The following is a 72089-nucleotide window of genomic DNA, read 5'->3' on the forward strand; positions in this document are numbered from 1 at the left end:
GGAAAACTTGAGAAATGTAGAAAAGGTATAAGAAGAAAATAAAAACCAACTATATATTTATCTCCTAATATTTCAGTACATATCCATTTGGGTTTTTCCCCTAGTTGTGTGATCACTTATTCAGTCAACAATTCCACAAATATTCATGCTTCCGTGTGTATCAAGCACCTTGCTAGGCACTGAGAATATAGTTGTGATGAATAGTGTGCATAATCTTTTACCTAGACTGTGGCTCTAGCAGAAGTGACACACAACTGCACTAAGACATTTTTAATCTCAAATTTGGCAAATGCCACAAAGGACAAATCGTGAGTCTTTTGAGAGTACGGGGATTCTAACCTAACCTATAGTGCATCAGAGGGATCATCTAAGGAATGGACCCTGAAACTGAGACCAGAGTAGTGAGAAATTGCTGGCCAGAAAAGGAATTGTTGGGAGATAAGAATAGTGTGCAGGCAGGAAGCAGAAGGGAACGGGAAAACTCTTGGTGGAGGGAACAGCTTTCCTGGCGTCCTGATGAGGAGACAGTGACTAGATGAGAGAGATTTGTGGAAGTTGGAGAGGGGAATAAGAGTCACATCCTAAGGAGCAAGTATCAGCAAACTACTGTCCTTGGGCCAAATCCAGCACACCACCTACTTTTAAAAATAAAGTTTTATTGGAACAGAAACATGTATATTCACTTATGTAATGTCTATGGTTGTTTTCATGCTGTGAGGTTGAAAAATGTGAGGTCAAAAATGTATAGTTGCTTCAAAGACTGAATGGCTTGCAAAACCTAAAATGTTTACTAGTTGGCTTTTACAGAAAAGTTTGCACGTCTGCTTTACGATCTTGCAGTTGGACATGCGGTGAAATTTTTAAATCACTAATACACTGAGAAGGCTTTGAGAAGAAAGCACGGAAGGAAATTAAGCAGATTTCCTTTTAAAAGGCAACTCTAGGCACAGTGGAAATCCTTTGCAGATACAGGGAATCTAAGGGTCCAGGAGAGAAGGACTGGTGGTTTGGACTATTGTTATGCCAAGTGGACACTGGCAAGTGGACATAGAAATAAATGCATACCTTGGAGACATTGGGTGTTTGGTACAAGTACACAATAAAGGAAATACTGCAGTAATGAGAGTCACATGATTTTTCCGGTTTTCCAGTGCATATAAAAGTTATGTTTATACTATCCTATAGTATACTGCATATACTAATTATGCAGTAACATTATGTCTAAGAAAACTGTACATACCTTAATTAAAAATAATTTATGTCTAGAAAATGCTAGCCATCACCTGAGCCTTCAGTGAGTCATAATCTTTTCACTGGTGGAGAGTCTTGCCTCAATGTCCATGGCTGCTGACCAATCAAGGTGGTGGCTGCTGATGGTTGAGGTGACTGTGGCAATTTCTTAAAGCAAGTTAACAATGAAGTTTGTTGCATCAATTGACTCTTTCATGAATGATTTCTCTGTATCTTGCATTAGTGCTCTTTGATAGCATTTTACCCACAATAGAGTGTCCTTCAAAATTGGAGTCTGTTCTTTCAAACTCTGTTCCTGTTTTATCAACTAAGTTGATACAATATTCTAAATCATTTGTTGTCATTTCAACAGTCTTCACAGTATCTTTAGCAGGAGCAGATCCCATCTCAAGAAAGCACTCTCTTTGCTCATCCATAAGAAGCAACTCCTCATCCATTAAATTTTTATCTTGAGATTACAGCAATTCAGTCACAACTTTAGGCTCCAATTCTAATTCTAGTTCTCTTGCTATTTCTGGCACATCTGCAGTCATTCCCTGCACTGAAGTCTTAAACCTCTCCAAGTCATCCACAAGGGTTGAAATCAACTTATTCCAAACTTCTGTTAATGTTGATATTTTGACCTCTTCCCATGAATCATGAATGTTCTTAATGGTGTGTAGAATGGTGAATCCTTCCAGGAGGTTTTCAATTTACTTTGCCAGATCCATCAGAGGAATCATTACTTATGGCAGCTATAGCCTTATAAAATGTTTTTCTTAAACAATGAGACACAAAAGTTAAAATTCTTCATTGATCCATGGGGTGTCTCGGGGAATAAGGAGGCCCACAAAGAGGGAGAGAGATGGGGGAACAGCTGGGCAGTGGAGCAGACAGAACACATAGCATTCATCAAATTTGCATTTTCATATGGGTGTGTTTTGGGGTGCCCCCAAACAATTGCAACAGTAACATCAAATATCACTAATTACAGGGCTTCTGGTTCAAAATGGCAGAGGACGTGCGTTCATCTCCTCCTGTGACCAAAATTACAACTAGCTGTTGAACAACCATTGACAGGAGGATGCTGGAACCTACCAAAAACAAATACCCTATGTACAAAGACAAAAAATTGCAACAAGACGGTAGGAGGGGCATAATCATGATAAAATCTAATCCCATACCTGCCGGGTGGGTTACCCACAAACTGGAGAACAATAATACCAAAGAAGTTCTCCCATTGTTGTGAAAGTTCTGACCCCTACTTCAGGCTTCCCAGCCTGGGGATCCAACAAACGGGAATTCCATGGGAATTCCCAGGGAATCTCACCTTGAAGGCCTGTGGGATTTGATTGTAAAACTTCCACAGGACTGGGGGAAACAGAGACCCCAATCTTGGAGGGCACAAAGATCACTGTTTATAGATCACCATAACAAATACAGTAATGATGAAAAAGTGTTAAATATTTTAAGAATTGACAAAATGTTATACAGAGACATGAAGTGTGTAATACCTTTAGAAAACTGGCTCGGATAGACTTGCTCCATCAAGGGGTGCCACAAACCTTCAATTGGTAAAAAATGCAGTAAAAGAAAGTGTAATAAGGTATGACTGTAGATGGATTTGAGATCTCTTTTAAGAGTTGTGTGGGACAGGGCTTCGTGACTTACTTGGATAAGGGAGATAAGGACAGATTTCTACCTGGTGCACCTGGGTAGAAGAGATAGGGAACACTGGAGCAGATGCAGAATTGAGAGGGAAAGGCATGAGCTTTGAGCCAGCACTGCCTGTTTTACCACAGGTGCTGTAAGTACAACCCATCCCTGTTATTGGACCTGTAGATTACTTGTATTATTTTTCTTAAAAAAAGGACATTGTGATGACCTCACTTGTGCTTATATATTATGATACAGTTCTACAAGCAGAATGGTTGCATCAAAGATGATGCACATTTTTAAGCTCTTTGATCTGCATTACTAAATTACCCCCTCCCCTCTCCCAGAAATGTCATTTCAATTTATACTTTTGCCTATCTGTGTGGCTGAAGCCAATTTTGGTTCAAGAGACAACAAATTGCCCAGAGTTGGGTGTCAGAATCTGTCCTATGACTTTTATTTTTTTTTTAATCTTGATTTCTTCCAGTTGATGGTATAACTGCATGAAAAATTTTCCTTGTTTGAAGGAATCTTTGTCATGCTGGCTTATAAGTTGAACTTTCTGTGGTAGAATAAGAACATTCTTTAGAGCTGTGGTTGACACCCAAGGTAGGAATCCTGGCACACAAGGCTTTCCTGTTTCACCTCTCCTTGGTGTGATAAAAGTTAACTTACTGCCTTAGTCACATTATTCCCTTACTATTTGTTTGCTGGTGTTTTGGGCCACATTTCCTCTCTGTCGCCAAAGAGGCTTTTGTTTTATGTGGCACATCCATCTCTTGCAAAGCTCAACAGCCTTTATCCAGCTTGGCAGTTTCAGCTGCCACCCAGTAGCAATTGGACTAATGAAAATTTTTGGCACTAGGAGTAGATTTGCAGCATCAAAGAAGCTTTCTGGGATCATAGCGTAGTGAAGTGGGAGGTCTGGCTTTGGAACCCGGTAGCCCTGGACAGGACCCTCAGATTCATCTACTACTGGTTGTCTATCTTGAGAGGCCACATGACTAGTTTGGCTTCACTTTCTCATCTGTAAGATGGACTTGTTAGTAGTTAGCTCATGAATTTTTTTGTTTGTTTGTTTTCTACAACATTTCAGTGGGTTTTGTCATACATTGATATGAATCAGCCATGGAGTTACATGTATTCCCCATCCTGATCCCCTCTCCCACCTCCCTCTCCACCCGATTCCTCTGGGTCTTCCCAGTGCACCAGGCCCGAGCACTTGTCTCATGCATCCCACCTGGGCTGGTGATCTGTTTCACCATAGATGGTATACATGCTGTTCTTTTGAAACATCCCACCCTCACCTTCTCCCACAGAGTTCAAAAGTCTGTTCTGTATTTCTGTGTCTCTTTTTCTGTTTTGCATATAGGGTTATCGTTACCATCTTTCTAAATTCCATATATATGTGTTAGTATGCTGTAATGTTCTTTATCTTTCTGGCTTACTTCACTCTGTATAATGGGCTCCAGTTTCATCCATCTCATTAGGACTGGTTCAAATGAATTCTTTTTAACGGCTGAGTAATATTCCATGGTGTATATGTACCACAGCTTCCTTATCCATTCATCTGCTGATGGGCATCTAGGTTGCTTCCATGTCCTGGCTATTATAAACAGTGCTGCGATGAACATTGGGGTGCACGTGTCTCTTTCAGATCTGGTTTCCTCAGTGTGTATGCCCAGAAGTGGGATTGCTGGGTCATATGGCAGTTCTATTTCCAGTTTTTTAAGAAATCTCCACACTGTTTTCCATAGCGGCTGTACTAGTTTGCATTCCCACCAACAGTGTAAGAGGGTTCCCTTTTCTCCACACCCTCTCCAGCATTTATTGCTTGTAGACTTTTGGATAGCAGGCATCCTGACTGGCGTGTAATGGTACCTCATTGTGGTTTTGATTTGCATTTCTCTAATAATGAGTGATGTTGAGCATCTTTTCATGTGTTTGTTAGCCATCTGTATGTCTTCTTTGGAGAAATGTCTGTTTAGTTCTTTGGCCCATTTTTTGATTGGGTCATTTATTTTTCTGGAATTGTAGCTCATGAATTTTTGCGAGGGGTAGCAATAAAGTCTCTTAGGTACTGAGTCCAGTCCATGGACCAAATAGGTATGGGATAAGTGATACTTTGTTTAAAAATAAAGCAGGAGTGGTGGTGTCTGTGGAATTTGAGGGGCTGCTCCACTTCATTCCTCAGCTCCCTAAACTTTGAGACCCTAAAGTCTGTTAATGCACCAAGTTGATCAGTTTCTTATTTAAGATTGAGACATGTCTGAGAAGGGAGAAATGATAAGTGAGGTTAATTGTCCAATCCCTGATCAGCTCTCAAACAGAAATAATATAATCATGGGTAAAGCGCAGTGCAGGACCTGTCTTCCCCAGATGTCTTTCTCACCAGGTGGATATACCACCTGAAATTCCTACTGTATATTTAGTTTAAAGTGTTACTTTTGTTAAAATACAGATACCTTTTCTGGGTCATGCAAGATGAGGTGGGGGTAAGCTCTGCACTTATTAGCTATGTGACCTTGGCCAAGTTACTTCATGAGTCTGTCTCAGTTCCAGCATCTGTTAACAGTGAGAATAATAATAGAGTTTGGTGAGGAATAGGTAAGATAATAGCTGGGTCATAAGTGCTCCATAAAAGTTAGCTGTTATTAGAAGCTATTTATAAACTCTGAGAAGATGAGGTGGGTGGCAAATGACCTCACTGGAAATATATTTAAGTTGCTTTCTCTTTCATGTAGGTCAGTCTCCATGGGCTTTGCAAAATAGGAACTGTTTACCATTCCTGTTTCACCTAGAGAGATTAATTGGATCTGAGTCACAAGGCTTCTTCAGAATGCCCTCAAAAAACAGGGTATAGTGCCCACTCCCCTTTCAGCTGTGATCCTAATAATCCTCTCAAATAGCTTTTCTGCCTTCCCGAGAGAGGGCTAGTGGTGGTAGCCTTTGAAATCCTTCTGGGCCCCCTCCCAAGACAGTCTGTGTTGGAGAGCTCCCAAATGCTCTCCCTTTTGGAGGAAGACACTGCCCTTGGCTTGCAGAGCAAACTGCAAAAGCAAGGTCAGATCCTAAACCCAGAGGCTATAGAGATTTTACATCTCAGCTCTTATAGCGATGACTCTGCATTTAGAGATGAAAAATCATCTCTGAAACTATGTAGGCGACTTATTTACAGATGATTGATCCCACTGTGTACTATGGCCAAGTCCAGTTCTGGCCTCATGCCTGGTAACGTGGGGAAAATACCACGACTGCTGTGTCTTGGGTACATTTCCATCTGCCAGGCATTCTCCCAGTTCCTGGGGGCAGTGAGTCAACAGTCTGTCAATACTATGGATTTAGTGTCTTGATGTGGGTTCTGGTGTGAGAATTTTTATAATGTTTAACACACTCCCACCCGCACCAGCCACAATTATGATATCAAACCAGAGGCCAGACCCAGACATCTTCACTCTCCTCCAGCTCTAGATCGTCTGCCTGATGGAGTCAGGGAATCCTTATTTAATTCAACAGGAAGTTATGAGTGCCTACTCTGTGCCCAGCACTATCCCATAATTAAAGAAAGGAAGTCTTCAGAAAATCTGGTATAATTCAGATGAAACTGAGCTCAGACAATAATAATTAAATATCTCTTATTTATTAAGCAGTTCCTTTGTGCCATCTACTGTGCTGAGAACATTACAGCTCATCCTCCCTAAAGCCCATGGTTGAATGTCTATTGCCATTCCCATTTTCTTCTTAATGAAAATAAAACAGATGTTAAAAAAACTGGTCTCAAATGGCACAGCTGGGCAACTGATGGAGTTGGATTTCAAACCCACTACAATTGATTCTTGTTATTCATGATAGTTATAAAGTCTCTACAATGAGTTAGTGAATACTGAACCTTTGCTTTGAGGGGAAATACAGGGATGGGATCCTCTTGTTGTCCCACCCCAGCTGTAAATGTGTGTGTTGGGTGACTCAAATTGTTCATGGCTATGCACCTGTCTGTAAATGACTGAGAAAGTGCCATGAATATTGATTTTGAAGTTACAAGTTTTAGCAAGCTGGCAAATTAAAAAAATATAGAATCTATTAATAATGAGGATTGGCTGTGATCTTATTCCAGAGTGTCTTTCTGCTCTTTTTCACACTTTACATTGCTTTGATTGGCAGCCTCTAAGATAACCCCCAGTGATTCTCACTTCCTGGTCTTCATGCCCTTGGTAGTCCCCTACCCTTGAGAGTATCCTCTGCCTAATGATTGATTTCAAAGTACATAGTAAGATGTCACTTTCAAGATTCAATTACAAAAGGCTATGGCTTCCATCTTGTGCAGTCACCTTCACTCTCTTGTTTGCTTTGTGGGAAGCCAGATGCCATAGTATGAAGCTGCCCTGTGGAGAGGCTAACATGGCAAGGAACTGATAGTTCCAGCAGGGAAATGAGATCATTGATATAGTAAAGAACCAGTTCTCATATAAGCAGATCCCTCCCCAGTCAAGCTTCAAATGAGACAGTGATCCTGGCTAACATGTTATTTGTAGCCTTGTAAGAAATCTGAGAATAAGAGGCATTAAGCTAATGCAAAATGCTGGACTAGATGAATCACAAGCTGGAATCAAGATTTCCAGCAAGAATATCAGCAACCTCAGATATGCAGATGATACAACTAATGGCAGAAAGTGAAGGAGAACTAAAGAACCTCTTCATGGGGGTGAAAGAGGAGAGTGGAAAAGCTGGCTTGAAACTCAACATTCAAAAAACTAAGACCATAGCATTCCGTTCCATCACTTCATGGCAAATAGAAGGGGAAAAAGTAAAAGCAGTGACAGACTTTCTTTCCTTGGACTCCAAAATCATTGCACATGGTGACCGCAGCCATGAAATTAATAGACGCTTGCTCCTTATAAGACAGGCTATGACAAATTTAGCGTATGAAAAAGCAGAGTCATCTCTTTGCAGACAATGACCCATCTAATCAAAGCTATATTTTTTCCAGTAGTCATGTATGGATATGAGAGTTGGACCTTAAAAAAGCCTAAGCACCGAAGAATTGATTCTTTTGAATTGAGGTGCCTGGAAAGACTGTTGAGAGTCCCTTAGACTACAAGGAGATCAAACCAGACAATCCTAAAGGAAATCAACCCTGAAAATTCACTGGAAGGACTGATGCTGAGGCTGAAGCTCCAATACTTTGGCCACCTGATGTGAAGAGCCACTTACTGGAAAAGACCCTGATGCTGGGAAAGATTGAGGGCGGGTGACAGACGATGAGATGGCTGGATGATATCATCTACTCAATGAACATGAATTTGAGCAAACTTCAGGAGATAGTGGAGGACCAAGGAACCTGGTGTGCTATAGTCCATGGGGTTGCAAAGAGTCGGACATGACTTAGTGACTGAACAACAACAACAGAGCCAAGCTAGTTTTAAAAATAAAATGTTGTATTAAGCCATTGAATTTTAGGATAATTCATTACTAGCAAAAGATAACAATGCAACCAACTTCTTACAGGCTATATTTGTTATATTGCACAGCATTACCTACCATGAGCTAGGTTTTTTATGTGCTCTATTGCATTTAATCTTCACAGTGACCTGATAAGTGACTAATGTTACTTTCATTTTATACATAAAAGCAACTGTCCATCAGAAAGTTTGGGTCACTTGTCCAGGGCCACACAACTAAAATAAACAGGTTTTGACTTCAGATCTGATGAACCCCAAACCCCATGCTAGATTTGAGTGCATAATATTAATATATGGAGCTGAGATTGGAATGCAGACCTCCTGACCTCAAGGCCCATTCCCCGCCTCCTATTTTTCATAAAAACAACCACCAGGTCCATCAACTCACAGGCGAAATAAAAAGATGAAACTGAACTAGGCTGGGGATGAACCATAGCAATACTCAGTGTCTGCCACTACTCCTTAATCTTCATCTACCAAAAAAGCCCTTTGAGCCAAGGACTGTGTCATTGTTATTCCTTACAAAATCACCAAGCCTGGAATCTAGCTATATCAGTCTGCTAGGGGTGCTGTAACAAAATACCACAGACTGGATGGTTTCTTTCTTTTTTTAAAAAATTTATTTATTTTAATTGGAGGCTAATTACTTTATAATATTGTAGTGGTTTTCGCCATGCATTAACATGAATCAGCCATGGGTGTACATGTGTTCCCCATCCTGAACCTCCCTCCCTCTGCCCTCCCCATCCCATCCCTCAGGGTCATCCCAGTGCACCAGCCCTGAGCACCCTGTCTCATGCATTGAACCTGGACTGGTGATCTGTTTCGCATATGATAATATACAGGTTTCAATGCTATTCTCTCAAGCCATCCCACCCTTTCCTTCTCCCACAGAGTCCAGAAGACTGTTCTATACATCTGGGTCTCTTTTGCTGTTTTGCATATAGGGTCATCATTACCATCTTTCTAAATTCCATATATATGTGTTAGTATACTGTATTGGTTTTTCTTTCTGACTTACTTCACTCTGTATAATAGGCTTCAGTTTCATCCACCTCATTATAACTGATTCAAATGTATTCTTATTAATGGCTGAGTAATATTCCATTGTGTATATGTACCACAGCTTTCTTATCCATTTGTCTGCCAATGACATCTAGGTTGCTTCCATGTCCTAGCTATTATAAACAGTGCTGCAATGAGCATTGGGGTACACGTGTCTCTTTTCATTCTGGTTTCCTCAATGTGTGTGCCCAGAAGTGGGATTGCTGGGTCATATGGCAGTTCTATTTCCAGTTTTTAAATGAATCTCCATACTGTTCTCCATAGTGACTGTACTAGTTTGCATTCCCACCAACAGTGTAAGAGGGTTCCCTTTTCTCCACACCCTCTCCAGCATTTATTGCTTGTAGACTTTTGGATAGCAGCCATTCTGACCAGTGGGAGATGGTACCTCATTGTGGTTTTGATTTGCATTTCTCTGATAATGAGTGATGTTGAGCATCTTTTCATGTTTGTTAGCCACCTGTATGTCTTCTTTGGAGAAATGTCTGTTTAGTTCTTTGGCCCATTTTTTGATTGGGTTGTTTATTTTTCTGGGACTGAGCTGCAGGAGTTGCTTGTATATTCTTGAGATTAATTCTTTGTCAGTTGCTTTGTTTGCTATTATTTTCTCCCATTCTGAAGGCTGTCTTTTCACCTTGCTTATAGTTTTCTTCATTGTGCAAAAGCTTTTAAGTTTAGTTATGTCCCATTTGTTTATTTTTGCTTTTATTTCCAATATTCTGGGAGGTGGGTCATAGAGGATCCTGCTGTGATTTATGTCAGAGAGTGTTTTGCCTATGTTTTCCTCTAGGAGTTTTATAGTTTCTGGTCTTACATTTAGATCTTTAATCCATTTTGAGTTTATTTTTGTGTATGGTGTTAGAAAGTGTTCTAGTTTCATTCTTTGACAAGTGGGTGACCAGTTTTCCCAGTACCACTTGTTAAAGAGATTGTCTTTTCTCCATTGTATATTCTTGCCTCCTTTGTCAAAGATAAGGCATCCATAGGTGCGTGGATTTATCTCTGGGCTTTCTATTTTGTTCCACTGATCTATATTTCTGTCTTTGCGCCAGTACCATACCGTCTTGATGACTATAGCTTTGTAGTATAGCCTGAAGTCAGGCAGGTTAATTCCTCTAGTTCCATTCTTCTTTATCAAGGTTGCTTTGGCTATTTGAGGTTTTTTTGTATTTCCATACAAATTGTGAGATTATTGTTCTAGTTCTGTGAAAAATACTGTTGGTAGCTTGATAGGGATTGCATTGAATCTATAGATTGCTTTGGGTAGTATAGCCATTTTGACAATATTGATTCTTCCAATCCATGAACACGGTATGTTTCTCCATCTGTTTGTGTCCTCTTTGATTTCTTTCATCAGTGTTTTATAGTTTCCTATATATAGGTCTTTTGTTTCTTTAGATAGATTTATTCCTAAGTATTTTATTCTTTTTGTTGCAATGGTGAATGGAATTGTTTCCTTAATTTCTCTTTCTGTTTTCTCATTGTTAGTGTATAAGAATGTAAGGGATTTCTGCATGTTAATTTTATATCCTGCAACTTTACTATATTCATTGATTAGCTCTAGTAATTTTCTGGTGGGGTCTTTAGGGATTTCTATGTAGAGGATCATGTCATCTGCAAACAGTGAGAGTTTTACTTCTTCTTTTCCAATCTAGATTCCTTTTATTTCTTTTTCTTCTCTGATTTCTGTGGATAAAACTTCCAAAACTATGTTTAATAGTAGTGGTGAGAGTGGGCACCCTTGTCTTGTTCCTGACTTTAGGGGAAATGCTTTCAGTTTTTCACCATTGAGGATAATGTTTACTGTGGGTTTATCATATATGGCTTTTATGATGTTGAGGTATGTTCCTTTTATGCCTGCTTTCTGGAGATTTTTATTTTTTTTATCATAAATGGATGTTAAATTTTGTCAAAGTCTTTTTCTGCATCTATTGAGATAATCATATGGTTTTTGTCTTTCAATTTGTTAATGTGGTGTATTACATTGATTGATTTCTGGATATTAAAGAATCCTTGCATCCCTGGGATAAAGCCTGCTTGGTCATGATGTATGATCTTTTTAATATGTTGTTAGATTCTGTTTACTAGGATTTTGTTAAGGATTTTTGCATCTATGTTCATCAGTGATATTGGCCTGTAGTTTTCTTTTTTTTTGTGGCATCTTTGCCTGGTTTTGGTATTAGGGTGATGGTGGTCTCATAGAATGAGTTTGGAATTTCACTTTCCTCTGCAATTTTCTGGAAGAGTTTGAGTAGGATAGGTGTTAGCTCTTCTCTAAAATTTTGATAGAATTCAGCTGTGAAGCCATCTGGTCCTGGGCTTTTGTTTGCTGGAAGATTTCTGGTTATAGTTTTGATTTCTGTGCTTGTAATGGGTCTGTTAAGATCTTATATTTCTTCCTGGTTCAGTTTTGGAAAGTTATACTTTTCTAAGAATTTGTCCATTTCTTCCAAGTTGTCCATTTTCTTGGCATATAGTTGCTGATAGTAGTCTTTTATGATCCTTCGTATTTCTGTGTTGTCTGTTGTGATGTCTCCATTTTCATTTCTAATTTTGTTGATTTGATTCTTCTCCCTTTGTTTCTTGATGAGTCTGGCTAATAGTTTGTCTATTTTATTTATCTTCTCAAAGAACCAGCTTTTAGCTTTGTTGATTTTTGCTATGGTCTCTTTTGTTTCTTTTGCATTTATTTCTGCCCTAATTTTTAAGATTTCTTTCCTTCTACTAACCCTGCGGTTCTTCATTTCTTCCTTCTCTAGTTGCTTTAGGTGTAGAGTTAGGTTATTTGGATGAGGCTTTTGGATGAGCTCTAGTCGATTAATGTTCCCTGGAGTCAGGAGTTCTCTGGTGTTCTCAGGTTTTGGACTTAAGCCTCCTGCTTCTGGTTTTCAGTCTTATTCTTACAGTAGCCTCAAGACTTCTCCATCCATACATCACTGATGATAAAATATCTAGGTTAATGGGGAAAAGATTCTCCACAATGAGGGACACCCAGAAAGGTTTGCTGAGTTACATGGAGAAGAGAAGAGGGAGGAGGGAGATAGAGGTGACCAGGAGGAGAAGAGAGGGAATCAAAAGGGGGGAGAGTACTCTAGCCAGTAATCAAATCCCTGTGTGCTCTCCACAGCCTGGAACATCCAGAGAGGTTCATGGAGTTACATAGAGAAGAGAAGAGGGAAGGAGATCGAGATGACCAGGAGGAGAAGGGGGGAGGGTGGCCAAAAGGAGAGAGACAGATCTAGCCAGTAATCAGTTCCCTAAGTGCTCTCCACTGCCTGGAATACCCAAAGAGATTCACAGAGTTGTGTAGAGAAGAGGAGGGGGAGGGAGGAGACAGAGGCGACCTAGGGGAGAAAAAGGAGTCAAAAGAGGGAGAGGGCAATCATGCCAGTAGTCACACTCCTAAGTAAAACTGCCTACTGAAGATTGGATTCTTAAAGGTACAAAATTGATAACAAGTACCAAAAAGCAAAGATTAAAATTCTAGAGTAGAGGTTAGACTCTCAAAAATACAATATTAAAAAAACAAAATCACAAAAATTATAAAAAATATATATGAAGTTTGCTTTTAAAATAGGGTCTTTTTTTTTGCAAGGTAATAGTAGGTTATAAAAATGAAAATTCGAGGAGTAATAGAGGACTTAAAAATAAAATTTTAAAAATTTAAAAAATGATAATAGTAAAAATATGTCTAGGAATTTCTCTGGAGCTGTTGCAGACAGTGTAGGATTAGTTCAGTTTCATACAGTTCCTTGTTCCAGCTTATACTTCTCAAGATCTATGCTGCTGCTGCTGCTGCTAAGTCACTCCAGTTGTGTCTGACTCTGTGCAGCCCCATAGATGGCAGCCCATCAGGCTCCCCCGTCCCTGGGATTCTCCAGGCAAGAACACTGGAGTGGGTTGCCATTTCATTCTCCAATGCATGAAAGTGAAAAGTGAAAGTGAAGTCGCTCAGTCGTGTCCGACTCTTCATGACCCCATGGACTGCATGCAGCCTTCCAGGCTCCTCCATCCATAGGATTTTCCAGGCAAGAGTGCTGGAGTGGGTTGCCATTGCCTTCTCCGTCTCAAGATCTATAGGCCCCTTCCAATGTAGTCGGTGCTAACTACAGGTTTTACTCTGTTGCACCTGTCACTTCCAAAGCAGTTCCCTCTGTTTACTTTGGCTTCTTCTGTTTGCAAGTCTCTTTAGTGTCTAATTTCCACCCTGACACAAGAGAGTGAAGGTGGTCACTTATTTAGGCTCACTTGTTCAGTCGTGCTGTGGGGAGGGAGGAAAACTACAAACAAATATCACTGATGTGTGTGGGGAGTGCTCGCAGTGTCTCGGCCACACTGGGTTTGCCCCCGCTCACAGCATGTTTGCTTTCCCCGTCTACACTGCTCAGGCTCCAGGTTGCTCTGCGGGGAACTGTCTAAAGCGGGCCCTGGGTTGTATGCACTTCCCAGGTCTAAGCCACTCAGGTTCAGGTTCTTGGGTACTCCACAAAGGTGCAGACTCAACTGGGCCTGCGTTTTGTGCCCTTCCCAGGCCCGCGTAGCTCAGGTGACCAGGTGCTTGGCGCACGCACTCTCCTCTGGTACAGTGCGCCCGTCTTATCGCCTCCCCAGTCCCAGCTGCTCGGTCTCCTGGGTGCACAGCAAGAGCACCGTCTCAGGTGTGTTGTGTGTCTCCTCTGGGGAACTGATCTCAGGCTGTGACCCTCCTGGCAGATGTCAACCATCCAGGATCTCAGGAAGACTTGGTTAGCAACTGGGAGCCCGCTCGCAGTTTGGTAGAGGATGCCCTCTCTGGGGCCAAGATTGCCCTTTCCTGCCTCCCTGCAGCTGGTCCACTGCTGGCTAGCTCTCCTCTGGTATTCGCTCAGTCCTTTGTTCTGTGAGTGGTGCGGCAGTGCCTTAAAGTAAAGTAAAGTAAAGTGAAGTCACTCAGTTGTGTCCAACTCTGCGACCCCATGAACTAATGTAGTCCACCAGGCTCCTCCATCCATGGGATTCTCCAGGCAAGAATACTGGAGTGAGTTGTCATTTCCTTCTCCACGGGATCTTCCTGACCCAGGGATTGAACCCCGTCTCCCGCATTACAGGCAGATGCTTTAACCTCTGAGCAGGTTAGGGCTTTTCGCGGGAAAGTTCTCTCTCTTTTTTTTTCCCTCTCTCCCTCTGGCTATCCTACAGTTTGGGTTACTATCTCACATTAGCTCCCTCAGATTGCCCTCAGGGCATTCAGGCCTGGTCCTTACCCTGAGCAATGCAATCTGCGCCTCTCTGTTTAGCCCCTGCTTGCTGGTGGCCAACGTGTCTGGGCTACTTCTCCACTGGGAGTTGCCGTTAGGCACATAATCTATGGGTTTTATTTATTTATTTATTTTTCCTCCTGGTTATGTTGCCCTCTGAGATTCCAAAACTTCCCACAGACCCACCGGTGAGAGGGTTTCCTGGTGTTTGGAAACTTCTCTTTTATGACTCCCTCCCCGGGATGGATCTCCATCCCTAACTCTTTTGTTTCTCTTTTTATCTTTTATATTTTCTAAAATTTATTTATTTATTTAATTTATATTTTCACCTCCTTTTGAAGACAATGGGCTGCCTTTCTGGGTGCCTGGTGTCCTCTGCCAGCACTCAGAGGTTGTTTTGTGGAATTTGCTCAGCATTCAAATGTTCTTTCGATGAATTTGTGGGGGAGAAAGTGGTCTCCCCGTCCTATTCCTCTGCCATCTTAGCACCGCCCCCTGGATGGTTTCAATAGCAGAAATTTGTTTTCTCACAGTTCTGGAGGCTGTAATTCCAAGATCAAGGTATTGCCTTCTGGTGAGGTCTCTCTTCCTGGCTTGTGGACAGCCACCTTCTCACTGTGTCCTCACGTGATCTTTCCTCTATGCAGATATGGAAAGAGCAAGCTCTGATGTCTCTTCCTCTTCTTATAAGGACATGAACCCTATTGAATCAGATTAGTTACCTCCATAAAGGCCTTGTCTCCAAAACCTCATGCTGGGGTTATGGGTTTACACATGAATTTGGTTGGGGGTAGAAGATATGATTCATTTCATAATGCTAATCAACACCTGGTTAGTGTTGACATAATGACCAAAGGTAAAGGTTAAGAATGTCATTCCCAGAGCATGAGCCTGAACCCTGATACTGAAAGGAACCAAGGGAATATCCAACAATCCAGTCAACTCCTTTCCTCTCAAGTCCTTTGTCCTTAGAGATGCATAAAGACATATCTATAACCTCTGTATTTAGGGAATGTCTAGCCTTAGTAAATAGCCCAACAATTCCAACATGCTCATTTTACAAACGAGGGCCCTGAGGCTCTGAAGGACATAATGACCTGCCCAAGGTCATAGAGCTGGTTAATGGCAGGGGCAGCACTGAATCTAAGTGTTCTGGCTCTCAACTTTATACTTCTTCCCTTTGGCCAGACTAGGAGATGGGTGACCTGAGAAAATCATAGCAGGAGAATACTGAATGATCTCCTAGAAGGGGGGTGATGTACCATTTGGAGAGGGTTGTATAATGTCAGAGGACTGTGCTTACATCTGGGGAGGCTTGTTATGTGTGGAGTGTGTACATGGGACATGTACTGGGTGTGTGGGGGCATGTGGAATGTATAAGAGTGTCTGGGGAAGGTGGAGTGTGTGTGGGTGCAGAGGCTGTGTAGTGGGTTTGTGTATATCACAGGTAGTAAGCCTGGAGGATGTTGTATATGTGTGTGCATGCCATTTGTGTGGTCTGTGGTGTGTGTGGCATTTTGGTGAGCAGGAGAAGTCAACTCAGCTAGCACTTTTGTCTTCCTCATTATTCAATGTCTCTTGGGCCCCCTCTTCTGGTGTAAAAGCCCCTCTTGCAACCCATGAGGGTAGGAATTGGCAAACTTTTATCTGAAAAGGATCAGACAGAAAATATTTTAGGTTCTGTGGGCCATATGGTCTCTGTCACAACTACTCATTTCTTCTATTATAGCTTGCAAGTAGCCATAGACAGAATGTAAACACATGCTGTAGCTGCATTCCAATAAAACTTTATTTACAAACAAATATCAGGTTGTATTTGACCCAAGGGATATAGTTTGCAGAACCCTAAAATTAGAGGGCTCTCTCTGTCCCTGACAAACACCCTCATACACATTTCCCCATCATTCTTTTACTTATCTCACTTCATCAAATTCTCCAAACCTGGGACTCTACATGGCTCTGTCAGCGACCCTCCTTTTGGTTATGAGCTTCAGTGTCACCACCACCCCACCACCCCCACCAACATTGTTGTTATCTTGCTCCTGTCAAGCACTGTATTATGTATCATAATCACATTTTGAGTATTATGACATTAACCCCTTCAAAAATACCAAGAGATAGGTATCACTCCCCAGTTAACAGATGAGTGGATTGAGGCTTAGAGAGTTAAGTAACTTGTCCAAGTTTACTGTAACTACTTAGTGACAGATTTGGACGTGGCTCTCCTGATTTATAAATCTGAAGCACTCAATAAATTCTCAATCAGCTCTAAATAGATGGTTTTATTCTAGCACAATGAGAAAAATGAACAAGGTGAAAGAGAACATAAAGTGATAAGTTGACTCTCTGGATCCCAAATGTAGGCTTAGGGATCTAGAGCTGTGATTCCTAGACGAGTGGTTACATGAAGGGTGAGCATCAGACTCTCCCTAGAAGATTGTTAACATGCACATATATTCCTGGATTGAGCCCTCAGAGATTTTGATTTCATAGACAGAGGATGGGACCTAGGAATCTGCCTTTACACCAGCACCCACAGTGATTCTGGTCTAGATAGCGTAAGTCTAATGGGAGGCATCACAACTTCTGAGATCCTACTAGAAAACTCTGCAATCAGACTGCTGTAACTAAGATGCTTTGAGATGCTCATCTCTGGGTCTCTGGTCCTGTTGAATGACTCAGTAGCATCACAGTTTTTGCTGATATACTGCTGATCATGACCTAATATCACATCTTTAGCATAACTTGAAGTCTAGCCATAGGAGGACAAGAGACAAAAGTTCTGTTTTTTTGTTTTTGTTTTTTTTTTTCATTTCTGTGTCCTCCAGACCAATTCCTGGCATGTCTGTGCATACCAAATGAGTTCATTTTGTCAGAAACCTTTAATACCTCAATGTGGAGATCTCTAGCCCAACTGAGGCTTTGGAGGGGGGAAAGGGGGATCCTCTGTATTTGAACCTTTTGCAATATCACTAATAGAAATAAATAAGGGATGACCCTGCTTAGCGCACAAAACGTTGGCATTTATGGAAATGTGGATGTTATTGCAGATTTTGCACAAATAACTTTTTTCTGGCTTGGTGATTTAGGAACTCAAATCTGTCTCCTTGCAATAGCATCTTAGCCACAGCATGGGAGGCAGTGAGAGCTCTATTTTGGAAGGTGGTCCTACCCTTTCACGTTGACATCTTACTTGTCTTTTGGTCAATCTCTAGTTGCCTGCTCCAGACCATTCTTTCCAGAGGTGTCCCACTCTCCCCATGAATGAGAAATGAATGTGTCATTGCAGCCTTGCAGGTGCAATGCATCATTCTGAGCAAGTGTGGGGTTCCTTGGTTTCCACTTCAGGCATGCCATGAATGTTCAGTTGGGACCACTGGCGTTCTCCAACCTGACTTCTTATGTAGTGGATATTGTTTGTATGAGGGTGGTGGAAAGTGAGTAATGTCATGTAATTTCATGAATTACTTGCTTTAATCAAATATTTCAAGGTCTAGTGTTCCAAATCCTTTTCCAAACATGCTATGGGAAGAAATGTAGTGTGCTATGTGAAATAGATCAGGTTTATCTCCTCATCTGTTAGAATAACAGAAAACAGCTTAGGCAAAAACAGGAAACGGAGGTCAAGATGTCCCATTTGTAACACAGAAAAACTCATGCCTTAGGGTATTTCATGTAATGACTTTAAATCACAGTATCTGTGAGCACAGATGCTGGAGTGAATCTTGGCTTCATCATTCACTGCTCTGTGGCTTTGGCCATTTCCATAACCTTTCTAAGTCTCAGTATCCTTATCTATAAAAATTAAAATAATTTAAAAATTTATCTATAAAATTAAAATAATAATACTTCCCTCATTGGATTGTTGCAAAGAAGAAATGAAACAGTATTTGAAAAATAGTGTTTATACGTCTGGCATGGAGTAGGTGCTCAATAAATGTTAACTTTCCATTCACTGGATTTTCATTCACAAAACATGTATGGGATGCCTTTTATGCACCAGGCACTCTTTTAAGGTAGAGGCTAATGCAGTGAACAGATAGGAATTCCTACCTTTGTGCCTAAAGGGGTCATACAGGAAAATGTAACTTCCTTGTAGATCAGCTGGTAAAGAATCCGTCTGCAAGGTGGGAGACCTAGGTTCGATCCCTGGATTGGGAAGATCCCCTGGAGAAATATCAATAACCTCAAATATGCAGATAACATCACCCTTACAGCAGAAAGTGAAGAAGAACTGAAGAGCCTCTTGATGAAAGTGAAAGAGGAGAGTGAAAAAGTTGGCTTAAAGCTCAACATTCAGAAAACTAAGATCATGGCATCCAGTCCCATCACTTCATGGCAAATAGATGGGGAAACGGTGGAAACAGTGGCTGACTATTTTGGGGGGCTCCAAAATCACTGCAGATGGTGGTTGCAGCCATTAAATTAAAAGACGCTTACTCCTTGGAAGGAAAGTTATGACCAACCTAGATAGCATATTAAAAAGCAGAGACATTACTTTGCCAACAAAGGTCCATCTAGTCAAGGCTATGGTTTTTCCAGTAGTCATGTATGGGTATGAGAGTGGGACTATAAAGAAAACTGAGCACCGAAAAATTGATGCTTTTGAACTGTGGTTTTGGAGAACACTCTTGAGAGTCCCTTGGACTGTAAGAAGATCCAACTAGTCCATCCTAAAGGAGATCAGTCCTGGATGTTCATTTGAAGGACTGATGTTGAAGCTGAAACTCCAATATTTAGGCTACCTGATGCGAAGAGCTGACTCATTTGAAAAAACCCTGATGTTGGGAAAGATTGAAGGCAGGAGGAGAAGGGGACGACAGAGGATGAGATGGTTAGATGGCATCACTGACTTAATGGACATGGGTTTGAGTGGACTCCAGGAGTTGGTGATGGACAGGGAGGCCTGGTGTGCTGCGGTTAATGGGGTCACAAAGAGTTGGACACGACTGAGTGACTGAACTGAACTGAACCTGGAGAAGGGAAAGGCTACCCACTACAGTATTCTGGCCTGGAAAATTCAATGGACTGTATAGTCCATGGAGTCACATAGGGTTGGACACAACTGAGTGACTTTCACTTCTCTTATCGTTATATTGGCTATGGCAAGCACAAAGCAGAGAGGGGGGCTGTGGAATGGCAGGGTGGGCTCAGCTCATTTTTCTGACCTCCTACCTAGGTGCTGTGTGGGGAGTGCAGTGTGGGATACAAGGAATGTAGGAGTATTGGCAGGTTGTAAAGACTGGAGAAATTTTGGGTAAGAGGCATAAGCAGATTAACTCTGACCTGACAGTGTTAAGGCAGAGAACATTTGGGGGTGAGATTGGGGTGATTGTCTTTCATGAACACATAGAATTCTGGTTGTTGTTGTTCAGTTGCCCAGTTGTGTCTGACTCTTCATGACCCCATGGAACTGCAGCACGCCAGGCTTCCCTGTCCTTCACTATCCCATGGAGTTCACTCAAACTCATGGCCATTGAGTTGATGATGCCATCCAATGATCTCATCCTCTGTCACCCCCTTCTCCTGACCTCAATCTTTCCCAGCATCCAAGTTTTTCCAGCGGCTCTTCATATCAGGTGGCCAAAGTATTGGTGCTTCAGCTTCAGCGTCAGTCCTTCCAATGAGTATTCAGGGTTGATTTCCTTCAGAATTAGCTGGTTTGATCTCCTTGCTGTCCAAGGGACTCTCTAGAGTCTTCTCCAGCACCACAATTCAAAAACATTCAGCCTTCTTCATGGTCTACTCTCATATCCATACATGACTACTGGAAAAAGCATAGCTTTGATTAGATGGACCTTTGTTGGCAAAGTGATGTCTCTGCTTTTTAATATGCTGTCTAGGTTTGTCATAGCTTTTCTTCCAAGGAGCAATCACCTTTTAATTTCATGGCTGTGGTCACCATCTGCAATGATTTTGCAGCCCAAGAAAAGAAAATGTCACTGTTTTCATTTTTTTCTCATCTATTTGCCATGAAGTGATACAAACCTGTATGCAGGTCAGGAAGCAACAGTTAGAACTGGACATGGAAAAACAGGCGGAGAGGGAGGTGGGAGGGGGGATCGGGATGGGGAATACGTGTAAATCTATGGCTGATTCATATCAATGTATGACAAAACCCACTGGAAAAAAAAAAAAAGTAGAATGATTGGCCAAAGGTCACCCGGAAACTAATCCCATCACCGTAAAACCCAAGACTGTGAGCCATGCGCAGAGCAGTTCTCCTGGGCTCCCTCACCCTCCAGCTCTCCACCCAGGTGCCCTTTCCCAATAAAATCTCTTGCTTTGTCAACAACAAAAAAAAAAAAAAGAAAGAAAAACAGACTGGTTCCAAGAAGGAAAAGGAGTACGTCAAGGCTGTATATTGTCACCCTGCTTATTTAACTTATATGCAGAGTATATCATGAGAAATGCTGGGGTGGAAGAAGCACAAGCTGGAATCAAGATTGCCAGGAGAAATATCAATAACCTCAGATATGCAGATGACACCACCCTTATGGCAGAAAGTGAAGGGGAACTAAAAAACCTCTTGATGAAAGTGAAAGAGGAGAGTGAAAAAGTTGGCTTAAAGCTCAACATTCAGAAAACTAAGATCATGGCATCTGGTCCCATCACTTCATGGGAAATAGATGGGGAAACAATGGCTAACTTTTTTTGGGGGGGCTCCAAAATCATTGCAGATGGTGACTGCAGCCATGAAATTAAAAGATGCTTACTCCTTGGAAGGAAAGTTATGACCAACCTGGATAGCATATTAAAAAGCAGAGACATTACTTTGCCAACAAAGGTCCATCTGGTCAAGGCTGTGGTTTTTCCAGTGGTCATGTGTGGATGTGAGAGTTGGACTGTGAAGAAAGCTGAGCACCGAAAAATTGATGCTTTTGAATTGTGGTGTTGGAGAAGACTTTTGAGAGTCCCTTGGACTGCAAGGAGATTCAACCAGTCCATCCTAAAGGAAATCAGTCCTGGGTGTTCATTGGAAGGACTGATGCTGAAACTGAAACTCCAGTACTTTGGCCACCTCATGCGAAGAGTTGATTCATTGCAAAAGACCTGATGCTGGGAGGGATTGGGGGCAGGAGGAGAAGGGGACGACAGAGGATGAGATGGCTGGATGGCATCACCGACTCGATGGGCATGAGTTTGAGTAAACTCCAGGAGTTGGTGATGGACAGGGAGGCCTGGCATGCTGCGATTCATGGGGTCGCAAAGAGTTGGACACAACTGAGCGACTGAACTGAACTGAACTGATGCAACCGGATGCCATGATCTTCATTTTTTGAATGTTGAGTTTTAAGCCAGCTTTTTCACTCTCCTTTGTCACCTTCATCAAGAGGCTCTTTAGTTCCTCTTCACTTTCTGCCATAAGAGTGATGTCATCTGCTTATTTGAGGTTATTGATATTTCTCCCAGCAGTCTTGATTCTAGCTTGAGCTTCATCCAGCCTGGCATTTCACATGATGTACCATACATATAAGTTAAATAAACAAGGTGACAGTATACAGCCTGACATACTCCTTTCCCAATTTGGAACCAGTCTGTTGTTCCATGTCTGGTTCTAACTGTTGCTTCTTGGCCTGCATACTGGTTTCTCAGGAGGCAGGTAAGGTGGTCTGGTATTCGCATCTCTTGAAGAATTTTCCACAGTTTGTTGTGATCCACACTGTGAAAGGCTTTAGAGTAGTCAATGAAGCAGAAGCAGATGTTTTTCTGGAATTCCCTTGCTTTTTCTATTATCCAAAGAAGAATGTTGGCAATTTGATCTCTGGTTCCTCTGCCTTTTCTAAATCCAGCTTGAACATCTGGAAGTTCTTGGTTCATGTACTGGTGAAGCCTAGTTTGGAGGATTTTGAGCATTACCTTCCTAGCATGTGAAATGAGGGCAATTGTGCAGTAGTTTGAACATTCTTTGACATTGCCTTTCTTTGGGATTGGAATGAAAGTCCAAGTTCTGTGGCCGCTTCTGAGTTTTCCAAATTTGCTGTCATATTGAATGCAACACTTTAACAGCATCATCTTTTAAGATTTGAAATAGTTCAGTTGAAATTTCATTAGCTCCACTAGCTTTTTCATAGTGATGCTTCCTAAGGCCCACTTGACTTCACTCTCCAGGATGTCTGGCTCTAGATGAATGATCACACCATTGTGGTTTTCTGGGTCATTAAGACCTTTTTAATACAGTTCTTCTGTGTACTCTTGCCACTTCTTAAAAGAAGAATTCTGGGGCCCTCTCTTTATCCATATGTTTAGTCAGCAGATGCTAGGGAATGGATGCTTTTATAAGCCATGATTAGTATCTTTGCCATAAAAATTTTCTAGCTCGGGATCAATGGCTGGAGTGAGAAGGACTTCTGGAACTCTAGAAATTTTATACAAAATATGTTTATGCAAGGAGTAATTTCAGAAATTTAATCTCATATTTAAAGGGATCTGTGACCAAAACAGGGTTGGGACTGCTTGTCTCCATGATTCATAGGAAGGGTGGGCACATCAGTGCTACCAGTTCATAGCTAATGTCCTCACATAACTATGAACAGTACTTCCTTTCACTCTCCAAGCTGTCTAGATGACTTTTTGGACTTCCAAGCTTTAACGCTCCTACCTTACTTCTTTGTCTGATACAAATGTACATCTCTCAGATGACTTTCAGCCCTAGATTGAAAAGAAGAGTTTAGAACTTTGTTCAAGTGGGATGTTAGGACTACTGGTTATATCTCTTGCTCACCACCTAGGCTGATGTCCCCAGCTACCCACTGCCTGAACAGGAAGGAAACTGAGCCACTCTAGCTTAGGAATCAGTGGTAAGCTTTCAGAGGGTTCCTTCCAATGTGATGGAGAGTGTGTTTCTACTCTTTTTCTTAAGTCCCCTTTTCCATGCTTCCTCATTCACCAAGCTGATAATATGACATTGTGCCAATTCAGGCAGTAGGCAGGATGAAGTGAAAAAAACCCCCCAAAGCACCTGGATAATCAACAAGATAGATGATTAGAGCTGACAGCCCCTAACACTGCAGATTTAGGTGGTGAAAATCCCCAATCTGTTTCCACTGAACTAAGCTTGAGATATGTGTCTGCATGTGTAAAGGCTTAGTTTCAAGGGTGGTTGTAATATCTTCCTCTTCTGGCACCAAAGACATCTGAATTTTGCTTCCTAATTATCAAAACAAACAGAAGTAAAGGGAAAATAAATGTTGAACAACATAAAGAACCAACAATTAGATATAGACAAATGAGTTAATTTTAGGTCCACCCCCTGATTTTTCTGCCTCTTCTTCTTTTTCTCTTTGGTCCCTTTATAAATTTGCCATTTTCTCTGCAAAAGAAAGATTTTGGCTAATGACTTTGGACTTCTTTGTGTCTTCTAACCTTGGAAAGCCAGGAAATAGAGTTGGCATCAGAATAGAGGGAGAGAAAGAAGAACAAGAAACTGGGAATCAGAGTATCCATTGAGACATACATACCAGCCTCACTCTGTCATTTTTGGGGGACTGACTGCTTATATTTGGAAGTCTAAAGCCTTCAGTATTGGCTCCATGCCTTTGGTATAACAGGTGGAAAATTCCAGAGGTAGACTTTCCAAATGATTCCTATTTCTTATAAAATTATGGAACATAGTAAAAGATCATCCAATATGAGACTATCTCATTTAAACCAAACCTTCCTATTAAGATACAACTTTACATAGGCTCATACACATTCCTTTGGGACAGGGGAGGCCGCAGTATCCCTACATTTCCATGTGAATGTGGATTAAAGCTCTCTTTCCAGCAAACACCTAACCTAGCACTGGAGATTGGACCTAGGGTGAGGTCCAGAGTCCCCAGCCAGAGAAGGGACCCTCAAGCATCAGGAGAGCATCAGGACAGCATGAGCCCTGCTGTGGGCGCAAGTGTCAGTAATGTGCTAATGGAAGCTCAGGGTTCTCATATTTGGTACACATTACTAGTTTGACTAGTGTACAGGCTGGCTCCATCAGTTTTACTTGTCAGGATGTAGGGCCATCGAATTTGCATTTAGGCAAATCAGGCATCTCTAATGTGTAGATCCTGGTAGTACTTGGTAGCTCTCCTGCTGACATTGATATGATAAGGCATTATGTGACTTAGTGTCATAATTTAACATATACACCATACTGTGCAAAGGCCATGCTTCATGTTGAGTATGAAGGCATAGTGTTTTGTTGTTGTTTAGTTTTTACCAAGACAATGATTGGATTTTTTTTGTTGTTTTTGACACATTTTAAAACAGTGAGATTTCACACGATGATCTGATTTTTGTTGTTTGTTTCTTATATCACGAGATCTAGTTTCCCTAGGTCCTCATAAACCCCAGCCAAACAGTAACAGCCCTTTGCTCTCCATTTGGCCCCCATTTCTGCCTGGCATAGTTCTCTATCCCTGCAGCATTGTCACTCTGCCACCTTGATTTGGAAGCCCATGTTCTTCTCTTTTGTCAATGTGGTGACACCTGAGGCCCCTCTTATACAGTCTGGCTGGTCCAGACAGGTAATGTCCAAGGCTCCTTCTAAGGAAGGAACTTCCCAACGACCACCTCTACTCTTTCTAGACAGTAGATCTGCACTGGCAACTGCCACCTACAGAGCTTGGCACACTGTGCGCCAAGTAGGTCCAGGATGGAGAGCCAGGTCTTCTGATCTGTGGCCCAGACTACCTCCCGCTCCTTTACTTCTTGTCATCATTTTGAGTGTGTTACCCTGGTGTAACATCTCTTTCTCCCCACTCTTAGTAAAGGCCTCTTAATATATTTTCACCCTTCCAGCTGGTTAGCGGCCTTGAATTTCACAAATACTGCAAATGTGAATTGCTTGAGTTACATCTCCCAGTTGGAGTCTATGGCAGTCAGTATTTTCCCAAGATGTTATCTCTCAGCATGACTGAAGCCAATAAGTGGCAAGCAGGCAATCAACAAGTATTTATTAGTCTCCCAATCTTTGTTCTGCTTTCTAAATTGCATTTAATTCCTCTTAGAGCAAGTGACAAACATCCCTGTCAAAGTTGCTTAAGTATAGGGGGAATTTTTGGCTCCAGAAACCAAGCATGCATATAAAGTTATGGGAAGGGCAGGGTCACAGCTGGGCCTTGGGACAACTAGAGGCAGAAACAGTAGTGTCAGGACTCTGGTTCTTACATCTACTCTGCCCTGTATTGGTGTCATTATCAACATGGTAGAAAAATGTCCACCAGTGTTTCCTAATTTTACACTTTCTGCTTCTGTCACTGGATAATTACTTCCTCATTGTGAGTTCTCCAGAGCCTGTGAAAATTCTAATTGGTCCAGCCTAGATCAGGTGCCTGTCACTGAGCCAGTTAGCCATGGTATGGGTGGGAAAAGAGGGAGGTACTCATCCATTGGGAACCAGTCAGCAGTGACCTTGGATGACTCCTGTTGTACTAAGATGACAGCTTCCCCCTTTGGAAGGCATAAAAATAGAGAGCACAGTCCTAGAAAAAGAGGGAGGGAAAGCCTTAGAAGACTGTCTTAATCTGCTGGGGTTGCCATAATGAGATACCATAAACTGGGTGGCTTAAACAGCAGATATTTATTTCTCAGAGTTCTGGAGGCTGAAAGTTTGAAATTAAGGTGCTGGCATAATTGGGTTTGAGTGAGAGGTTTCTTTCTTCAATTTGAGTCTGAATTTGGCAATAAGGAGTTCATGATCTGAGCCACAATCAGCTCCCAGTCTTATTTTTGCTGACTGTATAGAGTTTCTCCATCTTTGGCTGCAAAGAATATAATCAATCTGATTTCAGTGTTGGCCATCTGGTGATGTCCATGTGTAGAGTCTTCTCTTGTGTTGTTGGAAAAGGGTGTTTGCTATGACAGTGCATTCTCTTGGCAGAACTCTATTAGCCTTTGCCCTGCTTCATTCTGTATTCCAGGCCAAATTTGCCTGTTACTCCAGGTGTTTCTTGACTTCCTATATTTGCATTCCAGTACCCTATAATGAAAAGGACATCTTTTTTTGGGTGTTAGTTCTAAAAGATCTTGTAGGTCTTTATAGAACCATTCAACTTCAGCTTCTTCAGCATTACTGGCCGGGGCATAGACTTGGATTACTGTGATATTGAATGGTTTGCCTTGGAAACGAACAGAGATCATTCTGTCGTTTTTGAGATTGCATCCAAGTACTGCATTTCAGACTCTTTTGTTGACTGTGATGGCTACTCCATTTCTTCTAAGGGATTCCTGCCCACAGTAGTAGATGTAACGGTCATCTGAGTTAAATTCATCCATTCCAGTCCATTTTATTTCGCTGATTCCTAGAATATCGATGTTCACTCTTGCTATCTCCTGTTGACCACTTCCAATTTGCCTTGATTCATGGACCTAACATTCCAGGTTCCTATGCAATATTGCCTTTTACAGCATCAAACCTTGCTTCTATCACCAGTCCCATCCACAACTGGGTGTTGTTTTTGCTTTGGCTCCATCCCTTCATTCTTTCTGGAGTTATTTCTCCACTGATCTCCAGTAGCATATTGGGCACCTACCAACCTGGGGAGTTCATCTTTCAGTGTCCTGTTTTTTGCCTTTTCATACTGTTCATGGGGTTCTCAAGGCAAGAATACTGAACTGGTTTGCCGTTCCCTTCTCCAGTGGACCACATTTTGTGAGATCTCTCCACCATGACCCATCGTCTTGGGTGGCTCTACACGGCATGGCTTAATTTCATTGAGTTAGACAAAGCTGTGACCCATGTGATCAGATCGGCTAGTTTTCTGTGATTGTGGTTTCAGTCTGTCTGCCCTTTGATGCCCTCTCTCAGCACCTACCATCTTACTGGGGTTTCTGTTACCTTGGATGTGGGGTATCTCTTCACGGCTGCTCCAGCAAAGCACAGCTGCTGCACCTTGCCTTGGATGTGGGGTATCTCTACTAGGCCACCTGCTGCTCCAGCACCGTGCAGCCACTGTGCCAGCACTGCACATGCCAAATTCAGACTTAAATTGAAGAAAATTGAAGAAACTGGGGAAAACCACTAGACCATTCAGGTATGACCTAAATCAAATCCCTTATGATTATACACTGGAAGTGACAAATAGATTTAAGGGACTAGATCCGATAGAGTGCCTGATTAACTATGGACGGAGGTTCGTGACATTGTACAGGAGACAGGGATCAAGACCATCCCCAAGAAAAAGAACTGCAAAAAAGCAAAATGGCTGTCTGAGGAGGCCTTACAAATAGCTGTGAAAAGAATAGAAGCAAAAAGCAAAGGAGAAAAGGAAAGATATACCCATTTGAATGCAGAGTTCCAAAGAATAGCAAGGAGAGATAAGAAAGCCTTCCTCAGGGATCAATGCAGAGAAATAGAGGAAAACAATAGAATAGGAAAGACTAGAGATCTTCTCAAGAAAATTAGAGATACCTAGGGGAAATTTCATGCAAAGATGGGCTCAGTAAAGGACAGAAATGGTATGGACCTAAAAGAAGCAGAAGATATTAAGAAGAGGTGGCAAGAATACACAGAAGAACTGCACAAAAAAGATCTTCATGACCCAAATAATCACAATGGTGTGATCACTCACCTAGAGCCAGACATCCTGGAATGCAAAGTCAAGTGGCCTTAGGAAGCATCACTATGAACAAAGCTAGTGGAGGTGATGGAATTCCAGTAGAGCTATTTCAAATCCTAAAAGATGATGCTGTGAAAGTGCTGCATTTAATATGCCAGCAAATTTGGAAAACTCAGCAGTGGCCACAGGACTGGAAAAGGTCAGTTTTCATTTCAATCGCAAAGAAAGGCAATGCAGAAGAATGCTCAAACTACCACACAATTGCACCCATCTCACACGCTAGTAAAGTAATGCTCAAGATTCTCCAAGTCAGGCTTCAGCAGTATGTGAACCATGAACTTCCAGATGTTCAAGTTGGATTTAGAAAAAGCAGAGGAACCAGAGATCAAATTGCCAACATTCACTGGATCATCGAAAAAGCAAGAGAATACCAGAAAAACATCCATTTCTGCTCTATTGACTATGTCAAAGTCTTTGATTGTGTGGATCACAATAAACTGGAAAATTCTGAAAGAGATGGGAATACCAGACTACCTGACCTGCCTCCTGAGAAATCTGTATGCAGGTCAGGAAGCAACAGTTAGAACTGGACATGGAACAACAGACTGGTTCCAAATTGGGAAAGGAGTATGTCAAGATTGTATATTGTCACCCTGCTTATTTAACTTATATTCAGAGTACATCATGTGAAAATGCCAGGCTGGATGAAGCACAAGCTGGAATCAAGATTGCCAGGAGAAATATCAATAACCTCAGATATGCAGATGACACCACCCTTATGGAAGAAAGTGAAGAAGAACTGAAGAGCCTCTTGATGAAAGTGAAAGAGGAGAGTGAAAAAGTTGGCTTAAAGCTCAACATTCAGAAAACTAAGATCATGGCATCTGGTCCCATCACTTCATGGGAAATAGATGGGGAAACGGTGGAAACAGTGTCAGACTTTATTTTTTTGGGCTCCAAAATCACTGCAGATGGTGGCTGCAGCCATGAAATTAAAAGACACTTACTCCTTAGAAGGAAAGTTATGACCAACCTGGATAGCATATTAAAAAGCAGAGACATTACTTTGCCAACAAAGGTCCATCTAGTCAAGGTTATGGCTTTTCCAGTAGTCATGCATGGATGTGAGAGCTGGACTATAAAGAAAGCTGAGCACCGAAGAATTGGTGCTTTTGAACTGTGGTGTTGGAGAAGACTCTTGAGAGTCTCTTGGACTGCAAGGACATCAGTCCTGAGTGTTCATTGGAAGGACTGATGTTGAAACTGAAACTCCAGTACTTTGGCTACCTGATGTGAAGAGCTGACTCATTTGAAAAGACCCTAATGTGGGAAAGATTGAGGGCAGGAGGAGAAGGGGATGACAGAGCGTGAGATGGTTCCATGGCATCGCTGACTCAATGGACATGAGTTTGAGTAAACTCCAGAAGTTGGTGATGGACAGGGAGCTGTGGCATGCTGCAGTCCATGGGGTTGCAGAGTCAGATAAGACTGAGCAACTGAACTGAGAGCTTTGTTACGTAATTGCACATAGCCACCTTGTCTCTCTGTGTCCTCACATGACTTTTTTGTTGTGTGAAAGCCCAGGAGGAGAGTGAGAGAGAGCACTAGTTCTCTGGTGGTGAGTGAATGCTAGTCACTCAGTCATGTCCGACTCTTTTTGACCCCATGAACTGTCGCACACCAGGCTACTCTGTCTGTGGAATTCTCCAGGCAAGAATACTGGAGTTGGTAATTGCCATTTCCTTCTCCAGGGTACTTCCTGACCCAGGGACTGAATCTGTTCTCCTGCATTGCAGGCAGACTCTTTTTACTGAGCTGTGAGGGAAGCAGGTGGTCTCTCTGGTGGGGTATCTCTTCCTATACAGGCACTAATCCTATCATGAGGGCCCCACCCTCATAACCTCATCTAACTCTAATTATCTTCCAAAGTCTCCATCTCCAAATATATCACACTGGGAATTAGGGTTTCAGCATATGAATTTGGGAGGGCACATTCAGTCTGTAACAAAGAGTAAACATAGTATCCAGTGCATCTGCTCACAGGATCTTACAATTGAGTGAGGGGTTAAGATTTACACGTAGAAACATTGGTGATAAGAGCACACAGTTGACATGTCATTGATTATTTGGAGGAGGCATCCAAAGTGGTGTCAAGGATGACACCACACACAGTGCTGGCCTTCTCAAATTGGGATCCTGGGGTAGAAGGAGCTTGAATTAAAGATGATCCTTTTTCCTGCTGCCTCAGTTTTACTTGAAATTGGGTGTTGGGAGAGTCCATTAAAACCACCATGTTATCGAGTCCATGCTCCCTCTGTTCACTGCATGACAGGGCAATAAGTTGGCAGGCAAGGTGTTGAGGCAAGGAATAAAGAGTTTATTTGGAAAGCCACCAGACTGGGAAGATGGCAGACTAGTGTCTCAAAATAACCATCTTATCAGGATCTGGATGCCAATTTCTTTTACAGAACACAGAGGGGAAAGAGGTGAGGAAGAAAAGTAAAAAGGCCCTTATTTTTGCATATATCTCCTGGAATGGCCAGCCTTGGTTTGGGTATGTGTTAATTTCTTTTTTCTTTCAGCTGTTCACAGGTGGGCCAGGTCAGAATGTTTCTCTGAACAAAGGCACTTTGGTTTAACATTCAGGCAGAGGGGTAGGGTTTCTTGAGGCAGACCATTATGTAAAGACAGTATCCTTTTAGTGAACAAAAGCAGCAAGAAACAAAGGTTAAAGTTACAGAACCAAATCCAATATGTAGTCAGATTTGTTCTTCCCTGTAACAAACATATAACACAGATATAAAGGATAATACAAAATGTGTATGACTTTTAAAATAAAAGTACAATTTAAAAAGTGAAGAAATTCAGGGTTTTTGGCATGAGGTGCCAGTTGCCTTTCCAGTACAAGTTCATAGACTACTGTGTTCCGTAAAAATTTGGTGAAGAAGTTTAAAAAGTCTGGAGGATAACTGTTATTGAACATTGCTTATCAAGCACTATGTGGCCCTGGAGTACTTCAAGAATTTGAAGTGGGTGGGGAGGGATGAGACAGGCTATAGAAGAAGATTCCTGAACTATTTCTGGTGACAGCATACTGTGTAGATCTTATTTTTTTATTTTACTTTGGGAAGCAGGATTTCCTCAATGGCACCACAAACCAGATGAAATTTAATTAGCCTATAGTTCGATAATTTCAGTTCTGGGATCTCAAGGTTTAATTCATGTATAGTTCTATAATCTCAGTTTTGGAATCTCCAGATGGTCCATGTGATATGCATATCACCTTCGGGACTTTCTAAGTAAATGCTGCTTAAGTAATGCAAATGAGTAGAGCTATTTTGCTAATTAGAGGGATTAGATTGAAGGGCACCAGGCCTCAAAACAGATAAAAGACTAGAGAGAGTGGAATTATCTGGGATAAGGTCTGTAGAGACTGGAGGCCAGTGGGTAGCTTTTTTTAGTGGAGAAAGAATTGGTTTTGAAACTTGAATGGGTCAAGTTTCAAGTTTCTTGAAAACCGTAGAAAGGGTCAGCATGCTAGCACCTGTTATTGTTCAATCTCTAAGTTGTGTTCGACTCTTTGAAACTGCATGGACTGCAGCATTCCAGGCTCCTCCATCTTCCACTATCTCCTGGAGCTTGCTCAAATTCATGTCCACTGAGGTGGTGATGCTACCTAACCATCTCATCCTCTGCTACACACTTCTACTATTGCCTTCAATCTTCCCCAGCATCAGGGTCTTTTCCAGTGAGTCCAATGCTTTTCCAATGCACTTTGCTTCAGGTGGCCAAAATATTGGAGCTTCAGCTTCAGAATCAGTCCTTCCAATGAATATTCAGGACTGATTTCCTTTAGAATTGACTAGTTTGATCTCCTTGCTGTCCAAGGGACTCTCAAGAGTCTACTCTAGCACCACAATTCGAAAGCATGTGAGTTCTTCAACACTCAGTCTTCTTTATGGTCCAACTCTCACATCCATACATGACTATTGGAAAAACCATAGCTTTGATTAGATGGACCTTTGTTGATGAAGTGATGTCTCTGCTTTTTAGTATGCTGTCTAGGTTTGTCATAGCTTTTCTTCCAAGGAGCAAGCATCTTTTAATCTCATTACTGCAGTCACTGTCCACGATGATTTTGGAGTCCAAGAAAAGAAAATCTGTTACTGTTTCCATTTTCCCCCCATCTATTTGCCATGAAGTGATGGGACCAGATGCCATGATCTTAGTTTTCTGAATGTTGAGTTTTAAGCCAGCTTTTTCACTCTCTTCTTTCACCCTCTTTTTAGTTCCTCTTCACTTTCTCGCATTATGGTGGTATCATTTGCATATCCGAGGTTGTTGATATTTTTCTTGGTAATCTTGATTCCAGTTTGTGATTCATCCAGCTTGGCATTTTTCATGATGTACTCTGCATAGAAGTTAAGTAAGCAGGATGACAGTATACAGCCTTGTACTCCTTTCCCTATTTGGAACCAATCTATTGTACTGTTGCAGGAAGAGAAACCCCTTCCAGGCCCTGAGAGTGGGCTCTTGTCCAACACTCAGAAATGAGTTGTCCAAGGCATAATATGAGCTGACAAAGCAAGAGAATTTATTGGGAAGGTGCACCCAGGTGGAGAGCAGTAGGGTAAGGGAATCCAGGAGAACTTCTCTGCCATGTGGCTCACAGTCTCAGGTTTTATGGTGATGAGATTAGTTTCCAGGTTTTCTTTGGTCAATCACTCTGACTCAGGGTCCTTCCTGGTGGCTTACACATTGCTCAGCCAAAAATGGATGCCAGCGAGGAGGATTCTGGGAGGCAGTAGGGCACATGGTGTCTCCTGTTGACCTTTCCCCAACTTTCTGGTTGGTGGTGGCTTGTTCCTATATTCCTTACTAGGACCTCCTCTCATAAGATAGCTCATGAAAATGGTTACTATGGTGCCTGGCCAGGGTGAGCAGTTTCAGTCAGTGTGTTTCCCCTTACAGTTCCATGTCCAGTTCTAAGTGTTGCTTCTTGACCCACATACAGATTTCTCAGGAGACAGGTAAGGTGGTCTGGCATTCCACCTATTCCAATGGAAACCACACCTTTCTCATTTAAGGCAAACCTCTCCACTTGTGTCCTGAGCTCCTTCCTCTCCTTCTTTTTGTTGTTTAGTCACCCGGTTGTGTTGGACACTTTGCGACCCCATGGGGAACATTGCATTAAATGCCCATATTTCTTGAGGTTCTGCCCTAAATGACCTTTTCTATATATTCTCCATGGAGAAACACATCAGTAGCAAATGGTCTCATTTTCCACACTGTTCAGACACCAATTCTCTGATACCAACTAGGTGTTCTGCAATTTATTTCAATTCTGACCCTAATTACTTGGACTTAATACAGATCCCATAATTTAAGGCAAAGTCATTGACAGATTGCCTCCACCCAGAGATCAACCTTAAGTCTCAGGGACAACCCACACTTCAGAATGGCTATAAATTTAGGGATTCCCATGATCCCTCATATTCAATAGTTAACTGAAACAAATCACACTACCCACTGAAAGTGCTGTACTTATGATATAGTTTTATTATTAAGCATATAACTAAAGAATAGCCAAGAGATGTATAGGGCAAGATCTGAGGAGGGGGTAGGAACACAGCTTCTATGCCCCCTCCTCACGGAATTCCAGGTACATCAGTCTCCCATCATAGCAATGTGTTCACCAATCAGGAAGCTCCCCTAGATTTCCCAGGTAGTGCTAGTGGTAAAGAACTCACCTGCCAATGCAGGAGATGTCAGAGACACAAGTTCAATCCCTAGGCTGGAAAGATCCTCTGGAGTAGGAAATGGCAACCCACTCTAGTATTCTTGCCTAGAGAATCCCATAGACAGAGAGGCCTGGCTGGCTACAGTCCATGGGGTCACAAAGAGTCGGATGCCACTGAGCAACTAATACTATGTCACTAAGAGTTATTTCATTAGCATAACAAAGACATTCCTGTCACTCAGGCAATTCCAAGGGTTTTTTTTAGAATTAATTTTTATTGGATTATAGTTGATTTACAATATTGTGTTTCTGCTATACAGCAGAGTGAGTCAGTTATACATGTACCCACTTTTTAAAATTCTATTTCCATGTAAGTCATCACAGAATACTGAGTAGAATTCTCTGTGCTGTAGAGTAGGTCCTTATTATTAGTTATCTGTTTTATATATAGTAGTGTGTATATGTCAATCCCAACCTCACAATTTATCCCTTTGTGTCAGGAACTGGGAAAAAAGACCATATATATTTTTTATTATATCAGTCACATATATACACATGAATCACAAATTTATTAGCGCTTATCTCTTCTCTGAAATTGAGACTCTCAGACCCAGTTACTGCCTGGGTGTCATTTTTAGAGAAGCCATGGTTCCTCTAATCTGTCAATATCTAAAAATAAACCCAATCCCCATCCCACCATCCTGTCCAACAGATATACTTTTTCTCCTATATTTCCTTTTACTAAATATCATATCACCATCCACCCAGCTGCCCAAACCTGAAACCTATGTTTTACCCTTAATTTTCTAGCTCACATTCTATAGTGTTATCTCATTTTTTAATGTTAATTCTCCATCTCCCTTTCCCTTCCTACTTATCATTTAGATCTCAGCTTAGAAGTCATGGTGCCCAGGAAGCCTTTGCTGGCCTCCTGAGACTGATTAGGTGCTCCTGATTAGGTGATCCTACACTTCCATAGCCTTGCCAGTTTTCACTCAGTGTAATAACTTCCTATTTGTCTTTCTTGCCCAGGAGCTTGGTGATGACAGTAATTGTGTCTGTTTTATTCAGTTTTGCACCCTTGTACCTGGCACATAATTAACAGTCAATGAATATATACTGAATAAAAGTGAAACAATCCAAAATTGGAGCATTTAAAAATAAGATTTCTATATAATTGTTTTTTATACTGTTCATTACCCACTTTGCTGTAGGTGATGCTGGTTTAAACCTATTTTGAGAATGAAATAATTTATGTATTTCATAATTTTGAACCAGTTAGTTGGTGGTTTAGTTGCTAAGTCATGTTGAACACTTGCAACCCCATAGGCTAGCCAGCCAGGCTCCTCTTTTCATGGGATTTCCCAGGCAAGATTACTGGAATGGGTTGCTATTTCCTTCTCCAGGAGATCTTCCCTGGGTTAAACCTGCATTTCCTACAGAAATCATATGGACCTAACAGAAGCAAAGATATTAAGAAGAGGTGGCAAGAATACACAGAAGAACTATACAAAAGAGATCTTCATGACCCAGACAACCATGATGGTGTGATCACTCACCTAGAGCCAGACATCCTGGAATGCAAAGTCAAAGTGGCCTTAGGAAGCATCACTATGAACAAAGCTAGTGGAGGTGATGGAATTCCAGTAGAGCTATTTCAAATCCTAAAAGATGATGCTGTGAAAGTGCTGCATTTAATATGCCAGCAAATTTGGAAAACTCAGCAGTGGCCACAGGACTGGAAAAGGTCAGTTTTCATTTCAATCGCAAAGAAAGGCAATGCAGAAGAATGCTCAAACTACCACACAATTGCACCCATCTCACACACTAGCAAAGTAATGCTCAAGATTCTCCAAGTTAGGCTTCAGGAGTATGTGAACCATGAACTTCCAGATGTTCAAGCTGGTTTTAGAAAAGGCAGAGGAGCCAGAGATCAAATTGCCAACATCCACTGGATCATTGAAAAAGCAAGAGAATTCCAGAAAAACATCCATTTCTGCTCTATTGACTATGTCAAAGTCTTTGATTGTGTGGATCACAATAAACTGGAAAATTCTGAAAGAGATGGGAATGCCAGACCACCTGACCTGCCTCCTGAGAAATCAATATACAGGTCAAGAAGCAACAGTTAGAACCAGACATGGAACAGACTGGTTCCAAATCGGGAAAGGAGTACGTCAAGGCTGTATATTGTCATCCTGCTTATTTAACTTCTATGCAGAGTACATCATGCGAAATGCCAGGCTGGATGAAGCACAAGCTGGAATCAAGATTGCCAGGAGAAATATCAATAACCTCAGATATGCAGATGACTACCACCCTTATGGCAGAAATTGAAGAAGAACTAAAGAGCCTCTTCATTAAAGTGAAAGAGGAGAGTGAAAAAGCTGGCTTAAAACTTAACATTCAGAAAACTAAGATCATGGCATCCAGTCCCATCACTTCATGGCAAATAGATGGGGAAACAGTGGAAACAGTGGCTGACTTTATTTTGGGGGGGGCTCCAAAATCACTGCAGATGGTGACTGCAACCATGAAATTAAAAGACATTTACTCCTTGGAAGGAAAGTTATGACCAACCTAGACAGCATATTAAAAAGCAGAGACATTACTTTGTCAACAAAGGTCTGTCTAGTCAAAGCTATGGTTTTTCCAGTAGTCATGTATAGATGTGAGAGTTGGACTATAAAGAAAGCTGAGTGCTGAAGAAATGATGCTTTTGAACTGTGGTGTTGGAGAAGACTCTTGGGAGTCCCTTGGACTGCAAGGAGATCCATCCAGTCCATCCTAAAGGAGATCAGTCCCGAATATTCATTGGAAGGACTGATGCTGAAGCTGAAACTCCAATACTTTGGCCACCTGATACAAAGAACTGACTCATTGGAAAAGACCCTGATGCTAGGGAAGATTGAAGGCAGGAGGAGAAGGGGATGACAGAGGATGAGATGGTTGTATGGCATTATTGTCTCAATGGACATGAGTTTGAGTAAGCTGCAGGAGTTGGTGATGAACAGGTAAGCCTGGCGTGCTGCAGTCCATGGGGTTGCAGAGTTGGACACCACAGAGTGACTGAACTGAACTGAACTCCTGCATTGCAGGTGGATTCTTTACCATTGAGCCACCATGGAAGCCAAGAGAATCACATATATAAACACACTGGAACAAAATATGATAGGATCAAAATGTGATGAGAGATATGAGCAAATTCCCATGGGAAATACTGAGTGTGGTAGACTGGATTATTATTCCCATGCCTTCTGCCACATACTTTCCAGTCATGTCACAAGAGTAGGCAGAATATATATTCTCACCCCATTCACTTCAGACAAGACCATGTGACTTGCTTTGACCAATTAATTTAAGCAGAAGTCAAGTCATGGTGTGCCAGTTCTGAGCAGATACTTCAAGAAAATAAATCATTTTTTCATACATTTAGAACTTTTGCCCATAAAGAGTGAGTTCCAGGTAATCATTGCTCTCTTAGTCTGAGTCCTGGAATATAAAGACACATGGAGCAAATTTGAACTTAAACCATAGACTTGAGTTTAGCCTAACCAATCCACAGGCAACCTATATTCCCATAGACATGAAGTAGATACTTTTTGTAAGCCAACGAGATTGCAATAGGGTGGGGGGTGTTTGCTGCACAGCATTGTCACAGCAGAAATCTGACATACACTGAGTATTCATCTCATGACTTTGGTGGGGGTATGAGACACAAGGAAAAGGCTTCCTGGCTATAGATATTTCCCAAGACACATGCCCCCAATCCCCTGCTGGTGGCAGACTATTAAAAAGTCAATGCAGAGAACTCAGTGCTTTATTCCATACCTTATGAAGCCTGGGATCCAGACATGGCAAGATTTAAACTTGGGGCTCACTGAGATCTGATCTCTCCATACTGGAAAATCTATCTTATATTCATAGATATTTCTCCCACAGCTTGAATTTTCATAACAGAAACTAGACAGCATGGCATGGATCAATTAAAGCATACAGTTTTAACTGTGCAGAACATTAGGGCTCTGATATAACCACCAGGGAGTTGGTACCACTTGAATGAGAAAGTTGGTCTCCCAAGGCAGGGAAGCACATTGCTACCTGCTAGGGTACTGAGTTTCTCAGTGTGGGCTTTCTTTTGTTGGTCATTCATAGTTGTGAATCCAGCTACAATTTATTTTTTATGCTAACAATGGACAGCAAAGGGATAAAACTGTGTAAGAGAACTCTTTAATTCCTAATCTCTTTTTTCCCACTGCTACAACTTTTTTGTCTTTTTCTTTTAAATGGGAAACAGGGATGTAGTCAAGAATAGTAGTTATGAAAAAGCCCTGGACTTTCCTGGTTGCTCAGTGGTTAAGAATCTGCCTGCCAATGCAGGGTATACAGGTTTGACCTCCTGGTCCAGGAAGATTCCACAAGACTTGGGGCAACTACACCTGTGCTCTGTAACTGCTGAAGCCATCACACCTAGAACTTGAGCTCCACAACAAGAGAAGCCACTGCAATGAGAAGCCTGTACGATGCAACTAGAGAAAGTCTTCACACAGCAACAAAGACCCAACGCAGCCAAAAATGAATAAGTAAAATATAAAAAAGAAAAGGAAAATCCCTATGAATTAGACTTCTTTGATTTAGACTTTGAATTTAGGTCCCATCAAGAATAGTGTAAAAATGACTTAAGCTCTTGTCCTCAGTTTCTTCATTTATAAAATGAGGCTAATAACAGTAATCTACTCAAAGCTGTGGTTTTTCTTGTAGTCATGTATGGATGTGAGAGTTGGACCATAAAGAAAGCTGAGCACCGAAGAATAGATACTTTTGGACTGTGGTGTTGGGGAATACTCTTGAGAGTCCCTGTATAGCAAGGAGATCAAACCAGTCAGTCCTAAAGGAAATCAGTCCTGAATATTCATTGGAAGGACTGATGCTGAAGCTGAAACTCCACCTGATGCAAAGAACTGACTCATTGGAAAAGACCCTTATGATAAGAAAGATTGAAGGCAGGAGGAGAAGGGGACGACAGAGGATGAGATGGTTGGACGGCATCACTGACTCAATGGACATGAGTTTGAGCTCTGGGAGTTGGTGATGGATAGGGAAGCCTGACATGCTGCAGTCCATAGGGTCACAAAGAGTTGACACGACTGAGCGACTGAACTGAACTGAACTGAAATGAACAGTGCTTATCTCAGGATTTTGAAGAGTCAGTGAAATAATCTTGTGAGGCTTAACACAGTGTCTTGCAGACAATAAACAGTCAATAAATAATAGAAACTATTATAGGGAGAATTTTGTTCATGCTATTTTTTTCTTAGGAAAGCAGCTGTTCATTATAGAAAGACAGGCTGTGTCATGGCATTTACTTTGACCTTTTTACTATTGGGAAAAAATTACCTCAGGACCCAAATCATGATTAATTTATATACTGTGTTTATGAACAGCTAAGCTTTCTCTACTTTGGTTCTCTGAAAGGAATAAGGGTCAATGACAAGGAAAATTTGGATTCACCACAAAATGAACACTTCCGGAACCTTCATTTGGTTAAGATCAAAATAGACTGAGCTCTCTGGTAATGAACTGTGGGCATGTTTCCAGACAAACATGGAGTGAACTTGGATCCTTCCACACATACTGCACTGGAGTGACAGCAATTGTGCTTTGGAGTGGCCAGGGTGAAATGTTTCTTCAGTGAATTGCCAGGAAGATGATAAGAACATTCCAACGGCTAATGTGTTGCCCAAATGGCAGGTCACTTCATTCTCAGGTCTACTTTTTTCCTGACTGCAGAAAACACCAGGGTGAACAGCGTTAGGTTTATGTAAAATGTGGTTGCCAAGGAAAGTTAATTCTCTTCAGAAACTGCAAGTTGATAATGGTTCAGATTTACAAGAGAAAATTTGTTATAAGACATATTTGACTGTTTATCTTGAAAAATCTTGCAGTGTGTGTATGTAAGTGTGTGTGTGTGCATGCACATTGCTAGTACCTCTTGTTTGAAATGAGCAAGCATTTGTAACTTACAACTTAGATGAACCAGCCATTTGAAATATGTCTCAAATTTTTTTCCTGAAGAGATAGAGTATTTTCCCCACCACCCAGGCATTCTGTTTCCAAGCCCATTTACTTTCTCCTAGCCACTTCAGAATACATTGAACTCAAAAATAAAGCTAGAGAAACTTACAAGTTTATTCTCTATAATACAGAGCTTGGGACTTGCTCCCTTTTGAAAAAAAAAATACACACACACACATAGTCACACAGAAAAGAAACAGTTAATTTAATGTGTAATCCTAGAGCAAAGATCAGTATGACTCACATGAAAAATTAACAAAGGGTCAAAGTAAAAATCCACTTTATTTTTCATTTTTTTCACTACATTTTTTAATGAAAATATAAAGCATTTCACCTCTCTGAGAAAAAAAGAATAAGATATACATATATATTAAACATATATATATATAAAATTTTAAAAATACATATAGCACACCTTATGGAAGAGAAGTGGGAGAGCTAGGAATAAAAGAAAAAGAAAGATAAAGGGGAAGAAAGAGGTATAGGTAGAAAGAGTAAAAGTGAAAAATAAGATGGTTATAGATGACACAAATGCATAAAAGTAATACCAGTCATTTTCAGAGTGTAGGATTACTCTCTTTTAAGGCAGTTGTCAAATTTTCTAACTCTGAACCCCAATTAGGACATTTAGTTTGGGGCTTATGCTCTGTGACCTGATGAAATTTAGTAAATGGTCAGACCCAGCACATGGTCCAGGGTTTCTCCTTCTCTGCAATAGAATATGATGGAGATGGGTGGTGTTCTCTTGAATTGAGTAGGGCCAATGACAGTCTGGATCTCTCTTTAAGGAGACAGAACTGAATGGCAGATGAAATTAAATTTTCTTTATATAAAACCATTCTGTTTCATTTGTTCCAGTAAGCAGGAATTTCTTTAAAGAAGATAAACTTAAAAGCATCTCACACATACACACACCTAGAGAGGCAATCAATTGGAGAAGAATTCATGAAAGGGACTAAGAAGGAGTGTTGAGGGTAGAGGCAGGAGGAAATCCAGAAACCATAGTGTCCCAGATGCCAAGGGAATAGTTGACCTACATCACCTGAACTTCTACTCAAATTTTTCCAGCAGTTTTACTGAGGTATAATCTATACATAGTAAAATGCATACATTTTGAGCATACAGCTCCATGTCTTTATCAAGTATATATTCATGTATCCACCACCAAGATTGAGATGTAAAATATTTTCATCTCCCCAGAAAACTACCTCATTCCCCTTTCCAGTTCATAAACTCCATCTGCAAAGTAGTCAATAGTATTCTCAATAAACTCCCCAAAGTAGTCAATAGTATTCTCACATCTGTCCTTTTAGACCAGTTTCCTCTGTTCTTCAACTACATGTAAGTGGGTTCAGGTAGTGTCTAATCCTTTGTGTGTCATTTCTTTTTGCTTACCCTACATTTAAAAAATTGTCTAATCCTTTGTGTGTCATTTCTTTTTGCTTACCCTACATTTAAAAAATTGATTCATGTGGTAGCAAGTATTAGTAACTCACTCCTTTTGCTGAATAGTAGTCCATTGTGTGAATATGCAGCATTATTTGCTCTCCTGTTAAGGGACATTTGGGGATGTAAGGAATAAATGCACTGGGAACATTCTTTTATGTGTCTTTTTAATCCTTTGTTTCTCTTTGGTACAGACTGAGAGTATAATTGTTAAGTCATAGAGGGAGTATCTGTTTAACCTGATTAGAAACTGCCAAAGTGTTGTATTAGTTTATGCTCCCATGAGCAATTTGTGAGCATTCCAGTTGCCCCATGTCCTTGCCAGCACTTGGTACCATTAGTCTTTTTAAGCTTAGCCTTTCTAGTGCCTATGTTGACTGGTTTCTCGTGGTGGTTGCCATTTTCATTTTCTTGATGACTGCTATCTCTGATTACCCCTTCATATGCTTATTGGCCATTCACATATTTTCTTGTGAAATGCCTGCTATGGTTTGTTTCCTATTTTAAAATTCTGTGTTTTTATTTTTAAATTATTCATTTGTTGGAATGTTTCCTACATTTATGTCTAATCTAATCACCAATAATTTACTCTCCTCCTACTTGTCCATCTACTTTTGCTGCCTTCTTTGGGATTGGTCAAGTATTTTATATTTTTACATTTCATCTTCTCTAGTGACTTTTGCCTATAGTCTTTGTATTACTTTTAGAAATTATTTATCTAGTGAGCATAATGTTTAACATCATAATCCACCTTAAATTATTAGTATACCAATCTATAAACAACGTTTTGCTGTAGTTTAGGCTCTCAGTCGTGTCCAACTCTTTGTGACCCCATGGACTGCAGGATGCCAGGCTTCCCTGTCCTTCACCATCTCCTGGAGCTTGCTCAAACTCATGTCATTGAGTCAGTGATGCCATCCAACCATCTCGTACTCTGTCATTCCCTTCTTCTGCCTTCAGTCTTTCCCAGCATCAGGGTCTTTTCTAATGAGTCAGTTCTTTGCATCAGGTGACCAAAGTATTGGAGCTTCAGCTTCAGCATTAGTCCCTGCAATGAATATTCAGGGTTGATTTCCTTTAGGATTGACTGTTTGATTTCCCTGCTATACAAGGGACTCTCAAGAGTCTTCTCCAGCACCACAGTTCGAAAGAATCAGTTCTTCAGTGCTCAACCTTCTTTATGGTCCAACTCTCACATCCATACATGACTACTGGAAAAACCATAGCTTTGACTATATGGACCTTTCTTGGCAAAGTGATGTCTCTGCTTTTGAATGTGCTATCTAGGTTGGTCATAGCTTTTCTTCCAGGGAGCCGACATCTTTTAATTTCATCTGCACCATCTGCAGTGATTTTGGAGACAAAGAATGGTAAACAATGTTAGAACTTTACAAAAGAATGATTCTATTTATCCCTCTTCTGCCTTTAGCTTAGTCACTCAGTCGCATCTGACTCTGAGACACCATTGTCCATGGTGATTCTCCAGGCAAGAATACTAGAGCAAGTTGCCATGTTCTCCTCCAGGGGATCTTCTCAACCCAGGGATTGAACCCAGGTCTCCTGCTTTGCAGGCCCATTCTTTACCATCTGAGCCACCAGGGAAGCCTGTTAGTCATGTATTTTACTTCAAATATATTATAAACCTGAGGCTGTATTATTATACATGCTTTAAACAAATAGTCTTGTAAAGAAAAAAATTTTTAATCTTCCTTTATATTTATTCATATACTTATCCTTTTAAGTGCTTCTCATTTCTCCCTGCAGCTGTAGACTTGATTGGGATCATTCCTCCTTCAGCCTAAAGAATTTTTCTAGCTTTTGTACTGCAGGTCTGCTGATCATAAATTCTCTGTTTTTAATTGTCTGAAAATATTTGAATTGCCTTTATTTTTTAAGGATTTTTTCACTGAGTAGAACATTTTAGATTTACAGTTTTCTTTTTCTTTCAGTACATTCAAGATATTGTTCTACTCTTTCCAATGAGAAATCAGCTGTAATTGATGTTGATATTCCTATAATGATTATTTCCTTCTCATTGATTTTAAGATTTCCTATTTATCTTAGCTCTTTAGCTGTATGGCTATTATGTACCTCAGTGTGATTTTTCTTTATATTTATTCTGTTTTGTGTTTGCCATAGTTTTAAAATGTGTGGGTTGAAGTATTTCATCTGTTTTGGAAAATTTGGGGGTATCATCAATTCAGATATTTTTTCTTCTCTGTTCTCTGTCTTTACTCTTGAGATTCCAATTACATTTATGTTAGCTGAATTGATATTGTTCCATTGGTCTTTGATATTGTTATTTTTTCACTTTATTTTTTCTCTTTAGTTTAGTTGTATAATCTCTGGTGACTTACCTCCAGATCACTAATCCTTTGTTCTACCCTGTGCAGTCTGCTGTGAAGCCCATCTGACAATTTCCTTTTCCTAAGATATGGTATATTTTAGTTATAGAATTTCTATTTGGTTCTTTTATAGAGTTTTCATTTATTTGATGGCATTCTCAATTTCTAACCCCATTGACTCATTCTTTTCCTCTGAACTCTTTAACATATGTATGGTAATTATAAGTCCTTCTCTGAAAATGTCATCATATGACTCATCTGTGGGTTTGAGTCTATTGATATTCTTTTATGTCTTTTGACTATGGGTCACTTTTTCCTGCCTCTTCTCATGTCGTAGTTTTTTATTGTATACCAGATATAGTAAATAAAGGACCAGGAGAGACTGAAGTAGACAATCATTTTCTCCAAAAAAGGCTGACGCTTCTATCTCACACGCAGCTATTATTAGGGGCTGAGCTCATCAATCTAATTAGCAGTGAGCTGAAATAGGGCCAGTAGAGTTAGTTTTAGTTCACCTTTGGTTTAAATGCCTTGAGAGAGATCAGCACCCCCAGTTCCAGCAGGGTTTGGAGATGTGAACACTGTTAAGACCTCTCTCTGCTTCCCTTACCTTATTCTAGGATTTCTGGTGATTACACTTATTGAATGTAATTTCCATGGGAGAAACTGGGTGGACGGGGAGAGCTAACTTTGAGTTTGGGACTCTTCCAGATTCCAGTGTGCCATGCCAGCCTATGCACAGCCTTGAAAAGTTTGGCTGATTTCTCCTTGTTCCCACAAAACTTTTCTGCCTATAGCAGTCCTGCTTCTCCTTCAGACTCAGCAGCTCCCTAGAGATTGAAGTAGTCTCCAGTCTTTGTGCATCTAAAAAAAATCTCCCTGTCTTCATTTCAGTTTATTTAGATTTTTATTTTACAGGCTTTAAAAGCTTTAAAGAGAAGTGATTTTTTGGTTTGTTTTTGTTTTTAACTATACCTGGTTTTGTTGTTGTTGTTTTGGAGTGATAGTGTTTGATAAACCTAGTATGCTAACTGGTAGTAGAATTCTTGAATTTGATTCTGTTAAGTTAAATAGTAGATTCCTTTAACAACCCATTTTATTTTGAAAACAGTGATTAATGATTTATGAAATTATAACCCACCTGCAGATGATTTTTCCCAACTGTAGCCAGCTCACCTTCAAGATTATACTTCCCTGACTTCTTGAGAAGTTGACATAGAGATGATATGAAAGATCTAATTTATAGAAGGGAGATGAAGGGTAACTAACATTTGTGAAGTGCTAGAGTATAGTGTGTCCCTAAAATCTCTGCTTGGCCCTTTACATACAACATTTTTTTAATATAAAAATGTTTATTGGACATTTACATGGGGGTGGAGGAAACTGGAAGAGATGGCAGTTGCATGGGAATCACAGGATCAAGATCCCAGCTAGGGAACATAGATAGAGATGGGGAATAGGTCTTTCTGAGCAAGGAGGGAAGCCAAGTAGTTAGTATTGGACTTGGCAATGCATTTACTTGTTCCTGATTTAGTGTGTACCAGGAGCCAGGAAATGAGGCATCTGGACCCCACATGTATGCTATACACGCTGATGCTTGGTTCTTCGTTCAAAAATAGGACCCCGTGGGCGCCACCATGGTGGGAATCTCAAACATAGGGCAATCTCACAAATGTGGAATGCTTGGCGACCCTGAATTTCTCACTGCATTATGGACATTTCCCTTATTTTCCCTTTTCTGTTTCCTGGGAAAGATTGTGTTTGTCATGGAAATAATGACACCACATGACCGTGCCCTAAGGTGAAGGGCTAACTTCAATGCTTTTAATGCAACTTGGGCACAACTGATGAAATTGTGGGTAAGCTACATTATTCTCTATGGGAAATGGTACACTCTGAATGATGTTCCCCCAAAGTTACCGTGATGTCTGCTGAAAAGAAAATGAGCAGTTTCTTTCTGCTCTTGTTGCTTAGCCTGTATTTCCACTCTGTGCAATTTCACTTGCCATACATTTTCTCTCCTCTCCTATTCCTTTCCTTCTGACTTCCCAACCCTCCTCACCCACGTCTCTTCACTTTCTTTCTTCCTTTTTTTTACAGGTGTGAGGGGGGTTATCTCTTCTTTCTTTTCCTTCTTTCCCTATAAGTCCTATTAATTTCACTAATATTCATTTCTAACTTGAGGTGATCAGAGTTGTCTTATTATCTTCTTATGCTTCTTCTTATAAGTACATAGTGCACTTATATTTTTCAAAGCCTTTTCAGATATAATAGTAATAACTATGATGAAGATAGTTAATACTTGTATAATGCTTACTTTTGTTGTTTGCTTTGTTGTAAGTGCCTTACATGTGTTAACTCATTAAAGCCTAACAAATTCTTTTGAAACAGGTAATGTTTTACCCTCATTTTGCAGATGGGAAAACTAAGACACAGAGAAATAATTTCCTCATGCAGTTGACAAGTAGTAGAACTGATTTTGACTCAGGCACTCTAGCTCCAGGGTATATGATTTTAAGCCCTGTTCTAAATCGTCTCTTGTTTAAACTACCTTAAAATTCTTATCCTAAGCCCATAGGATTTTTAGGGAAAATGCTACTCTTCTTAATTTAGAGATGAAAAAACTGAGACTAGAACTGACCACATCACTCTGAAATGATGGACTTGAAGTAACTTTTTGAGAATAGGTCTTCAGCCTTGGGGTTGGGAGAGTGTGTGTGTGTGTGTGAGAGAGACCTTAGGCCATTAGTTGTTTTGGAAATATCCCTCCCATGTATCTTTATTTCAGGCCAAATATAGTAGGCTGGGATGAAAATAATAGAAAACTAACAACTAAAATCATAGTTAACTTTATTTCTCACAGAAAAAAAGGTAGAAGTCACAGGGATGATTGGTAAGGCAATAAGATCATTAGAAGCTAGGCCTATCCATTCTGCCATCCTCAGCATTATAGTTTTCCTGCCATCATACTGGACGCTTCATGATTACAAGGTGGCTGCCTCAGCTACAAGCATCACATTTACTTCTGACCGCATAGAAAGACAGAAACAAAGGCAGCCAAGATGTTGAGAAATTGCCTCATGTGTGTCTCTCTCTTATCAGGGAGGAAAGTATTTGTCAGCATACTTCCCCTTTCATTTCATAGATGGGTACTTCATCATGTGGCCACCTATGACCACAAGGAGAAACCGTAAAGTATCTGATAAAAAGAGGCTGCCTTTGTCATGATTGAATTAGCTGAAGCAATCGTGATTCATTTCTCATGGCTGTGTACTTGGCAACCCAAACAAAATCAGGATTCAGTTAGTGCTATATTGTGTACATGGTAATTTACTTTAAAGTACTTCAGTATAAGTGGTGTGATGTGTATGTGTGCAAGTTAATATTAATCAACACTCTAGGAATGAGTGGTTAATTAGTATATGAAGAGTCCTTGTCTGAATGATTACCTTTGGGTTAGTTAATTAGCATAAGGAATGTTAGGAATAATTTTTTGTTGGTGAAATGGGTTGTGTTTAAGACCAGTTAGGAGTTGGGTAGCAAGACCCACATGAATAAGGTAGAAGAAATGAACATGCTCAGTTGTCAATACCAGAGATAGAAGTTCTGGAGCCCCTCGGCCTGCATCCTCCCATGGAGGAGCCCCTTTCCTGGTGATGAGGTTCCTGATTATTCTTTAAGGGCATCTGTTTCTGAGGGAGTTGTTCCTGCAAAGGGCTTGCCAGGGCACCTAAAGGCATAGAGAGTAGTAGTCTCTCCTTAGACGCAGAGTGGTTGCCTGTTTGCTGGTAGACATCTGTACGCTTGTTGATTATGCCTGAGACTTCTTTTTACTTGATGATATCACCACAGAACAAGATCGCAGGAATAGGACTATTTCACCTTCTCTGGCCTCTAACCACCAGAGGCTCACCAATGCACACTAAAAAGAATATGGTATTTGCCAAACAAATTGGCTTAGGTCTGTTCACTTGAGTCAGCCAAAGGGAAAAAGGGGGATGGTTGTTGATGAGACCACCAGACCAATATGTCACATAACAAGGTTTTAAACTGAGATCATTTCAGTGGGAGGAGAAAATACAAGAAAAATGAAATTTCAAAGTGAAATGGTAAGCCAAAATACAACATTAAAAAACCAATCAATTTTGGGGCACTGAATGATCAGCAGTAGATTTGGAAGAAATGTTTGGGACAAACAATTTTTGGAGTGATCTGATGTTATTTGGCAAGTCCCAACTTCCAGAGGGAGATGTGGGGGATGGTTTACCCCTTACTACAAGTGTAAGGAGAAAGCTTTGTCAGAAGAGCACTTGGCATGCTGATATATGTCCCTTGGACATTAGATAGGCATGGCAGATTAATGTTTGGTACACACTTAAGAAATCTAATTTCTAGGTGGAGATGTCAAGGCAGAAGGAAATGGAGTTTGCTACTGTATTGGGAGTAACTTCTCTCTCCACCACTGGCAAGTGAAAGATACATGGATACCGGGGACCAGATGTAGAATCTATGGTAGGAATCTTTGCATGGGGCTATCTAAAAAGGAATCTTGCCCCAAAGAGCTTCTTCCAGAAAGCAAGTTACCCAAACAGAGAGCCTATATGATATGGCCCTTTCAGAAAATAAACTGAAGCTAAGGAGGGCTGTGGGGAACATTCACACAAAGGAGGGATTTTGCCTGAATCATGGGAATAGCTGACAGAGGGACTCAACTGGAGAGCTCTTGAAAACCCCCTAAAGTGCTCAGAAAATAAAGAACCAGTGTATATCTCTGCCAGGCCCAGAGAGCCCAGAGTTATCTTACAACAGTGCCAGACAAATAAGTAGGTTTTTTTCTTCTCTTCCATCCACCTCCTCCTATCGCTTTCCATACTCCAACAGTGGGGAGAAGAGAAGTCATAGTTAGCAGTCTGAGGAAAGAGGAGAGAAAGAAATGAAAAGCGGACCCCATGTCCATTGAGGAAGCAGGAGGCTGCCCCGTGCTGGCCCTACCTGAAGGAAAGGAGAAAAGACGTCTTGTTTATGGTCCACTTTTGACTATCACAGGATGTATGCTATTAAGTACCCAAATGAGACCATGTTTTGTAGTTAAGGTGGTGGTAAGACTTGCATTTACCCAAGAGTAGTACAAAAAGTTACAGACCTACTGGAGTTTTCACCTGGGTCACTGAACATATTTAAAAGGATAGAGGAAAGACTCACAGATGGCATAAAGGGACACCCTGTCCTATTCCTTTCCCAGTTAGTTACCTCCTTTGCTCTTTACCCTAGCCTTCTGTTTCTTCATTATCTTATTAACAGTTTCTGATCAGTTCTCCAAGCTTCCCAGGTGGCACTAGTGGTAAAGAACCCACCTGCCAATGGAGGAGACATAAAAGACATGGGTTTGATCCCTGGTCAGGAAGATCCTTTGGAAGAGGGCACAGAAACCCACTCTAGTATTCTTGCCTGGAGAATCCCATGGACAGAGGGGCCTGGCAGGCTACTGTCCATAGAGTTGCAAAGAGTTGGACATGACTGAAGTGACTTAGCATGCATGCATGATCAGTTATCCATTGCTGTGTAACAAATTACCACAAACTTAGTAACTTTATTAGCTATTTCAAATCCTAAAAGATGATGCTTTTAAAGTGCTGCACTCAATATGTCAGCAAATTTGGAAAACTCAGCAGTGGCCACAGGACTAGAAAAGGTCAGTTTTCATTTCAATCCCAAAGAAAGGCAATGCCAAAGAATGTTTAAACTACTGCACAATTGCACACATCTCACACACTAGCAAAGTAATACTCAAAATTCTCCAAGCCAGGCTTCAGCCGTATGTGAACCGTGAACTTCCAGATGTTCAAGCTGGATTTAGAAAAGGCAGAGGAACCAGAGATCAGATTACCAACATCTGCTGGATCATCAAAAAAGCAAGAGAGTTCCAGAAAAACATCTACTTCTGCTTTATTGACTACACAAAAGCCTTTGATTGTGTGAATCACAACAAACTATGGAAAATTCTTCAAGAGATGGGAATTCCAAACCACCTGACCTGCCTCCTGAGAAATCTGTATGTAGGCCAAGAAGCAATAGTTAGAACTGGACATGGAACAATTGGGAAAGGAGTACATCAAGGCTGTATATTGTCACCCTGTTTATTTAACTTATATGCAGAGTACATCATGCGAATGTACTGGGGATGGATGAAGCACAAGCTGGAATCAAGATTGCCAGGAGAAATATCAATAACCTCAGATATGCAAATGACACCACCCTTATGGCAGAAAGTGAAGAAGAACTAAAGAGCCTCTTGATGAAAGTGAAAGAGGAGAGTGAAAAAGCTGGCTTAAAACTCAACATTCAGAAAACTAAGGTCATGGCATCTGGTCCCATCACTTCATGGCAAATAGATAGGGAAACAATGGAAACAGTGAGAGACTTTATTTTCTTGGGCTCCAAGATCATTGCAGATGATAACTGCAGCCACAAAATTAAAAGACGCTCGCTCCTTGGAAGAAAAGTTATGACCAACCTAGATAGCATATTAAAAAGCAGAGACATTACTTTGTCAACAAAGTTCTGTCTAGTCAAAGCTATGGTTTTTCCAGTAGTCATGTATGGATGTAACAGTTGGACTATAAAGAAAGCTGAGTGCTGAAGAATTGATGCTTTTGAACTGTGGTGTTGGAGGAGACTCTTGAGAGTCCCTTGGACTGCAAGGAGATCAAGCCAGTCAACCCTAAAGGAAATCAATCCTGAATATTCATTGGAAGAACTGAGGCTGAAGCTGAACTCCAATACTTTGGCCACCTGATGCAAAGAAGACCCTGATGCTGCGAAACGGGAGAAGGGGACGACAGAGGATGAGATGGCTGGATGGCATCACTGACTCAATGGACATGAGTCTGAGCAAGCTCTGGGAGTTGGTGATGGACAGGAAAGCCTGACATGCTGCAATCCAAGTGGTCTCAAAGAGTTGGACACCACTGAGTGACTGAACTGAACTGTAGTGACTTGGTAAAAGCACATATTTGTTATCTCACTTCTGAGTGACAGAAGTCCAGTCCAGGCCTAGCTGAGTGCCTCTCACAAGGCTTAAATTTAGTGTTGGCTGGAACTATGATCTCTTCTCAAGGTTCCACTGAGGAAAGCTCAGCTTTTAAGCTTATGCAGCTGTTGGCAGAATTCAGTCCCATGTGTCCTGTTTAACCTAAGGGCCTCAGTTTCTTGCTGGCTGATAGATGAGAGCTGCCCTCAGGTTCTACCACGATTTTTTGTTTGTTTGTTTGTTTGTTTGTTTGTTTTTAATATAAGGCTGCCCTCAGTTCTTTGCTGCTTGAACCTTCAGATCATGGGCCTCTTGCTTCACCAGTGCCTGCAGGACAGAGTCTGTTTTGCAAGATTGGTGTTACAAGTTTTTGTAATGTAATTACAGGCTTGACATCCCATTACCTTCATCATCAGTTCTGTTGGTTGGAAGCAGGTCACTGGAAAGATTATACAGGGGCATGGATACCAGAAGGCACGGATAGTTGAGGGAACATCTTGGAATGGGTCCACTACAGCTTCTAATGTCTCTGCCTTGTGCAGCTCTAGCTTGGGAGATGGGGATGGGAAAAGTGGCTAAAACACCTTCAAGGTGGAAATGCCTATTAGATAAATAAACTGTGCAGCTGCTGAGGCCAAACAGCTCATGCAATATAATCTCAGTGGATTATTATCATAGAAAGTGTCTGTCCCTTCTCTCAGTTTTCTCCAAATGTCCTGCCAGTTTGGAGCATCCCAAGGCTTGGAAGAGGATGAGTATGAGCTCCAGTCAAGGCAAGGACTGAGGGGATAAGAAAAACCATCCCAATATTCTGATTTGTATGAAGCACCTGCTAAATGTCAGGCTTGTGCTATCTACTTTATATGCACAGTTATTACAACCTATGAGGGAGGTACTCTTATTTGTCCCATTTTACAGATGGAAAAAAATAGAGGTTTAGAAGGTCTAAGTAACTTGCCCGGGTTAAGTGATGAGGCCAGGACTTGAAATGTTGTCAGTCTGTTGCCATGCCTGCTTGTACCACAGCCTTAAAGAAAATGTAGGCACCTAGGCAAGTGGAGGCAGCATGCAAGCCATACTTCATTTAGAATCAGGAGATCTGGGCTCAAGCATAGCTCAGTCCCTTATAAGCTGTGTGGTTTGGAGCTGCTCACTTGGCCTCTTTGGGTCTCTCTCTCTCTCTTTTCAGTCTGTATAAAGGGAATTGTGAACAATTTCATTATCCATATACCAAAAATGAATCTTGACCCTTACACTATGCACGAAAAATAGCTTAAAATGGATCAAAGTCCTAAATGTAATAAATAAAACTATAAAACCCAAGTTAGACAAATATTTCTTAGATGAGCTATCAAAAGAAAATCTATAAAAAAAATTGATAGATTGGACTTCATAAAAATTAGGAGCCTTTGCTTTTAGAGAGACACCACCAAGTAAACAAAAACCAAAATAAGTCTTAATCTGGGGAAAATATTTACAAAATACATAATGTCTGATAAAGGACCTGAATCTAGACAATGAAATAATTTCTTATAGCCTAGTGATAAAACAAACAACCTAATAAAAAAAATAGCAAAAGATTTGAATGGACACATAATCAAAAAAGATATTGGAATAGCAAGTAAGCACATGAAACGATGCTTAACATCATTAGACATTAGGGAAATGCAATTAAAGCTGCAGTGAGATATCACAAGTTCACTATGCCATATATTAATTATATTTTTTAATCTTTGCAAAGACTGTTTAAGTGGGAATCTTATTATTTCCATTTTATAAATAAGGATACTTACTTAATTGTTTTAAGTGAAGATTCAGGGTCACATAGCTAAGATGTAGGGCAACAGGCTTAATACTCAGTATTCTGCTTCCACATTGCTGCCCAAGTGCTATCATGACTCTATTACTCCACTCCAAAGTCACTTCCAAGAGAGCAAGGACCCCGTCTGTCTTGTGCACCGCTGGAGATCCAGCTCCTGGCATGTCGTAGGCACTCAGTGTTGCTCACTGAATGAAAGCCAGTCAGTGCCTGGTGGGGCTCAGCCAGCACTTTTCCCTACCATTAAAAATCTTTGTGAATGGGCAAGTCATACCCACTGTGGTTTGGGATGCCCTTTTATGGTACTTTTTATTTGGTGTCAGAAAACTCTACACCTAGTCTTGGGTGGGTCCTCTCTATCGACCATCTTCTTTTCCCTTTCTCCCCTTCTTTTCCCCTTCATTCTCTTTCTTCTTTTCCTTTTCATGGTGTAATGTGACTTTACCTCACTCTGTCCATTGGGAGAGGGTACATGGTGTTTCTTACCTCCAGGACCAGGGGTGGGGTTCCCGGGAACAGCACCATCAGAGAATAAATGTGCCAACCCTTAAGGCTGCCTAGCCTGCCTTGAGGATCTTTTCTGCCTGTGGCAAGCCTTTGTGGGCCTTCACTGCCCTGAATTATATGGGAGGCTGACTGCCTATCCCTTCTGATCCAAGGAAGGTTTGTCAGCTTCAAGTACATCCAATGAGGAGCACAAAAATGTTACTTTCTAGGAGAGAGCACAGAAGGGTCTAAGAATAGCTATTGTTGGGGAGGGAGGCAGCAAGATCCAGGTCAGGCAGAACCAGGCAACATGAAGCTAGCTGGGACCTGCCTTTCTCTGGCTGGGTCTAGGAGAGACAGGAAACAAAGTTTGCTTCCTCTCCTGCTGAGTAGGGAGGATGGGGGTTAAGCTGGATTTGCCTTCAACTCTTGAATCCACATTGAGGCTGCCTTGTCTGGCAAGCCATATGGTTTGCAGAGAGACAGCTGTGGACTGGGTTTTGGCAGACGGAGGGAGCAATGCTGAAAATGACAGAGTCTAGCAACTGTGGAGGCAAGGGGGCTGTCAGGCGAGAATCTGGGGAGGAGGCTGGGAGCAAGAGGAAAACCTAAGAGAAACCCAGGAGAGAAAGTTAAAGGAAGCATTTTCCAATAAATTTGGTAAAGAAAGGGGAGAAGTATTATTTGTCTTAGAGAGGAAAGCATCAAGGAGCCCTGCATAAGGATACTTGCATGGCTACAGAAAAATTCCCAAGTTGGTTTTTTTCTTTTGCCACATTTGTGTGCTACTTATACTATATTTCTGGCTTCCCTGGTAGCTCAGATGGTAAAGAATCTGCCTGCAGTGCAGGAGATCTGGGTTCAGTCCTTGAGTTGGGAAGATCCCCTGGAGAAGGGAATGGCAACCCACTCCAATGTTCTTGCCTGGAGAATTCCATGGACAGAGGAGCCTGGCAGGTTACAGTCCACGGGGTCTCAGAGTCAGACACGACTGAATGACTTTCACTTAACTTATGCTATATTTCATTAATATTTGTCTTTATGCTGACTCCTGAAAACTTGAAGTTTATTTAAAAAGGAAAATGTTATCATTGCTGCATGTGGATAGTTTTTTATGATTGGACAGTGATCATAATCATAAGGAAAAGTAAAACAGTATGGTGATATTAAATTCTAACTAGATGTTATTGCCTCCTAAAAACTTGGACTTGGTTTTCTTATTCCTTAAAAAAAAGAAAGAAAGAAAGAATGGGGTTTAGAATATTAAAGACATAATAGCATCAAACTAGGACTTCTTTGATATGATCAGAAAGTTTCAAAAAGTAATGATTTTTCTCACTGTGTTAATCAGTGTTGCTTAATGCAACAGTATATCAGTGATTCATGTTTCACTAGAACATTTTAGAAAACTATGAGGGAGGGGGCAGATCCAACAGGGCCCTAGGAATTAAGAGATCAGGCTTCCATTTCTAGCTCTGTCACCATCATCTTGGACATATTTCTTTACTATGGGTCTCCATTTTCTCATCTATTGGGAGGAATAGAGTTGAACCACGCCCCCCCAAAAGCAAATTTGTTTCAGCATTTGGAATTACATATTGAGAATGATTCTAAAGCTGTACCTAAGCTTTGTGTGGGAAAGAATGCTGTAATAGATTAGTGATGTCTGCATAGGTGCAGAGCTGACAGTGAGGAGGTGCATGTTGGCTATCTGCTAGTCTTAGGTTAGAAAATCTGTAGGATACACCCTGATTCTGATAGCCTGTGGTTGCATGATTTATATAATCAACCAAGAATGTACTTGACTTACTTATTTGCTCATGACTGATGACAAAGTATGAAATAACAATTTTTTATATGATAGGCAAACAATTCAGTTCAGTTTAGCACTCATTGAGCATCTATATTATGGCAGACCCTGAGTGAAGGCTTAAAGATGAATAATAAGATTTGGTCCCTATCCTGGAAGAGCTCATAGTCCTGGATAGGATGAGGAGGATTGGTGGCAAATGCATAAACAGATTTCACATAGGTTTCAACATGATGTCGTAAGTACTAGGTTAGAAGTACACTGGGGATGCCGGGGCAGTTCAGAGCGCTCAAAGATTTCCTAGAATCATATCCTGACCTGAGGAGTGATGAAGTCAGCACTCTTGCTGTTCTCAGGGGTTCTTGGAATCTGATTGTTACAAGTGAAATAAATAAGTAAGTATTGGTTGTTCAGTCATGACTAACTTTTTGCGACCCCATGAACTGTAGCCCACCAGGCTCCTCTGTCCATGGAAGTCTCCAGGCAACAATACTTGAGTAGGTAGCCATTCCCTCTCCAGGGGATCATCCCAACCCTGGGATTGAACCCAGGGCTCCTGCATTGCAGGAAGATTCTTTACTATCTGAGCCACTGGAAATGGATAAGTGGAATTGTGTCTCTCAAAAAAAGGTATTTTGAAGTCCTAAGTACTGGTATTTGTGAAAGTGATCTTATTTGGAAATAGGGTCTTTGTAAATTGTTAGGAGTGGAATTGTTGCCTTTCCACTTAAAAAAAGAAAAAAGGTATGTCGGAGTCCAAACCCCCAGTATCTCAGAATGTGACTCTATTTGAAGATAGGGTTTTCATAGAGGCAGTTAAGTTAAAATGACATTCTTGGTGTGGGTCTTGATCCAGTACAACCAGTGTCCAGTGTCCATATAAAAAGGGGAAATTTGGACACAGAGACAGACACATGTAGAGGGAAGGTGATGTAAAGAGTCACAGGGATAAGATGGCCATATAGAAGCCAAGGAGAGACCTAGAATAGATCCCTCCCTAGTGGCCTTCAGAAGGAGCCAACCCTACCCATAGCTTGATTCTGGACTTCTAGTCTCCAAAACTGAAAGGCAGTGCAATTTTGTTATTTATGTCACTCAGTTTGTGCTGTCTTGTTGCTGAGGGCTTAGCAGATTGACACACTAAGACTGTCCTCTTTATATGAAGAGGAAATTTGGGAGACATACAGGGAAGAATACCATATGACAGTGGAGGCAGAGATCACAGTGATACATTTACAAACCAAGGAATGCCGATGATTGCCAGCGACCACCAAAAGCTAGGAGACAGGCATAGAACCAGCTGTCCTTCAGAGGCCTCCAAAAGGAACCAACCTTGCCAACACCTTGACTTTATACTTCATGCCTCCAGAACTGTGAGAGAATATAATTTGTTTTAAGCTACCCACTTTATGGTGATTTGTTAGGGCAGTCCTAGGGACTAACACTGACGCTTTATCCTGCCCTCTTTTTCCACCCAATCCTACCTCTTATTCCTCCTCCTTTGGAAAAGGTACTCCCAACACAGAATATGCAGGCTACCAAGAGGAACACCATGTTTAGTAGATGAAAATGTGAGGAAATTATACCTTTGAGATGTTGACCGTGATTTTACCCTGTGTTTTCTGTAACGACTACACCTTTTCCCCAGGCTGCCCCCTCACATTTGGACAGCTGGATGCCAGCTCTCATTGCATCAGGGGAGAGTACTACTAAGTCTTGGTTTTGAGTTTACAGTGTGAAGCAGAGGAGACTTACAATGGAAGGAAGAGAACAAAGCAGTGGTCTGGAGGGGCAAATAACCAAAGATAGATGAAAGCAGAGGCCTCCCAGTGGATCCCACCCGGGTACTGGGCTGTGGTGCTGTGGCGCTGAGGGTTCAGCTCCCTCAGCCCTGTGAAGCTCAGACACAATCCAGGGGAGACCAAGGGAGGAGAGAGACGCAAGCTTGGTTGATGCTGCTTCTACCACCAGCAGAATGAGACGTGTATTAGAAGCAGGATGAGAAGAGAGATCCAGGATACAAATGAAGTTCGGTTCAGAAAACCTAAAGTAGCTTTTTGTACACCCCAAGATTGAGCAGATATATATTCCCTGGTGGCTCAGATGGTAAAGAGTCTGCCAGCAATGTGGGAGACCTGGGTTCGATCCCTGGGTCGGAAAGATCTCCTGGAGAAGGGAATGACTACTCACTCCGGTATTTTTGCCTAGAGAATTCCATGGACAGAAGAGCCTGGTAGGCTACATCCATGGGGTTGCAAAGAGTTGGACATGACTGAGCAGGTAATACACACACACACACACATACATACCTGCCACAAGAAAGTGATTCTTTTATTTCCCACAAGGGGAAATAAGCTCAGACATGATTTGTGTATTTGAGCTTTTATTTATTATTATTATTTTTTAATAAATGTAATCGAAGTATAACCTGTATCAAATCAAAGTACACAGTTCAACTAATATTCACAAAGTAAACTCACCTATATAACCAGCACCCACACAACAGAACATGACTAGCACTGCAGAAACCTTCACATACTCCCTTCTAATCACACTAATCCACCCTAGAGGGTGTCCACTTTCCTGACTTCAAGCAATCGTTTAGAATGTTTCCTTCTTTGCTCTTTTTCTTTTTTTTTCTTTATGGGCTTGCAGCAGGGCTTTTGGGATCTTAGTTCCCTTACCAAAGATTGAACCTATGCCCTCAACAACGAATGCCTGGTGTCCTAAACACTGGACCACCAGGGAATTCCCTAGAATATTTTTAAACTTTATATAAATGGGATCAATCAAAAGGGTAGTCTTTTGTGTCTGACTTCTTTTGCTGGACATGTTTTTGAGAGTTATCCATAGTGTCATATTTAGCTGTAGTTCATTTCATTCTGTGATGATAAGGTGTTTTCTTATATGAATGTTCCAGGATCTGTGTATCCTAGAGAAGTCTAGGCAGGCATTTGGGCTGTTTACAGTATTTATCTATTGCATATAGTGCTGCTATGAGCATGTATGTACATATCTTTTGGTGTACATAGGTGAGCATTTCTGTTGGGATAATCTGAGGAGAGGAATTGCTGGGTCCTAGAGTATGGATCAGTGTCAGCAGGCACTGCCAAACAGTTCTTCAGACGATTGTATTGACAGTCTCTCCACATCCTTCCCAATACTTGTATTCTTTTTCATTTCAGTCATTCTATCAATAGTTTATGTTAGGATTTTAGTCAGCTTGTTTCTCGGGTGAACACAAGTAGTGAGTTCTAACACACATTAGTGAGGCACTGATTCTAAGGCTCTGCACGTAATTTCTTGGTCACTTCCTGTTGTAGACAGCCCCATCCCCTTCTGTACTCCTTCTGCTAGGGAATTTGGAGACATAGAGACAACTCTGTTTTCACTACCATAGAATATTAGAACTGAGGGGGTGTCTTTTAAGATCTTCTATCTCACTTCCTCATTATACAGATGAGAAAAACTAACTGAGCAGGAGGAGATAAGTTTTCCAGAATCTTCCAGTCTGCTAATGCCTGAGGTACGACTAGGGCTCAAGCCTCCTGGTCCTGAATCCACTGGTTTATCTGCCTCCCTATGCTATTTCTTCATTATAGTTTCCAAATTTCACTACCAAACTTGGCAGTTGATGGTATTCTTTGGAGAGAGTAATAAATGCATATCAGACTATGTCTGGACCGTGAGTCCATTCCTCTGGGTGGTGAGGACATCAGGGTGAAGGTTTCTAGATAGAATGGATGAGTTACATTCCTCAGCCTAGTCGTCTGCCCAGGGATTGAGATGAGATTGCATTTCAAAGCTTCTGGAAGCCTCCCTAATCCTCATTTCTCATCAGCCTTGGCATCTGTCCTCAAACTCTGTGTCCTAGTTCACAGACAGAGCCATGATATCAGTCAGGATAGAGGGTGGTGATGGTGTTTTCTCTCACTGTTTCCCCACGTCATGTGTCTTTTTATGTCAGTAAATTAGTCACTTTTTCTTATGTGAGGGGAATACTAACACTTATTGAGTGCATGCTGATATATCAGGTATCACATCATTTAATTCTCACAACAGCCCTGTGAGGCCAGCACTATTTTACCCTTATTTAACATATGAAACATGGGGATTTTATAGAAATCAACTTGTCCAAAGACTCAATGTGAAGTGGTTGATCCAGGACCTGGTCCCAGGAATTCAAGGCCACACTCTCAGTTATGGCTCTGCAACCTCCATTGCTGCAAACTGTTAACATGGGAGTGAGTAGGGAGTAAATGATGCTTAGGGCATGCCTTTCTTTAAGAAAACCATATAAAGGAAAATCTGAAGCTGTAAAGCAGATGTATGTCCTTGCAGAAGAAACACAGTGTTGTTTAAATCCAACCCTCCACTGGGAGCACTTAAAGTATTTGTTTTCACAGAATCTGCTACTTGACTTAGGGGCTTGGCAGAATCAGAGAAACGCAACTAACTTTTAGCCTCCAGTGATTGTTGGGAAATTAAGATAAAGCATCTCTTCACTGGAAGAGGGGCAGAGAGGCATTGTCTAATTATAGATTTTGGCGCTGCTTCATAGTCAGAGATACCTCGGGATATAAAAGGTAATGGGGAAAGAGAATTGCATTACACAGGACAAATTCAGGAAGGCTTCCTTTGCAAAAATGGACATATACCTGCCATTCTTCTCCTGAGACTAGAGAGGAGACTATGGCAGAAATAAGGTTTATTTGGAAGAGAATATGGTGAATATGGCAGAAATAAGACTTCTCTCTACAGAGAGAAGTCCAAAGTACATCTTATTCTGATAGTGGAGTAGAGAAATAGATCAACTTCCATTAACTAGGGCAAAGGATGTTTAGGAAGGAAAATTATAACCAACCTAGACAACATATTAAAAAGCAGAGACATTCCTTTGCCAACAAAGGTCCATCTAGTCAAGGCTGTGGTTTTTCCAGTAGTCATGTATGGATGTGAGAGTTGAACTGTAATGAAAGCTGAGCACCAAAGAATTGATGCTTTTGAACTGTGGTGTTGGAGAAGACTCTTGAGAGTCCCTTGGACTGCAAGGAGATCCAACCAGTCCATCCTAAAAGAGATCAGTCTTGGGTGTTCATTGGAAGGACTGATGTTGAAGCTGAAACTCTAATACTTTGGCCACCTGATGCGAAGAGTTGACTCGTTTGAAAAGACCCTGATGCTGGGAAAGATTGAGGGCAGGAGGAGAAGGGGACAACAGAGGATGAGATGGTTGGATGGCATCACCGACTCAAGGGACATGAGTTTGAGTAAACTCTGGGAGTTGGTGATGGACAGGGAGGCCTGGTGTGCTGCGATTCATGGGGTCACAAAGAGTCGGACATGACTGAGTGACTGAACTGAACTGAATTTTTAAAAAGAATAGAATAGGTCTTTTTTTGAAAACCAGCCTAAGCCTTCTCTCATTTTAAGAGTACCATATACACAGGTTCAACCCCTGGGTCAGGAAGATCCCTTGGAGTAGGAATGGCAACCCACTCCAGTATTCTTGCCTGGAAAATCCCATGGACAGAGGAGCCTGGCGGCTACAGTCCATAGGGTCTCAAAGAGTCAGACACAACTGAAGTGACTTTGCATGTCCCAGATATAAACCTATCAAATATAAAGATCTAACACAGACAGTGAGATTACTTTCTTGAATGATAACGTGAGGGACTTTGTGAACCCACTCCCCCAGGAAAACTGGTGAAAAGTATTTTAAAATAACCATTTAAATCCTCTGGAAATGATCCAAAGTATATGTAGTAAATGAAAAAACATATGTTCTAGAGAATCTATGAAAATTTTGTAAGAAAAGTGAGAATCTTTAGCTTTTTGGGAAAAAAATCTCTCTATTCCCCAGTCAGTGATTAGTGGAACTTCACTCTAATGGGTGCAGCCAAGAACACAGGACTCCTTCTACCCCCATCTCCCAGTTGGAGGGCTTTTTTCCCAGGAGGAGCATTTCAGCATTTCTGATTGTGTCTCCAGTGACAAGTTGCTGAGTCTAAGTACCAGAGCTGGAGACCTTCTTTTTCTGCCCCTTCCCCGCTCATGGAATGAGGCTCTAGCTTGGACATGGTGTGCTTAGGATAGTGGCATCCTGGTTGCCCTTACCCTGGCTCATAATTTTGGGGTTTCATGCCAAGAGAAGCAAACTGAGAAGGTCTCAGACTATTGTCCTAGTTATTGGACAGAGGTAGACACCAGCCCCCACCTCAGGCTATCTTATTTCCTCTCCAGAGAACTTAAATTGATTCTGAGAGGCACTAGTCAGTGTCTGCTTCTTATTTGAACTAGAGGCCTATAGAGTGGCCATCTTTGCCATGGAGTGTGAAAAAAACCTGATCGAAGAAAGAGGATGAATCTATTGCAGATGGGAAGGCTATGGTTTTTCCAGTGGTCATGTATGGATGTGAGAGTTGGACTGTGAAGAAAGCTGAGCGCCAAAAAATTGATGCTTTTGAACTGTGGTGTTGGAGAAGACACTTAAGAGTCCCTTGGACTGCAAGGAGATCCAACCAGTCCATCCTAAATGAACACTAGTCCTGGGTGTTCATTGGAAGGACTGATGCTGAAGCTGAAACTCCAATACTTTGGCCACCTCATGCGATGAGTTGACTCATTGGAAAAGACCTTGATGCTGGGAGGGGTTGGGGGCAAGAGGAGAAGGGGACGACAGAAGCTGAGATGGCTGGATGGCATCACCGACTCGATGGACACGAGTTTGAGTAAACTCCGGGAGTTAGTGATGGACAGGGAGGCCTGGCATGCTGCGATTCATGGGGTCGCAAAGAGTCGGACACGACTGAGTGACTGAACTAACTAACTGACTAACTAACAGACACAAGAGAAGGTGGCATTCTAGAGACAGGAACCCTGGAATCCAATAGCTTTCCATTTGCTGGTTTCACTTGAACCCATGTATGTTCCTCTTGTACTTTCTCAGAGTTTCATTCCTGCATTCCTATAATAACTCCCTCTATTTTATTTCTGTCTGAGTGGGTTTCTGTATACTCAGTACCAAAAAATCTTAATTAAGCTACAGGTCAGGAAACATAGATCAATTTTCTTAACCTTTAATATAACGTGCTTCCTTTCCCCCAAATATGAGAGTCTGGAAGAGAAGAGACAAAATAGTATCAGAGAGAGTCTATGAAATAGACATTAGAAGGCACCTCTATCATCCATTTTCAACTACAAAGGGTAGCTGGAAAGGCCATCCCTATTTTTAGATGATTACCCAGAAAGAGTGACTAATGCCTGGGGGGCTTGCTTTATACTCTAAACTGTATAATGCTACAGAGTCTTGAGTTCCCCTCTGTAAATGAAAGGCATTAACAATCTACTTCAGTTTCAATACATCAGAAGATTTCTTGTGGAGACAATTATCTGCTGAGGGGGCATATGACCTTGTTGGACCTGACATTTATTTTCTCTTCCTTTGAAAACAATTAAAATTACATGATTGATATTTTGCACTTCTAATCATTTGCTTCTTGATGATTACCAGAAAAAATGATGATGATGACAATGATGATGATTTAATCTAGCTGTTAGCTTGAAATAGACTTTGGAGTATTTTTTTTAAGATTTTTTTTTTTTTTTTGGATGTGGACCATTTTTAAAGTCTTTATTTAATTTGTTACAATATTGTTTCTGTTTTATGTTTTGGGTTTTTGGCCATGAGGCATGGGGGATCTTTGCTCCCTGACCAGGTATTGAACCTGAACTGCCTGCATTGGAAAGCGAAGTCTCAACTACTGGACCTGTGTTGGAAAGTGAAGTCTCAACTACTGGACTGCCAGGGACGTCCCTGGAGTTTGTTTTTTTTTTTTTTTTAAAAAAAGGAAGAGACAAATAAAAAACTTCTCTGGCTGTACAGCAGTCTCAGGGATATAGCCATGCAAATGTGAAGCATTCCTAGCTGTGATGGCTGGAGAAGCAATGGAAACAGCAGCTACAGTTGCTGGTGTTAGCCCGGTCATCAAGTTTGAGATCCTGGCTGGCTCCGAGTTGGCTTGAGAACAGATTCCATCAATGGTGTGTTTTCACATGCAGAGCCAGCCATTTCCTTATAGTACACCAACCCTCTGCTTGTTCCTTGACCTCCTCCCACAAATCTGGGATAGTTTTCTAGAGAAAGAGATGTTGAATTTTCCCAGCTATTTTGTCCTTGATACCCAGCACAAATGCCAAGTATAATAACATTTGCATGATGGATTAAGGATCCTCTGAGATCATCACTGTGCTCCATGGCAGACAAGATTTGTAAAACCTTGACTACATTCTGGTCAACAACTGGCTGTTTGTTCTTTTCCTTTACTTTACAAAATGCCACCTCTTATTATTTGGGGCAGGGATAGGGAGGACCTACTCACCTTTGTTCCCACATCTCAGAATAATTTTTTCTAATCTACTTTTTGTGGTGACCCTCAACCCCAAACACCTTTCTCATTGGTACTGATTGAATTCAAATTTTTAAAAATCCTGTTTTCTAACAGCCTTTATTTTAGGATATACATCTTCATTGGTGCAGAGTGTACTAGGCTAGCCCTAGGTTTGGCAAGTCTTTGCTTTCTGCTTCCTAAACTTCGAGTGTCAGGATTAGATGTGAAATCCCATGGAACAGAAGAGCCTGACAGGGCCATAAAAGAATCGGACACAGCTTAGCGACAAAGAGCAGCAAAAAGTGTTTAAAACATTTTATGAACTTTGTGGTCTAACAGTAATCTCAGATTCAGAAAATTTTCTATTGGCATGAAAGGATTTTATACATTGATTAAGGTAAAAAACAAAGAATAGGAAGAAAATCAGATGATTTCTTGGATGTCAGGCCATAATCAGAGTCAGGATTTTTTTGACTCCAGAAAAGTCACATGCTAGCTTACTCTCATTTTTTTTCTTTCAGAAGCCTGTATTAGAATGTAGAAAAGCAGTAGGGGGGAGAAAAAAAGTCTGTAATTTTAATGGAACTGCAGAGGCCACTTTGAAATATTGAACATTTTCATGAGAGCAAATATAACAGCTTCCACCTGATGTCACAGCCGCTTGCTCTCTTTAAGAATTGAAGAGTGTAGGCGAATTTTCATGACGTAAGGTATGACTGGGTCTTTCAGGACACTGAAGGGTGTCACTTGCAGGGTACTGTTGGCTCCCTGCTCTGTGACTCTTCTGTAAGTCTAGGCTTTGATTTCAGTGTTCCTACTCTAAAGCCAGGGCCACTGCAGCCGGGCAGTGACTCAAGCAGATGGCTGACTGTGACAAGCCTCTTCTCATTGCTAATAAAAATACCAGAAGCTACACTGCATTGTGTACAAATACGTGAGACTATTGCAGATTCCTTTGTATCTCTAGATTCTATTTTAAGAGTGTGTTGATCTTTTCCATACAGAACCCTCATGGAATGAGCAATCATATCAGGTGTGTGTTTGAGCATCTACTGCAGTTTGTGAGATTCAAGATTTTTTTTTTTAATCAGCCTTCTAAACAATATTCTTTCCCTCTAAACGATATTCTAAGGGTTCTGACAGACTGCACATGATTTGTGGGTGGAGGGGGGAGAAGAACCTCGATTTTTTATGCAGAAACCATAATAGGCACACCCAAATTGAAAGGCTAACCCAGATTATTTTGCCTCTCTCTTCCTTCGGAGATGCTGATAATGAACAAAACAATGAAAATGTAGAATTGGGGGTAGGAGTGAACATGGAGGCAGAATCTAAATGCTGTGGAAACCATTACCTGGGTAACAAGTTAGGTAGAGAGTTAATTTTGAACTTCGCTTAGAATTTTGCATCAGGTAACAATCATTTCAACATTAGGATCACCTGGAGTGTTTTCACAAGATTGCAGGTTCCCAGGCCCAGCCTTCAGAGGTCTTGAAGAGCATGTTTACACTGTAGCCAGGCCATCTGCATGTTGAACAGGAAGTTTGGGTGGTCATATACTGCTGCATTAAAACATGATATTCATAAGTTTATAAGTCATAGGGTGAATTGCAACTGTAGTCAGCTAACTGCTAACTCTGTGGCCTCACTCTACCAATCATGAGGATTCTGGGTGGGGCAGTGAGGAGGAGTGGGATGGAGAGAACAGACGACTGATCAGAAGGTTCAGTTTCCAGTCCTTGCCCTGTTGTTTATTAGCTGTGTGTCCTTGGGCAGATGTCACCGGGAAGTTCAGTGTCTCATGTGTAGATTGGGGACCATAATTCACAGCCTGTTTACCTCACCGGTCAGGAGGATCAAATGAGAAATAACTTTATAAAACATTACATGTTAGAAGTCACAATATTTTTATAAAGAGGCAGTGTTTTCTCCCTTCAATCTGATGATGGCATACTCACACTCAGCATCCTCAGACCAGGCATGTTTGCTCAGTGAACCAAAGGAAGCCTGGTGCAATGTAATGGCTGATTCTGAACACCGTCATCACAACCTGGAAGGCAGGGGTTTTCAGAATCGCCAGCTGCATGCATAAAAAGGGAAGACTCTGGACTTCCATCCTGAATCAGAGTCACCAGGAGTGTGGGTGGGAATCTGCCATGTTAATAATGCCAGAGATCAATTGTATTATATTAAAAGTAGGGGAGTCACTGGGCATGACATCAGCACCAGGTCAGCCAGGGTAATACTGGGGACAAGGGTCACTGACCCCAGCTGTGTAACCATCACAAATCAGGCCAGCAGGCCTTCATGCTGGTCAGCGTGCTTCCTGAATTCCTTCATTCTCTCTCCTGTGCTCTCCCTTCCTTTATTTTCCACAACAAGGCAATGGGATGTTTCCTCTCTGATATGGAAGGTCTCCTTCCTCTGGCCTTTTCTCATTTTATTACACTTCAGAGAGTGCCCAACTCGGCTCTGATCTGAGAAGGCTGCCATAGATTTCCTACATGCCGCCAGTTCCTTTTCCAGGGAGCTGGCAGCCTCTTTTCTGGGCATGGCCTGGCCCAGGGAGCCCTAATTTTCTGTTTATAGATTTCTGGTGTGACATGAGACTTATCGTATCAGAATTCTCAAGGCTAATGTTTCCCCAAATTACTATTAATGAAAACTCATTCCATGAGTTCTGTGTTTAATGAGGGCAGTGTGTCTTCAGCCAGCATTTATAAAGATTGCTTTTGCTTGGTTTGAAGGGATGATATTTTTCTAAACTCCCTTGTTTTAAATTGAGAGGAAAAATAAAATGGACAGTAGATGAAGAAGATAAATAGGGTGGAGTAGGATTGAAAAGACTAATTTTAGCAATCTTCAGTAGGGGATAGGAGATGACAGGCCTCCAGTTAGTAAGACGGCAAAGTGAGGCAACCAAGGGTCAGAGAATGCTGGAAACTAGCGAAACTGAGAGGGGCCAGAACATAGTTACCCTTGTATGATATCCTATGTCTTCTGGAGAAACTATCAGGAATAACAGCCTGAACAGTCCTGCTGCGTCTCATCAACATTTCGAACAGGGGTCAACAAACTGCCATCTGCCTCCTGATTTCATAAATAAAGTTTTATTGGAGCAGAGCCATGCCCATTCCTAGTCGTCTAAAGTTGTTTTTACTTTGCACCAGCAGAATATTTACAGCAGACCAGATGGTTCGTAACACCCAAAATATGTGCTATCTGCTCCTTTATAGAAAAGTTTGCTGACCCCTGACCTAAACTTTTGTATCCTCTAGAGCGCTACTTTATAAACTTTCCCCCTTGGCAGCAGAGTGCATTTTTGTTAAGAATATTTTAAATGTAGACACTCATGAAAAAGATATGGGGTGATATGTGGAGGGATAGGAGTCACGGAGCCCACAAGCTCAGTTTTTCCCCTGATTCCCCTCCTCCAGTGGTGCTCCAAGACTCAGGGACTCATGGAGTATCATTTGAAAATCACTCAGCACACATTGCTTCCTCAGGACAGGGTACCACTTTAGTTTTTATGTGCCTATTTTATGATTGACACATAAAATATACTCAAGATACGTATGATGGATGAGTGAAGGAGTTCAGTTCAGTTCAGTCACTCAGTCGTGTCCGACTCTTTGCGACCCCATGAATCGCAGCATGCCAGGCCTCCCTGTCCATCACCAACTCCCGGAGTTTACTCAAACTCATGTCCATCGAGTCGGTGATTCCATCCAGCCATCTCAGCTTCTGTCGTCCCCTTCTCCTCCTGCCCCCAATCCCTCCCAGAATCAGGGTCTTTTCCAATGAGTCAACTCTTTGCATGAGGTGGCCAAAGTACTGGAGTTTCAGCTTCAGCATCAGTCCTTCCAGTGAACACCCAGGACTGATCTCCTTTAGGATGGACTGGTTGGATCTGCTTGCAGTCAAGGGACTCTCAAGAGTCTTCTCCAACACCACAGTTCAAAAGCATCAATTTTTCGGTGCTCAGCTTTCTTCACAGTCCAACTCTCACATCCATACATGACCACTGGAAAAACCATCACCTTGACAGACGGACATTTGTTGGCAAAGTAATGTCTCTGCTTTTTAAAATGCTATCCAGGTTGGTCATAACTTTCCTTCCAAGAAGTAAGCATCTTTTGGTTTCATGGCTGCAATCACCATCTGCAGTGATTCTGGAGCCCCCCAAAATAAAGTCAGCCACTGCTTTCACTGTCTCCCCATCTATTTCCCATGAAGTGATGGGACCAGATGCCATGATCTTAGTTTTCTGAATGTTGAGCTTTAAGCCAACTTTGTCACTCTCCTCTTTCACTTTCATCAAGAGGCTTTTTAGTTCCTCTTCACTTTCTGCCATAAGGGTGGTGTCATCTGCATATCTGAGGTTATTGATAGTTCTCCCGGCAATCTTGATTCCAGCTTGTGCGTCTTCCAGCCCAGCGTTTCTCATGATGTACTCTGCATAGAAGTTAAATAAGCAGGGTGACAATATACAGCCTTGACGTACTCCTTTTCCTATTTGGAACCAGTCTGTTGTTCCATGTCCAGTTCTAACTGTTGCTTCATGACGTGCATATAGGTTTCTCAAGAGGGGGGTCAGGTGGTCTGGTATTCCCATCTCTTTCAGAATTTTCCACAGTTTATTGTGATCCACACAGTCAAAGGCTTTGGCATACTCAATAAAGCAGAAATAGATGTTTTTCTGGAACTCTCTTGCTTTTTCGATGATCCAGCGGATGTTGACAATTTGATATCTGCTTCCTCTGCCTTTTCTAAAACCAGCTTGAACATCTGGAAGTTCACGGTTCATGTATTGCTGAAGCCTGGCTTGGAGAATTTTGAGCATTACTTTACTAGCGTGTGAGATGGGTACAATTGTGCAGTAGTTTGAGCATTCTTTGGGATTGCCTTTCTTTGGGATTGGAATGAAAGCTGACCTTTTCCAGTCCTGTGTGAAGGAGTTAAATGCCTTCAGTCCAGATCGCAAGTCCGCATGGCCACTGTCAAATCTGTCTATGTCATCTAAACTACCACCAAGAGTGATTTATGCCCACTGCCTCTTTTCCCCATACCCTCACATAGCTGGTTTCTGACTTTAGCCCCATCACTCTGCTGAAACTATTGTTATTGAGGTGCCCAATGATAATTTTTTAAGATTTTTTTTTTTTATGTGGACCACTTTTAAAATCTTTTTTACAATGTTGCTTCTGTTTTATGTTTTGTTTTTTTGGTTGCAAGGCATGTGGGATCTTAGTTCACCAACCAGGGATTGTACCTGCACCTGCTGCACTGAAAGACAAAGTCTTAACCTCTGGACTGTTAGGGAAGTCCTCCACCTGCCACAGTGATAGTCTTAACTTCCACAGTCCTGGATTTTCATCAATTCCTATTTTCCAATGATATGCTGGATATTTGACAATTTGAATCTCCCTATACCCAGCCTCTTGTTATACCATAATCTCCTGGGTTTTTTTTTTTTTTTTTTTTTTTTTTTGGTCTCTCTCTGAACTTTGACTCCCTGTCTCTGAAATGTGCTCTGTTTGCTCTGACCTTAAATGATGGTGGACTTGTGGCATTGACATCACCTCAGTTTAAATCTAAATGTTGAGTACTCACAAGTCACTACTTCCTAAACTTCAGGCTCATTTATCTAATCCTCTGCCAGATAGCTTCACTTGTTACCCCAGACACAACCCATCTCAATCTGAATTCTTTGTGGTTGTCGTTAGTTGCTTCCTCATCAGTATTCTTTCACTTGATAACACCATCACCTGACCAGTTTTTGTCAACTTCGGCCCTGCAACTGTGGCATGTCAAACCAAACTCCAAAATTATACTCGTTTTGTGGTTAAAGGATTTCTTGATTTCATCCCCTTACTCCATCTCTTATCATCCCTCTTAACCGGTCTGCTGAAGTTTATAGCATAACCTGTTCTTCACTCTGCAGCTACAGGGATTATATCTCTCACCCCTCCCTTGACACTTACACACTGCTGCTGCTGCTGCTAAGTTGCTTCAGTCGTGTCTGACTCTGTGTGACCCTGTAGATGACAGGCTACCAGGCTCCCCTGTCCCTGGGATTCTCCAGGCAAGAACACTGGAGTGGGTTGCCATTTCCTCCTCCAGTGCATGAAAGTGAAAAGTGAAAGTGAAGTCACTCAGTCGTGTCCGACTCTTAGTGACCCCATGGACTGCAGCCTACCAGGCTCCTCTGTCTGTGGGAGTTTCCAGGTGAGAGTACTGGAGTGGGGTGCCATTGCCTTCTCTGACTTACAGACTACATACTCTAAATAGCTTCCCAGTACACGTGGCATAAAGGTCAAAATTCATGAATATGGTTTCAAGGCACTGCAAGGGCTGGTCCCTGTTTGTCTCTCCAATATAATCATGCATACCTTTTTCACTCACTGCCTCCTAGCCACACTGGTCTTTTTTTCAGTCAGGTAAACCAGGCTCCTTCCAACCAAGGAACCTTTATTCATGTTATTTTCTCTGCCCTATATGGTGTTCCCTACATAACTCCTTTTCATCCTGTGAACCTTAGCTCAAACACCAATTTCTTGGAGATGCTACTTTCCCTGGTCAAACCATGTGTAGCCATCATGGATTCCTAGGCCATCACAAAATTTGCCTTCCTAACTCTTGTCATGGGCTTCCCTGGTGGCTCAAGTGGTAAAGAATTTGCCTACAATGCAGGGGACCTGGGTTTGATCCCTGGATTAGGAAGATCTCCTGGAGAAAGAAAAGGTAACCCTCTCCAGTCTTATGGCCTGGGAAATCCCATGGACAGAGGAGTCTGTGGGCTATAGTCCATGGGGTCGCAGAAGAGTCAGACACAACTCAGTGACTAAACAGCAACAAACCCTCATCACAGCCGTATTTCACACTTATCCTTATGATTATTACTTGATGTGTATCTCCACTCACTAGACCCTAACCGCCAAGAAGGCAGGAACCATGTCTGATTTTGCTCTTCCACATATCTGGTGGCTACCCTAGTTCTGTATTATCTATAGTCTCTAGCACAGGGCTGGCACCTGAAATTGTTAAATGAATGAAATTGTGTCCCTTCATCCAGAATTGTTTCTCTTAAATCATCGAGTACATTCTACCTGAAAGACACACCAGACCTATCCTTGCCTGCTGTTAAATGGGTCCTCATTGGCTGCAAGATAAAGTCAAGCCTCACACTATGCAAGCCCTGTCATGATTTTGGCCTTTCTCTAGACTCATCTCCTGCTCTCATTGCTGGGGATTTTATACTCCAGCAACCCTGACCTGCTTCCTGTCTTCAGCATACTATGTCCTTCCTTGCTTCTGTCATACCTATAGGCCTTTGCTCCTTGAATAGGCTTCATCAAGAGTCACAGATTGTTAACATTTAAGCACATTTGTTCTCCACCCTGTCTCTCTCTCTCTCTATGTGTCTCTCTCTGTGTCTCTGTCTCTCTGTATGTGCACTAGGAGGCACATTTGAGAGTAAGTTGAAAGTATCAATGGCACTTCATCCCCAAGCATTATGGGAGCTATCATCTAAGAATAAGGTTAACATAATTGTCACACTTGGGAAACTTAGCATTAATACAATAGTGTTGTACAGACAAAGTCATATTCCCCAGTGGTCCCAGGAATGAGCCTCATGGCGTCTTGTTTTGTGCTCCTTGCTGTCTCATTCATACCCCTCCCCACAGTCTACCTCTGGTTTGCTGACTCTACCTCCCCATCTCCACACTGATTTCAGGAAGGGCAGAGATTGCAAGCTGTACATCAAAGCCTGTTTCTCTTCCTGAGCAAACAGCTTGACTTCATTTCTGAGTCTCCTTTGAAATTAGGTGTGTGATTATGTGACCAAGTTCTAATGGCAGTGATGGGTGCAATGTCAGGGCCAAGATTTTTAAGAAGTAGCAAGATTTTATCCATGCTCTTTTGCCAGTTGAGTGCAGTCAATGAAGACAAAGCTCTAGGGAACAGTGAAGCCACAAGATATAAGGAAATCTGTGTCCTCAGATCACTGGATGGAAAAGAGTCTCATGCCAACTAGGGACACCACCTGCCTTATGTTGTTAAGTGAGCAGAAATACACTTCTATTATGTTAGAGCTTTTACATAATTGGGGATCTATTTGTTATGACAGCCAGTGTCACCAAATGAGGTTAATGATCATTCTATGGAAAAGGGGCTATTGCAATCTTCTTGTTCAGAAACTCTTATCTCAGGAGAGAATGAGAAGGGGGAAGGTTTGACCTCACAGACTGGAAAAGAAAAGCAGGTGGTTCTCAAAGCTTTTGCTTTGAGGCAGAGAAGCATGCAGGAGCACACGGCATGGAGACCTGGGTTCCAGATCTCTGTTCCAATGTGTGTTTTCTGATGTCTAATTATGCCTTTTTGCAATTAGAGTCCATTGAAATTTTAAGTAGCAGCAGAGAAAATGGTCAACACTGGGGCTTTTTATAAGTGCAGAAGAACTAAGAAAATAAAGAAAATCCATGAAAGTTTGGTTTGACAGTATGAAAGTAATATGACTAAATAATTACAGCCATTAAGAGAACTTCTCATTTTGTCTAATTACCACACAGCACAGTAAAAAGATTTATCATTAAATATGTCAGATTTGCTCTGTTGTTAATTTATTTGATCACAGCTCTTCTTGAATGTACTGTCTGCATTGTTTGTTAACATTGCTGCTCACAGCTTAAAAAACGAGAGGGAAACTTTCTACTCTCCTGTCATAAACAGCTTTATGGCTGAGTAAAATTTAAGAACATT

Source organism: Cervus elaphus, chromosome 9, assembly GCF_910594005.1.
Source record: "Cervus elaphus chromosome 9, mCerEla1.1, whole genome shotgun sequence".
NCBI lineage: Eukaryota > Metazoa > Chordata > Mammalia > Artiodactyla > Cervidae > Cervus > Cervus elaphus.